Here is a 72,089-nt window from a genome sequence, read left to right as displayed (position 1 = left end):
AGGATCACATAATTCCTAACAAAGTTTTGACACAGATTCCCAATTCGGGCATTCAGAACATATAGCACGTTGCTGTAAGCAAGCACATTCTCATTCAAAGTTGCAAGTTACTATGTAGGAACAAGTTTGTATAGGTATTTCAAAGATGCCCAGAACTGAGCTAAACTTGGTATGTGTCCAACTCCTAGAAATAACTTCATGCCCCATCTCCCTTACTTCCAGCTAGTAAGGATCACATAATTCCTAACAAAGTTTTGACACAGATTCCCAATTCGGGCATTCAGAACATATAGCACGTTGCTGTAAGCAAGCACATTCTCATTCAAAGATGCAAGTTACTATGTAGGAACAAGTTTGTATAGGTATTTCAAAGATGCCCAGAACTGAGCTAAACTTGGTATGTGTCCAACTCCTAGAAATAACTTCATGCCCCATCTCCCTTACTTCCAGCTAGTAAGGATCACATAATTCCTAACAAGGTTTTGACACAGATTCCCAATTCGGGCATTCAGAACATATAGCACTTTGCTGTAAGCAAGCAGATTCTCATTCAAAGTTGCAAGTTACTATGTAGGAACAAGTTTGTATAGGTATTTCAAAGATGCCCAGAACTGAGCTAAACTTGGTATGTGTCCAACTCCTAGAAATAACTTCATGCCCCATCTCCCTTACTTCCAGCTAGTAAGGATGACATAATTCCTAAAAAAGTTTTGACACAGATTCCCAATTCGGGCATTCAGAACATATAGCACGTTGCTGTAAGCAAGCACATTTTCATTCAAAGTTGCAAGTTACTATGTAGGAACAAGTTTGTATAGGTATTTCAAAGATGCCCAGAACTGAGCTAAACTTGGTATGTGTCCAACTCCTAGAAATAACTTCATGCCCCATCTCCCTTACTTCCAGCTAGTAAGGATCACATAATTCCTAACAAAGTTTTGACACAGATTCCCAATTCGGGCATTCAGAACATATAGCACGTTGCTGTAAGCAAGCACATTCTCATTCAAAGATGCAAGTTACTATGTAGGAACAAGTTTGTATAGGCATTTCAAAGATGCCCAGAACTGAGCTAAACTTGGTATGTGTCCAACTCCTAGAAATAACTTCATGCCCCATCTGCCTTACTTCCAGCTAGTAAGGATCACATAATTCCTAACAAGGTTTTGACACAGATTCCCAATTCGGGCATTCAGAACATATAGCACGTTGCTGTAAGCAAGCAGATTCTCATTCAAAGATGCAAGTTACTATGTAGGAACAAGTTTGTATAGGTATTTCAAAGATGCCCAGAACTGAGCTAAACTTGGTATGTGTCCAACTCCTAGAAATAACTTCATGCCCCATCTCCCTTACTTCCAGCTAGTAAGGATCACATAATTCCTAACAAAGTTTTGACACAGATTCCCAATTCGGGCATTCAGAACATATAGCACGTTGCTGTAAGCAAGCAGATTCTCATTCAAAAATGCAAGTTACTATGTAGGAACAAGTTTGTATAGGTATTTCAAAGATGCCCAGAACTGAGCTAAACTTGGTATGTCTCCAACTCCAAGAAATAACTTCATGCCCCATCTCCCTTACTTCCAGCTAGTACGGATCACATAATTCCTAACAAAGTTTTGACACAGATTCCCAATTCGGGCATTCAGAACATATAGCACGTTGCTGTAAGCAAGCACATTCTCATTCATAGTTGCAAGTTACTATGTAGGAACAAGTTTGTATAGGTATTTCAAAGATGCCCAGAACTGAGCTAAACTTGGTATGTGTCCAACTCCTAGAAATAACTTCATGCCCCATCTCCCTTACTTCCAGCTAGTAAGGATCACATAATTCCTAACAAAGTTTTGACACAGATTGCCAATTCGGGCATTCAGAACATATAGCAGGTTGCTGTAAGCAAGCACATTCTCATTCAAAGATGCAAGTTACTATGTAGGAACAAGTTTGTATAGGTATTTCAAAGATGCCCAGAACTGAGCTAAACTTGGTATGTGTCCAACTCCTAGAAATAACTTCATGCCCCATCTCCCTTACTTCCAGCTAGTAAGGATCACATAATTCCTAACAAGGTTTTGACACAGATTCCCAATTCGGGCATTCAGAACATATAGCACGTTGCTGTAAGCAAGCAGATTCTCATTCAAAGGTGGAAGTTACTATGTAGGAACAAGTTTGTATAGGTATTTCAAAGATGCCCAGAACTGAGCTAAACTTGGTATGTGTCCAACTCCTAGAAATAACTTCATGCCCCATCTCACTTACTTCCAGCTAGTAAGGATCACATAATTTCTAACAAGGTTTTGACACAGATTCCCAATTCGGGCATTCAAAACATATAGCACGTTGCTGTAAGCAAGCAGATTCTCATTCAAAGGTGCAAGTTACTATGTAGGAACAAGTTTGTATAGGTATTTCAAAGATGCCCAGAACTGAGCTAAAATTGGTATGTGTCCAACTCCTAGAAATAACTTCTTGCCCCATCTCCCTTACTTCCAGCTAGTAAGGATCACATAATTCCTAACAAAGTTTTGACACAGATTCCCAATTCGGGCATTCAGAACATATAGCACGTTGCTGTAAGCAAGCACATTCTCATTCAAAGATGCAAGTTACTATGTAGGAACAAGTTTGTATAGGTATTTCAAAGATGCCCAGAACTGAGCTAAACTTGGCATGTGTCCAACTCCTAGAACTAACTTCATGCCCCATCTGCCTTACTTCCAGCTAGTAAGGATCACATAATTCCTAACAAGGTTTTGACACAGATTCCCAATTCGGGCATTCAGAACATATAGCACGTTGCTGTAAGCAAGCACATTCTCATTCAAAGATGCAAGTTACTATGTAGGAACAAGTTTGTATAGGTATTTCAAAGATGCCCAGAACTGAGCTAAACTTGGTATGTCTCCAACTCCAAGAAATAACTTCATGCCCCATCTCCCTTACTTCCAGGTAGTACGGATCACATAATTCCTAACAAGGTTTTGACACAGATTCCCAATTCGGGCATTCAGAACATAGCACGTTGCTGTAAGCAAGCACATTCTCATTCAAAGTTGCAAGTTACTATGTAGGAACAAGTTTGTATAGGTATTTCAAAGATGCCCAGAACTGAGCTAAACTTGGTATGTGTCCAACTCCTAGAAATAACTTCATGCCCCATCTCCCTTACTTCCAGGTAGTACGGATCACATAATTCCTAACAAAGTTTTGACACAGATTCCAAATTCGGGCATTCAGAACATAGAGCACGTTGCTGTAAGCAAGCACATTCTCATTCAAAGTTGCAAGTTACTATGTAGGAACAAGTTTGTATAGGTGTGTCAAAGATGCCCAGAACTGAGCTAAACTTGGTATGTGTCCAACTCCTAGAAATAACTTCATGCCCCATCTCCCTTACTTCCAGCTAGTAAGGATCACATAATTCCTAACAAAGTTTTGACACAGATTCCCAAATCGGGCATTCAGAACATATAGCACGTTGCTGCAAGCAAGCACATTCTCATTCAAAGTTGCAAGTTACTATGTAGGAACAAGTTTGTATAGGTGTGTCAAAGATGCCCAGAACTGAGCTAAACTTGGTATGTGTCCAACTCCTAGAAATAACTTCATGCCCCATCTCCCTTACTTCCAGCTAGTAAGGATCACATAATTCCTAACAAAGTTTTGACACAGATTCCCAAATCGGGCATTCAGAACATATAGCACGTTGCTGCAAGCAAGCACATTCTCATTCAAAGTTGCAAGTTACTATGTAGGAACAAGTTTGTATAGGTGTGTCAAAGATGCCCAGAACTGAGCTAAACTTGGTATGTGTCCAACTCCTAGAAATAACTTCATGCCCCATCTCCCTTACTTCCAGCTAGTAAGGATCACATAATTCCTAACAAAGTTTTGACACAGATTCCCAAATCGGGCATTCAGAACATATAGCACGTTGCTGCAAGCAAGCACATTCTCATTCAAAGTTGCAAGTTACTATGTAGGAACAAGTTTGTATAGGTGTGTCAAAGATGCCCAGAACTGAGCTAAACTTGGTATGTGTCCAACTCCTAGAAATAACTTCATGCCCCATCTCCCTTACTTCCAGCTAGTAAGGATCACATAATTCCTAACAAAGTTTTGACACAGATTCCCAAATCGGGCATTCAGAACATATAGCACGTTGCTGCAAGCAAGCACATTCTCATTCAAAGTTGCAAGTTACTATGTAGGAACAAGTTTGTATAGGTGTGTCAAAGATGCCCAGAACTGAGCTAAACTTGGTATGTGTCCAACTCCTAGAAATAACTTCATGCCCCATCTCCCTTACTTCCAGCTAGTAAGGATCACATAATTCCTAACAAGGTTTTGACACAGATTCCCAATTCGGGCATTCAGAACATATAGCACGTTGCTGTAAGCAAGCAGATTCTCATTCAAAGGTGGAAGTTACTATGTAGGAACAAGTTTGTATAGGTATTTCAAAGATGCCCAGAACTGAGCTAAACTTGGTATGTGTCCAACTCCTAGAAATAACTTCATGCCCCATCTCCCTTACTTCCAGCTAGTAAGGATCACATAATTTCTAACAAGGTTTTGACACAGATTCCCAATTCGGGCATTCAAAACATATAGCACGTTGCTGTAAGCAAGCAGATTCTCATTCAAAGGTGCAAGTTACTATGTAGGAACAAGTTTGTATAGGTATTTCAAAGATGCCCAGAACTGAGCTAAAATTGGTATGTGTCCAACTCCTAGAAATAACTTCTTGCCCCATCTCACTTACTTCCAGCTAGTAAGGATGACATAATTCCTAACAAAGTTTTGACACAGATTCCCAATTCGGGCATTCAGAACATATAGCACGTTGCTGTAAGCAAGCACATTCTCATTCAAAGATGCAAGTTACTATGTAGGAACAAGTTTGTATAGGTATTTCAAAGATGCCCAGAACTGAGCTAAACTTGGCATGTGTCCAACTCCTAGAAATAACTTCATGCCCCATCTCCCTTACTTCCAGCTAGTAAGGATCACATAATTCCTAACAAAGTTTTGACACAGATTCCCAAATCGGGCATTCAGAACATATAGCACGTTGCTGCAAGCAAGCACATTCTCATTCAAAGTTGCAAGTTACTATGTAGGAACAAGTTTGTATAGGTGTGTCAAAGATGCCCAGAACTGAGCTAAACTTGGTATGTGTCCAACTCCTAGAAATAACTTCATGCCCCATCTCCCTTACTTCCAGCTAGTAAGGATCACATAATTCCTAACAAGGTTTTGACACAGATTCCCAATTCGGGCATTGAGAACATATAGCACGTTGCTGTAAGCAAGCAGATTCTCATTCAAAGGTGGAAGTTACTATGTAGGAACAAGTTTGTATAGGTATTTCAAAGATGCCCAGAACTGAGCTAAACTTGGTATGTGTCCAACTCCTAGAAATAACTTCATGCCCCATCTCCCTTACTTCCAGCTAGTAAGGATCACATAATTTCTAACAAGGTTTTGACACAGATTCCCAATTCGGGCATTCAAAACATATAGCACGTTGCTGTAAGCAAGCAGATTCTCATTCAAAGGTGCAAGTTACTATGTAGGAACAAGTTTGTATAGGTATTTCAAAGATGCCCAGAACTGAGCTAAAATTGGTATGTGTCCAACTCCTAGAAATAACTTCTTGCCCCATCTCACTTACTTCCAGCTAGTAAGGATGACATAATTCCTAACAAAGTTTTGACACAGATTCCCAATTCGGGCATTCAGAACATATAGCACGTTGCTGTAAGCAAGCACATTCTCATTCAAAGATGCAAGTTACTATGTAGGAACAAGTTTGTATAGGTATTTCAAAGATGCCCAGAACTGAGCTAAACTTGGCATGTGTCCAACTCCTAGAACTAACTTCATGCCCCATCTGCCTTACTTCCAGCTAGTAAGGATCACATAATTCCTAACAAGGTTTTGACACAGATTCCCAATTCGGGCATTCAGAACATATAGCACGTTGCTGTAAGCAAGCACATTCTCATTCAAAGATGCAAGTTACTATGTAGGAACAAGTTTGTATAGGTATTTCAAAGATGCCCAGAACTGAGCTAAACTTGGTATGTCTCCAACTCCAAGAAATAACTTCATGCCCCATCTCCCTTACTTCCAGGTAGTACGGATCACATAATTCCTAACAAGGTTTTGACACAGATTCCCAATTCGGGCATTCAGAACATATAGCACGTTGCTGTAAGCAAGCACATTCTCATTCAAAGTTGCAAGTTACTATGTAGGAACAAGTTTGTATAGGTATTTCAAAGATGCCCAGAACTGAGCTAAACTTGGTATGTGTCCAACTCCTAGAAATAACTTCATGCCCCATCTCCCTTACTTCCAGGTAGTACGGATCACATAATTCCTAACAAAGTTTTGACACAGATTCCCAATTCGGGCATTCAGAACATAGAGCACGTTGCTGTAAGCAAGCACATTCTCATTCAAAGATGCAAGTTACTATGTAGGAACAAGTTTGTATAGGTATTTCAAAGATGCCCAGAACTGAGCTAAACTTGGTATGTGTCCAACTCCTAGAAATAACTTCATGCCCCATCTCCCTTACTTCCAGCTAGTAAGGATCACATAATTCCTAATAAGGTTTTGACACAGATTCCCAAATCGGGCATTCAGAACATATAGCACGTTGCTGTAAGCAAGCACATTCTCATTCAAAGTTGCAAGTTACTATGTAGGAACAAGTTTGTATAGGTGTGTCAAAGATGCCCAGAACTGAGCTAAACTTGGTATGTGTCCAACTCCTAGAAATAACTTCATGCCCCATCTCCCTTACTTCCAGCTAGTAAGGATCACATAATTCCTAACAAAGTTTTGACACAGATTCCCAAATCGGGCATTCAGAACATATAGCACGTTGCTGCAAGCAAGCACATTCTCATTCAAAGTTGCAAGTTACTATGTAGGAACAAGTTTGTATAGGTGTGTCAAAGATGCCCAGAACTGAGCTAAACTTGGTATGTGTCCAACTCCTAGAAATAACTTCATGCCCCATCTCCCTTACTTCCAGCTAGTAAGGATCACATAATTCCTAACAAAGTTTTGACACAGATTCCCAAATCGGGCATTCAGAACATATAGCACGTTGCTGCAAGCAAGCACATTCTCATTCAAAGTTGCAAGTTACTATGTAGGAACAAGTTTGTATAGGTATTTCAAAGATGCCCAGAACTGAGCTAAACTTGGTATGTGTCCAACTCCTAGAAATAACTTCATGCCCCATCTCCCTTACTTCCAGCTAGTAAGGATCACATAATTCCTAACAAAGTTTTGACACAGATTCCCAATTCGGGCATTCAGAACATATAGCACGTTGCTGCAAGCAAGCACATTCTCATTCAAAGATGCAAATTACTATGTAGGAACAAGTTTGTATAGGTATTTCAAAGATGCCCAGAACTGAGCTAAACTTGGTATGTGTCCAACTCCTAGAAATAACTTCATGCCCCATCTCCCTTACTTCCAGCTAGTAAGGATCACATAATTCTGAACAAGGTTTTGACACAGATTCCCAAATCGGGCATTCAGAACATATAGCACGTTGCTGCAAGCAAGCAGATTCTCATTCAAAGTTGCAAGTTACTATGTAGGAACAAGTTTGTATAGGTATTTCAAAGATGCCCAGAACTGAGCTAAACTTGGTATGTGTCCAACTCCTAGAAATAACTTCATGCCCCATCTCCCTTACTTCCAGCTAGTAAGGATCACATAATTCCTAACAAAGTTTTGACACAGATTCCCAATTCGGGCATTCAGAACATATAGCACGTTGCTGTAAGCAAGCACATTCTCATTCAAAGATGCAAGTTTCTATGTAGGAACAAGTTTGTATAGGTATTTCAAAGATGCCCAGAACTGAGCTAAACTTGGTATGTGTCCAACTCCTAGAAATAACTTCATGCCCCATCTCCCTTACTTCCAGCCAGTAAGGATCACATAATTCCTAATAAGGTTTTGACACAGATTCCCAAATCGGGCATTCAGAACATATAGCACGTTGCTGTAAGCAAGCACATTCTCATTCAAAGTTGCAAGTTACTATGTAGGAACAAGTTTGTATAGGTGTTTCAAAGATGCCCAGAACTGAGCTAAACTTGGTATGCGTCCAACTCATAGAAATAACTTCATGCCCCATCTCCCTTACTTCCAGCTTGTAAGGATCACATAATTCCTAACAAAGTTTTGACACAGATTCCCAAATCGGGCATTCAGAACATATAGCACGTTGCTGCAAGCAAGCACATTCTCATTAAGAGTTGCAAGTTACTATGTAGGAACAAGTTTGTATAGGTATTTCAAAGATGCCCAGAACTGAGCTAAACTTGGTATGTGTCCAACTCCTAGAAATAACTTCATGCCCCATCTCCCTTACTTCCAGCTAGTAAGGATCACATAATTCCTAACAAAGTTTTGACACAGATTCCCAAATCGGGCATTCAGAACATATAGCACATTGCTGTAAGCAAGCAGATTCTCATTAAAGATGCAAGTTACTATGTAGGAACAAGTTTGTATAGGTATTTCAAAGATGCCCAGAACTGAGCTAAACTTGGTATGTGTCCAACTCCAGGAAATAACTTCATGCCCCATCTCCCTTACTTCCAGCTAGTAAGGATCACATAATTCCTAACAAAGTTTTGACACAGATTGCCAATTCGGGCATTCAGAACATATAGCACGTTGCTGTAAGCAAGCAGATTCTCATTCAAAGATGCAAGTTACTATGTAGGAACAAGTTTGTCTAGGTATTTCAAAGATGCCCAGAACTGAGCTAAACTTGGTATGTGTCCAACTCCTAGAAATAACTTCATGCCCCATCTCCCTTACTTCCAGCTAGTAAGGATCACATAATTCCTAACAAAGTTTTCACACAGATTCCCTATTCGGGAATTCAGAACATATAGCACGTTGGTGTAAGCAAGCACATTCTCATTCAAAGATGCATGTTACTAGGTAGGAACAAGTTTGTATAGGTATTTCAAAGATGCCCAGAACTGAGCTAAACTTGGTATGTGTCCAACTCCTAGAAATAACTTCATGCCCCATCTCCGTTACTTCCAGCTAGTAAGGATCACATAATTCCTAACAAAGTTTTGACACAGATTGCCAATTCGGGAATTCAGAACATATAGCACGTTGCTGTAAGCAAGCACATTCTCATTCAAAGATGCAAGTTACTATGTAGGAACAAGTTTGTATAAGTATTTCAAAGATGCCCAGAACTGAGCTAAACTTGGTACGTGTCCAACTCCTAGAAATAACTTCATGCCCCATCTCCCTTATTTCCAGCTAGTAAGGATCACATAATTCCTAACAAAGTTTTGACACAGATTGCCAATTCGGGAATACAGAACATATAGCACGTTGCTGTAAGCAAGCACATTCTCATTCAAAGATGCAAGTTACTATGTAGGAACAAGTTTGTATAGGTATTTCAAAGATGCCCAGAACTGAGCTAAACTTGGTATGTGTCCAACTCCTAGAAATAACTTCATGCCCCATCTCCCTTACTTCCAGCTAGTAAGGATCACATAATTCCTAACAAAGTTTTGACACAGATTCCCAATTCGGGCATTCAGAACATATACCACGTTGCTGTAAGCAAGCACATTCTCATTCAAAGATGCAAGTTACTATGTAGGAACAAGTTTGTATAGGTATTTCAAAGATGCCCAGAACTGAGCTAAACTTGGTATGTGTCCAACTCCTAGAAATAACTTCATGCCCCATCTCCCTTACTTCCAGCTAGTAAGGATCACATAATTCCTAACAAAGTTTTGACACAGATTGCCAATTCGGGCATTCAGAACATATAGCACGTTGCTGTAAGCAAGCAGATTCTCATTCCAAGATGCAAGTTACTATGTAGGAACAAGTTTGTATAGGTATTTCAAAGATGCCCAGAACTGAGCTAAACTTGGTATGTGTCCAACTCCTAGAAATAACTTCATGCCCCATCTCCCTTACTTCCAGCTAGTAAGGATCACATAATTCCTAACAAAGTTTTGACACAGATTCCCAATTCGGGCATTCAGAACCTATAGCACGTTGCTGCAAGCAAGCACATTCTCATTCAAAGTTGCAAGTTACTATGTAGGAACAAGTTTGTATAGGTATTTCAAAGATGCCCAGAACTGAGCTAAACTTGGTATGTGTCCAACTCCTAGAAATAACTTCATGCCCCATCTCCCTTACATCCAGCTAGTAAGGATCACATAATTCCTAACAAAGTTTTGACACAGATTGCCAATTCGGGCATTCAGAACATATAGCACGTTGCTGTAAGCAAGCAGATTCTCATTCAAAGATGCAAGTTACTATGTAGGAACAAGTTTGTCTAGGTATTTCAAAGATGCCCAGAACTGAGCTAAACTTGGTATGTGTCCAACTCCTAGAAATAACTTCATGCCCCATCTCCCTTACATCCAGCTAGTAAGGATCACATAATTAATAACAAAGTTTTGACACAGATTCCCAATTCGGGCATTCAGAACATATAGCACGTTGCTGTAAGCAAGCACATTCTCATTCAAAGTTGCAAGTTACTATGTAGGAACAAGTTTGTATAGGTATTTCAAAGATGCCCAGAACTGAGCTAAACTTGGTATGTGTCCAACTCCTAGAAATAACTTCATGCCCCATCTCCCTTACTTCCAGCTAGTAAGGATCACATAATTCCTAACAAAGTTTTCACACAGATTCCCAATTCGGGCATTCAGAACATATAGCACGTTGCTGTAGGCAAGCACATTCTCATTCAAAGTTGCAAGTTACTATGTAGGAACAAGTTTGTATAGGTATTTCAAAGATGCCCAGAACTGAGCTAAACTTGGTATGTGTCCAACTCCTAGAAATAACTTCATGCCCCATCTCCCTTACTTCCAGCTAGTAAGGATCACATAATTCCTAACAAAGTTTTGACACAGATTGCCAATTCGGGCATTCAGAACATATAGCACGTTGCTGTAAGCAAGCACATTCTCATTCAAAGATGCAAGTTACTATGTAGGAACAAGTTTGTATAGGTATTTCAAAGATGCCCAGAACTGAGCTAAACTTGGTATGTGTCGAATTCCTAGAAATAACTTCATGCTCCATCTCCCTTACTTCCAGCTAGTAAGGATCACATAATTCCTAACAAAGTTTTGACACAGATTCCCAATTCGGGCATTCAGAACATATAGCACGTTGCTGCAAGCAAGCACATTCTCATTCAAAGTTGCAAGTTACTATGTAGGAACAAGTTTGTATAGGTATTTCAAAGATGCCCAGAACTGAACTAAACTTGGTATGTCTCCAACTCCAAGAAATAACTTCATGCCCCATCTCCCTTACTTCCAGCCAGTAAGGATCACATAATTCCTAATAAGGTTTTGACACAGATTCCCAAATCGGGCATTCAGAACATATAGCACGTTGCTGTAAGCAAGCACATTCTCATTCAAAGTTGCAAGTTACTATGTAGGAACAAGTTTGTATAGGTGTTTCAAAGATGCCCAGAACTGAGCTAAACTTGGTATGCGTCCAACTCATAGAAATAACTTCATGCCCCATCTCCCTTACTTCCAGCTTGTAAGGATCACATAATTCCTAACAAAGTTTTGACACAGATTCCCAAATCGGGCATTCAGAACATATAGCACGTTGCTGCAAGCAAGCACATTCTCATTAAGAGTTGCAAGTTACTATGTAGGAACAAGTTTGTATAGGTATTTCAAAGATGCCCAGAACTGAGCTAAACTTGGTATGTGTCCAACTCCTAGAAATAACTTCATGCCCCATCTCCCTTACTTCCAGCTAGTAAGGATCACATAATTCCTAACAAAGTTTTGACACAGATTCCCAAATCGGGCATTCAGAACATATAGCACATTGCTGTAAGCAAGCAGATTCTCATTCAAAGGTGCAAGTTACTATGTAGGAACAAGTTTGTATAGGTATTTCAAAGATGCCCAGAACTGAGCTAAAATTGGTATGTGTCCAACTCCTAGAAATAACTTCTTGCCCCATCTCACTTACTTCCAGCTAGTAAGGATGACATAATTCCTAACAAAGTTTTGACACAGATTCCCAATTCGGGCATTCAGAACATATAGCACGTTGCTGTAAGCAAGCACATTCTCATTCAAAGATGCAAGTTACTATGTAGGAACAAGTTTGTATAGGTATTTCAAAGATGCCCAGAACTGAGCTAAACTTGGCATGTGTCCAACTCCTAGAAATAACTTCATGCCCCATCTCCCTTACTTCCAGCTAGTAAGGATCACATAATTCCTAACAAAGTTTTGACACAGATTCCCAAATCGGGCATTCAGAACATATAGCACGTTGCTGCAAGCAAGCACATTCTCATTCAAAGTTGCAAGTTACTATGTAGGAACAAGTTTGTATAGGTGTGTCAAAGATGCCCAGAACTGAGCTAAACTTGGTATGTGTCCAACTCCTAGAAATAACTTCATGCCCCATCTCCCTTACTTCCAGCTAGTAAGGATCACATAATTCCTAACAAGGTTTTGACACAGATTCCCAATTCGGGCATTCAGAACATATAGCACGTTGCTGTAAGCAAGCAGATTCTCATTCAAAGGTGGAAGTTACTATGTAGGAACAAGTTTGTATAGGTATTTCAAAGATGCCCAGAACTGAGCTAAACTTGGTATGTGTCCAACTCCTAGAAATAACTTCATGCCCCATCTCCCTTACTTCCAGCTAGTAAGGATCACATAATTTCTAACAAGGTTTTGACACAGATTCCCAATTCGGGCATTCAAAACATATAGCACGTTGCTGTAAGCAAGCAGATTCTCATTCAAAGGTGCAAGTTACTATGTAGGAACAAGTTTGTATAGGTATTTCAAAGATGCCCAGAACTGAGCTAAAATTGGTATGTGTCCAACTCCTAGAAATAACTTCTTGCCCCATCTCACTTACTTCCAGCTAGTAAGGATGACATAATTCCTAACAAAGTTTTGACACAGATTCCCAATTCGGGCATTCAGAACATATAGCACGTTGCTGTAAGCAAGCACATTCTCATTCAAAGATGCAAGTTACTATGTAGGAACAAGTTTGTATAGGTATTTCAAAGATGCCCAGAACTGAGCTAAACTTGGCATGTGTCCAACTCCTAGAACTAACTTCATGCCCCATCTGCCTTACTTCCAGCTAGTAAGGATCACATAATTCCTAACAAGGTTTTGACACAGATTCCCAATTCGGGCATTCAGAACATATAGCACGTTGCTGTAAGCAAGCACATTCTCATTCAAAGATGCAAGTTACTATGTAGGAACAAGTTTGTATAGGTATTTCAAAGATGCCCAGAACTGAGCTAAACTTGGTATGTCTCCAACTCCAAGAAATAACTTCATGCCCCATCTCCCTTACTTCCAGGTAGTACGGATCACATAATTCCTAACAAGGTTTTGACACAGATTCCCAATTCGGGCATTCAGAACATATAGCACGTTGCTGTAAGCAAGCACATTCTCATTCAAAGTTGCAAGTTACTATGTAGGAACAAGTTTGTATAGGTATTTCAAAGATGCCCAGAACTGAGCTAAACTTGGTATGTGTCCAACTCCTAGAAATAACTTCATGCCCCATCTCCCTTACTTCCAGGTAGTACGGATCACATAATTCCTAACAAAGTTTTGACACAGATTCCCAATTCGGGCATTCAGAACATAGAGCACGTTGCTGTAAGCAAGCACATTCTCATTCAAAGATGCAAGTTACTATGTAGGAACAAGTTTGTATAGGTATTTCAAAGATGCCCAGAACTGAGCTAAACTTGGTATGTGTCCAACTCCTAGAAATAACTTCATGCCCCATCTCCCTTACTTCCAGCTAGTAAGGATCACATAATTCCTAATAAGGTTTTGACACAGATTCCCAAATCGGGCATTCAGAACATATAGCACGTTGCTGTAAGCAAGCACATTCTCATTCAAAGTTGCAAGTTACTATGTAGGAACAAGTTTGTATAGGTGTGTCAAAGATGCCCAGAACTGAGCTAAACTTGGTATGTGTCCAACTCCTAGAAATAACTTCATGCCCCATCTCCCTTACTTCCAGCTAGTAAGGATCACATAATTCCTAACAAAGTTTTGACACAGATTCCCAAATCGGGCATTCAGAACATATAGCACGTTGCTGCAAGCAAGCACATTCTCATTCAAAGTTGCAAGTTACTATGTAGGAACAAGTTTGTATAGGTGTGTCAAAGATGCCCAGAACTGAGCTAAACTTGGTATGTGTCCAACTCCTAGAAATAACTTCATGCCCCATCTCCCTTACTTCCAGCTAGTAAGGATCACATAATTCCTAACAAAGTTTTGACACAGATTCCCAAATCGGGCATTCAGAACATATAGCACGTTGCTGCAAGCAAGCACATTCTCATTCAAAGTTGCAAGTTACTATGTAGGAACAAGTTTGTATAGGTATTTCAAAGATGCCCAGAACTGAGCTAAACTTGGTATGTGTCCAACTCCTAGAAATAACTTCATGCCCCATCTCCCTTACTTCCAGCTAGTAAGGATCACATAATTCCTAACAAAGTTTTGACACAGATTCCCAATTCGGGCATTCAGAACATATAGCACGTTGCTGCAAGCAAGCACATTCTCATTCAAAGATGCAAATTACTATGTAGGAACAAGTTTGTATAGGTATTTCAAAGATGCCCAGAACTGAGCTAAACTTGGTATGTGTCCAACTCCTAGAAATAACTTCATGCCCCATCTCCCTTACTTCCAGCTAGTAAGGATCACATAATTCTGAACAAGGTTTTGACACAGATTCCCAAATCGGGCATTCAGAACATATAGCACGTTGCTGCAAGCAAGCAGATTCTCATTCAAAGTTGCAAGTTACTATGTAGGAACAAGTTTGTATAGGTATTTCAAAGATGCCCAGAACTGAGCTAAACTTGGTATGTGTCCAACTCCTAGAAATAACTTCATGCCCCATCTCCCTTACTTCCAGCTAGTAAGGATCACATAATTCCTAACAAAGTTTTGACACAGATTCCCAATTCGGGCATTCAGAACATATAGCACGTTGCTGTAAGCAAGCACATTCTCATTCAAAGATGCAAGTTTCTATGTAGGAACAAGTTTGTATAGGTATTTCAAAGATGCCCAGAACTGAGCTAAACTTGGTATGTGTCCAACTCCTAGAAATAACTTCATGCCCCATCTCCCTTACTTCCAGCCAGTAAGGATCACATAATTCCTAATAAGGTTTTGACACAGATTCCCAAATCGGGCATTCAGAACATATAGCACGTTGCTGTAAGCAAGCACATTCTCATTCAAAGTTGCAAGTTACTATGTAGGAACAAGTTTGTATAGGTGTTTCAAAGATGCCCAGAACTGAGCTAAACTTGGTATGCGTCCAACTCATAGAAATAACTTCATGCCCCATCTCCCTTACTTCCAGCTTGTAAGGATCACATAATTCCTAACAAAGTTTTGACACAGATTCCCAAATCGGGCATTCAGAACATATAGCACGTTGCTGCAAGCAAGCACATTCTCATTAAGAGTTGCAAGTTACTATGTAGGAACAAGTTTGTATAGGTATTTCAAAGATGCCCAGAACTGAGCTAAACTTGGTATGTGTCCAACTCCTAGAAATAACTTCATGCCCCATCTCCCTTACTTCCAGCTAGTAAGGATCACATAATTCCTAACAAAGTTTTGACACAGATTCCCAAATCGGGCATTCAGAACATATAGCACATTGCTGTAAGCAAGCAGATTCTCATTAAAGATGCAAGTTACTATGTAGGAACAAGTTTGTATAGGTATTTCAAAGATGCCCAGAACTGAGCTAAACTTGGTATGTGTCCAACTCCAGGAAATAACTTCATGCCCCATCTCCCTTACTTCCAGCTAGTAAGGATCACATAATTCCTAACAAAGTTTTGACACAGATTGCCAATTCGGGCATTCAGAACATATAGCACGTTGCTGTAAGCAAGCAGATTCTCATTCAAAGATGCAAGTTACTATGTAGGAACAAGTTTGTCTAGGTATTTCAAAGATGCCCAGAACTGAGCTAAACTTGGTATGTGTCCAACTCCTAGAAATAACTTCATGCCCCATCTCCCTTACTTCCAGCTAGTAAGGATCACATAATTCCTAACAAAGTTTTCACACAGATTCCCTATTCGGGAATTCAGAACATATAGCACGTTGGTGTAAGCAAGCACATTCTCATTCAAAGATGCATGTTACTAGGTAGGAACAAGTTTGTATAGGTATTTCAAAGATGCCCAGAACTGAGCTAAACTTGGTATGTGTCCAACTCCTAGAAATAACTTCATGCCCCATCTCCGTTACTTCCAGCTAGTAAGGATCACATAATTCCTAACAAAGTTTTGACACAGATTGCCAATTCGGGAATTCAGAACATATAGCACGTTGCTGTAAGCAAGCACATTCTCATTCAAAGATGCAAGTTACTATGTAGGAACAAGTTTGTATAAGTATTTCAAAGATGCCCAGAACTGAGCTAAACTTGGTACGTGTCCAACTCCTAGAAATAACTTCATGCCCCATCTCCCTTATTTCCAGCTAGTAAGGATCACATAATTCCTAACAAAGTTTTGACACAGATTGCCAATTCGGGAATACAGAACATATAGCACGTTGCTGTAAGCAAGCACATTCTCATTCAAAGATGCAAGTTACTATGTAGGAACAAGTTTGTATAGGTATTTCAAAGATGCCCAGAACTGAGCTAAACTTGGTATGTGTCCAACTCCTAGAAATAACTTCATGCCCCATCTCCCTTACTTCCAGCTAGTAAGGATCACATAATTCCTAACAAAGTTTTGACACAGATTCCCAATTCGGGCATTCAGAACATATACCACGTTGCTGTAAGCAAGCACATTCTCATTCAAAGATGCAAGTTACTATGTAGGAACAAGTTTGTATAGGTATTTCAAAGATGCCCAGAACTGAGCTAAACTTGGTATGTGTCCAACTCCTAGAAATAACTTCATGCCCCATCTCCCTTACTTCCAGCTAGTAAGGATCACATAATTCCTAACAAAGTTTTGACACAGATTGCCAATTCGGGCATTCAGAACATATAGCACGTTGCTGTAAGCAAGCAGATTCTCATTCCAAGATGCAAGTTACTATGTAGGAACAAGTTTGTATAGGTATTTCAAAGATGCCCAGAACTGAGCTAAACTTGGTATGTGTCCAACTCCTAGAAATAACTTCATGCCCCATCTCCCTTACTTCCAGCTAGTAAGGATCACATAATTCCTAACAAAGTTTTGACACAGATTCCCAATTCGGGCATTCAGAACCTATAGCACGTTGCTGCAAGCAAGCACATTCTCATTCAAAGTTGCAAGTTACTATGTAGGAACAAGTTTGTATAGGTATTTCAAAGATGCCCAGAACTGAGCTAAACTTGGTATGTGTCCAACTCCTAGAAATAACTTCATGCCCCATCTCCCTTACATCCAGCTAGTAAGGATCACATAATTCCTAACAAAGTTTTGACACAGATTGCCAATTCGGGCATTCAGAACATATAGCACGTTGCTGTAAGCAAGCAGATTCTCATTCAAAGATGCAAGTTACTATGTAGGAACAAGTTTGTCTAGGTATTTCAAAGATGCCCAGAACTGAGCTAAACTTGGTATGTGTCCAACTCCTAGAAATAACTTCATGCCCCATCTCCCTTACATCCAGCTAGTAAGGATCACATAATTAATAACAAAGTTTTGACACAGATTCCCAATTCGGGCATTCAGAACATATAGCACGTTGCTGTAAGCAAGCACATTCTCATTCAAAGTTGCAAGTTACTATGTAGGAACAAGTTTGTATAGGTATTTCAAAGATGCCCAGAACTGAGCTAAACTTGGTATGTGTCCAACTCCTAGAAATAACTTCATGCCCCATCTCCCTTACTTCCAGCTAGTAAGGATCACATAATTCCTAACAAAGTTTTCACACAGATTCCCAATTCGGGCATTCAGAACATATAGCACGTTGCTGTAGGCAAGCACATTCTCATTCAAAGTTGCAAGTTACTATGTAGGAACAAGTTTGTATAGGTATTTCAAAGATGCCCAGAACTGAGCTAAACTTGGTATGTGTCCAACTCCTAGAAATAACTTCATGCCCCATCTCCCTTACTTCCAGCTAGTAAGGATCACATAATTCCTAACAAAGTTTTGACACAGATTGCCAATTCGGGCATTCAGAACATATAGCACGTTGCTGTAAGCAAGCACATTCTCATTCAAAGATGCAAGTTACTATGTAGGAACAAGTTTGTATAGGTATTTCAAAGATGCCCAGAACTGAGCTAAACTTGGTATGTGTCGAATTCCTAGAAATAACTTCATGCTCCATCTCCCTTACTTCCAGCTAGTAAGGATCACATAATTCCTAACAAAGTTTTGACACAGATTCCCAATTCGGGCATTCAGAACATATAGCACGTTGCTGCAAGCAAGCACATTCTCATTCAAAGTTGCAAGTTACTATGTAGGAACAAGTTTGTATAGGTATTTCAAAGATGCCCAGAACTGAACTAAACTTGGTATGTCTCCAACTCCAAGAAATAACTTCATGCCCCATCTCCCTTACTTCCAGCCAGTAAGGATCACATAATTCCTAATAAGGTTTTGACACAGATTCCCAAATCGGGCATTCAGAACATATAGCACGTTGCTGTAAGCAAGCACATTCTCATTCAAAGTTGCAAGTTACTATGTAGGAACAAGTTTGTATAGGTGTTTCAAAGATGCCCAGAACTGAGCTAAACTTGGTATGCGTCCAACTCATAGAAATAACTTCATGCCCCATCTCCCTTACTTCCAGCTTGTAAGGATCACATAATTCCTAACAAAGTTTTGACACAGATTCCCAAATCGGGCATTCAGAACATATAGCACGTTGCTGCAAGCAAGCACATTCTCATTAAGAGTTGCAAGTTACTATGTAGGAACAAGTTTGTATAGGTATTTCAAAGATGCCCAGAACTGAGCTAAACTTGGTATGTGTCCAACTCCTAGAAATAACTTCATGCCCCATCTCCCTTACTTCCAGCTAGTAAGGATCACATAATTCCTAACAAAGTTTTGACACAGATTCCCAAATCGGGCATTCAGAACATATAGCACATTGCTGTAAGCAAGCAGATTCTCATTAAAGATGCAAGTTACTATGTAGGAACAAGTTTGTATAGGTATTTCAAAGATGCCCAGAACTGAGCTAAACTTGGTATGTGTCCAACTCCAGGAAATAACTTCATGCCCCATCTCCCTTACTTCCAGCTAGTAAGGATCACATAATTCCTAACAAAGTTTTGACACAGATTGCCAATTCGGGCATTCAGAACATATAGCACGTTGCTGTAAGCAAGCAGATTCTCATTCAAAGATGCAAGTTACTATGTAGGAACAAGTTTGTATAGGTATTTCAAAGATGCCCAGAACTGAGCTAAACTTGGTATGTGTCCAACTCCTAGAAATAACTTCATGCCCCATCTCCCTTACTTCCAGCTAGTAAGGATCACATAATTCCTAACAAAGTTTTCACACAGATTCCCTATTCGGGAATTCAGAACATATAGCACGTTGGTGTAAGCAAGCACATTCTCATTCAAAGATGCATGTTACTAGGTAGGAACAAGTTTGTATAGGTATTTCAAAGATGCCCAGAACTGAGCTAAACTTGGTATGTGTCCAACTCCTAGAAATAACTTCATGCCCCATCTCCGTTACTTCCAGCTAGTAAGGATCACATAATTCCTAACAAAGTTTTGACACAGATTGCCAATTCGGGAATTCAGAACATATAGCACGTTGCTGTAAGCAAGCACATTCTCATTCAAAGATGCAAGTTACTATGTAGGAACAAGTTTGTATAAGTATTTCAAAGATGCCCAGAACTGAGCTAAACTTGGTACGTGTCCAACTCCTAGAAATAACTTCATGCCCCATCTCCCTTATTTCCAGCTAGTAAGGATCACATAATTCCTAACAAAGTTTTGACACAGATTGCCAATTCGGGAATACAGAACATATAGCACGTTGCTGTAAGCAAGCACATTCTCATTCAAAGATGCAAGTTACTATGTAGGAACAAGTTTGTATAGGTATTTCAAAGATGCCCAGAACTGAGCTAAACTTGGTATGTGTCCAACTCCTAGAAATAACTTCATGCCCCATCTCCCTTACTTCCAGCTAGTAAGGATCACATAATTCCTAACAAAGTTTTGACACAGATTCCCAATTCGGGCATTCAGAACATATACCACGTTGCTGTAAGCAAGCACATTCTCATTCAAAGATGCAAGTTACTATGTAGGAACAAGTTTGTATAGGTATTTCAAAGATGCCCAGAACTGAGCTAAACTTGGTATGTGTCCAACTCCTAGAAATAACTTCATGCCCCATCTCCCTTACTTCCAGCTAGTAAGGATCACATAATTCCTAACAAAGTTTTGACACAGATTGCCAATTCGGGCATTCAGAACATATAGCACGTTGCTGTAAGCAAGCAGATTCTCATTCCAAGATGCAAGTTACTATGTAGGAACAAGTTTGTATAGGTATTTCAAAGATGCCCAGAACTGAGCTAAACTTGGTATGTGTCCAACTCCTAGAAATAACTTCATGCCCCATCTCCCTTACTTCCAGCTAGTAAGGATCACATAATTCCTAACAAAGTTTTGACACAGATTCCCAATTCGGGCATTCAGAACCTATAGCACGTTGCTGCAAGCAAGCACATTCTCATTCAAAGTTGCAAGTTACTATGTAGGAACAAGTTTGTATAGGTATTTCAAAGATGCCCAGAACTGAGCTAAACTTGGTATGTGTCCAACTCCTAGAAATAACTTCATGCCCCATCTCCCTTACATCCAGCTAGTAAGGATCACATAATTCCTAACAAAGTTTTGACACAGATTGCCAATTCGGGCATTCAGAACATATAGCACGTTGCTGTAAGCAAGCAGATTCTCATTCAAAGATGCAAGTTACTATGTAGGAACAAGTTTGTCTAGGTATTTCAAAGATGCCCAGAACTGAGCTAAACTTGGTATGTGTCCAACTCCTAGAAATAACTTCATGCCCCATCTCCCTTACATCCAGCTAGTAAGGATCACATAATTAATAACAAAGTTTTGACACAGATTCCCAATTCGGGCATTCAGAACATATAGCACGTTGCTGTAAGCAAGCACATTCTCATTCAAAGTTGCAAGTTACTATGTAGGAACAAGTTTGTATAGGTATTTCAAAGATGCCCAGAACTGAGCTAAACTTGGTATGTGTCCAACTCCTAGAAATAACTTCATGCCCCATCTCCCTTACTTCCAGCTAGTAAGGATCACATAATTCCTAACAAAGTTTTCACACAGATTCCCAATTCGGGCATTCAGAACATATAGCACGTTGCTGTAGGCAAGCACATTCTCATTCAAAGTTGCAAGTTACTATGTAGGAACAAGTTTGTATAGGTATTTCAAAGATGCCCAGAACTGAGCTAAACTTGGTATGTGTCCAACTCCTAGAAATAACTTCATGCCCCATCTCCCTTACTTCCAGCTAGTAAGGATCACATAATTCCTAACAAAGTTTTGACACAGATTGCCAATTCGGGCATTCAGAACATATAGCACGTTGCTGTAAGCAAGCACATTCTCATTCAAAGATGCAAGTTACTATGTAGGAACAAGTTTGTATAGGTATTTCAAAGATGCCCAGAACTGAGCTAAACTTGGTATGTGTCGAATTCCTAGAAATAACTTCATGCTCCATCTCCCTTACTTCCAGCTAGTAAGGATCACATAATTCCTAACAAAGTTTTGACACAGATTCCCAATTCGGGCATTCAGAACATATAGCACGTTGCTGCAAGCAAGCACATTCTCATTCAAAGTTGCAAGTTACTATGTAGGAACAAGTTTGTATAGGTATTTCAAAGATGCCCAGAACTGAACTAAACTTGGTATGTCTCCAACTCCAAGAAATAACTTCATGCCCCATCTCCCTTACTTCCAGCTAGTAAGGATCACATAATTCCTAACAAAGTTATGACACAGATTCCCAATTCGGGCATTCAGAACATATAGCACGTTGCTGTAAGCAAGCACATTCTCATTCAAAGATGCAAGTTACTATGTAGGAACAAGTTTGTCTAGGTATTTCAAAGATGCCCAGAACTGAGCTAAACTTGGTATGTGTCCAACTCCTAGAAATAACTTCATGCCCCATCTCCCTTACTTCCAGCTAGTAAGGATCACATAATTCCTAACAAAGTTTTGACACAGATTCCCAAATCGGGCATTCAGAACATATAGCACGTTGCTGCAAGCAAGCACATTCTCATTCAAAGTTGCAAGTTACTATGTAGGAACAAGTTTGTATAGGTATTTCAAAGATGCCCAGAACTGAGCTAAACTTGGTATGTGTCCAACTCCTAGAAATAACTTCATGCCCCATCTCCCTTACTTCCAGCTAGTAAGGATGACATAATTCCTAACAAAGTTTTGACAGAGATTCCCAATACGGGCATTCAGAACATATAGCACGTTGCTGCAAGCAAGCACATTCTCATTCAAAGTTGCAAGTTACTATGTAGGAACAAGTTTGTATAGGTATTTCAAAGATGCCCAGAACTGAGCTAAACTTGGTATGTGTCCAACTCCTAGAAATAACTTCATGCCCCATCTCCCTTACTTCCAGGTAGTACGGATCACATAATTCCTAACAAAGTTTTGACACAGATTCCCAATTCGGGCATTCAGAACATAGAGCACGTTGCTGTAAGCAAGCACATTCTCATTCAAAGATGCAAGTTACTATGTAGGAACAAGTTTGTATAGGTATTTCAATGATGCCCAGAACTTAGCTAAACTCGGTATGTGTCCAACTCCTAGAAGTAACTTCATGCCCCATCTCCCTTACTTCCAGCTAGTAAGGATCACATAATTCCTAACAAAGTTTTGACACAGATTCCCAATTCGGGCATTCAGAACATATAGCACGTTGCTGTAAGCAAGCACATTCTCATTCAAAGATGCAAGTTACTATGTAGGAACAAGTTTGTATAGGTATTTCAAAGATGCCCAGAACTGAGCTAAACTTGGTATGTGTCCAACTCCTAGAAATAACTTCATGCCCCATCTCCCTTACTTCCAGCTAGTAAGGATCACATAATTCCTAATAAGGTTTTGACACAGATTCCCAAATCGGGCATTCAGAACATATAGCACGTTGCTGTAAGCAAGCACATTCTCATTCAAAGTTGCAAGTTACTATGTAGGAACAAGTTTGTATAGGTGTGTCAAAGATGCCCAGAACTGAGCTAAACTTGGTATGTGTCCAACTCCTAGAAATAACTTCATGCCCCATCTCCCTTACTTCCAGCTAGTAAGGATCACATAATTCCTAACAAAGTTTTGACACAGATTCCCAAATCGGGCATTCAGAACATATAGCACGTTGCTGCAAGCAAGCACATTCTCATTCAAAGTTGCAAGTTACTATGTAGGAACAAGTTTGTATAGGTATTTCAAAGATGCCCAGAACTGAGCTAAACTTGGTATGTGTCCAACTCCAGGAAATAACTTCATGCCCCATCTCCCTTACTTCCAGCTAGTAAGGATCACATAATTCCTAACAAAGTTTTGACACAGATTCCCAATTCGGGCATTCAGAACATATAGCACGTTGCTGTAAGCAAGCACATTTTCATTCAAAGTTGCAAGTTACTATGTAGGAACAAGTTTGTATAGGTATTTCAAAGATGCCCAGAACTGAGCTAAACTTGGTATGTGTCCAACTGAGCTAAACTTGGTATGTGTCCAACTCCTAGAAATAACTTCATGCCCCATCTGCCTTACTTCCAGCTAGTAAGGATCACATAATTCCTAACAAAGTTTTGACACAGATTCCCATTTCGGGCATTCAGAACATATAGCACGTTGCTGCAAGCAAGCACATTCTCATTCAAAGTTGCAAGTTACTATGTAGGAACAAGTTTGTATAGGTATTTCAAAGATGCCCAGAACTGAGCTAAACTTGGTATGTGTCCAACTCCTAGAAATAACTTCATGCCCCATCTCCCTTACTTCCAGCTAGTAAGGATGACATAATTCCTAACAAAGTTTTGACAGAGATTCCCAATTCGGGCATTCAGAACATATAGCACGTTGCTGCAAGCAAGCACATTCTCATTCAAAGTTGCAAGTTACTATGTAGGAACAAGTTTGTATAGGTATTTCAAAGATGCCCAGAACTGAGCTAAACTTGGTATGTGTCCAACTCCTAGAAATAACTTCATGCCCCATCTCCCTTACTTCCAGGTAGTACGGATCACATAATTCCTAACAAAGTTTTGACACAGATTCCCAATTCGGGCATTCAGAACATAGAGCACGTTGCTGTAAGCAAGCACATTCTCATTCAAAGATGCAAGTTACTATGTAGGAACAAGTTTGTATAGGTATTTCAATGATGCCCAGAACTTAGCTAAACTCGGTATGTGTCCAACTCCTAGAAGTAACTTCATGCCCCATCTCCCTTACTTCCAGCTAGTAAGGATCACATAATTCCTAACAAAGTTTTGACACAGATTCCCAATTCGGGCATTCAGAACATATAGCACGTTGCTGTAAGCAAGCACATTCTCATTCAAAGATGCAAGTTACTATGTAGGAACAAGTTTGTATAGGTATTTCAAAGATGCCCAGAACTGAGCTAAACTTGGTATGTGTCCAACTCCTAGAAATAACTTCATGCCCCATCTCCCTTACTTCCAGCTAGTAAGGATCACATAATTCCTAATAAGGTTTTGACACAGATTCCCAAATCGGGCATTCAGAACATATAGCACGTTGCTGTAAGCAAGCACATTCTCATTCAAAGTTGCAAGTTACTATGTAGGAACAAGTTTGTATAGGTGTGTCAAAGATGCCCAGAACTGAGCTAAACTTGGTATGTGTCCAACTCCTAGAAATAACTTCATGCCCCATCTCCCTTACTTCCAGCTAGTAAGGATCACATAATTCCTAACAAAGTTTTGACACAGATTCCCAAATCGGGCATTCAGAACATATAGCACGTTGCTGCAAGCAAGCACATTCTCATTCAAAGTTGCAAGTTACTATGTAGGAACAAGTTTGTATAGGTATTTCAAAGATGCCCAGAACTGAGCTAAACTTGGTATGTGTCCAACTCCAGGAAATAACTTCATGCCCCATCTCCCTTACTTCCAGCTAGTAAGGATCACATAATTCCTAACAAAGTTTTGACACAGATTCCCAATTCGGGCATTCAGAACATATAGCACGTTGCTGTAAGCAAGCACATTTTCATTCAAAGTTGCAAGTTACTATGTAGGAACAAGTTTGTATAGGTATTTCAAAGATGCCCAGAACTGAGCTAAACTTGGTATGTGTCCAACTGAGCTAAACTTGGTATGTGTCCAACTCCTAGAAATAACTTCATGCCCCATCTGCCTTACTTCCAGCTAGTAAGGATCACATAATTCCTAACAAAGTTTTGACACAGATTCCCATTTCGGGCATTCAGAACATAAAGCACGTTGCTGTAAGCAAGCACATTCTCATTCAAAGATGCAAGTTACTATGTAGGAACAAGTTTGTATAGGTATTTCAAAGATGCCCAGAACTGAGCTAAACTTGGTATGTCTCCAACTCCTAGAAATAACTTCATGCCCCATCTCCCTTACTTCCAGCTAGTAAGGATCACATAATTCCTAACAAGGTTTTGACACAGATTCCCAATTCGGGCATTCAGAACATATAGCACGTTGCTGTAAGCAAGCACATTCTCATTCAAAGATGCAAGTTACTATGTAGGAACAAGTTTGTATAGGTATTTCAAAGATGCCCAGAACCGAGTTAAACTTGGTATGTCTCCAACTCCAAGAAATAACTTCATGCCCCATCTCCCTTACTTCCAGCTAGTAAGGATCACATAATTCCTAACAAAGTTTTGACACGGATTCCCAATTCGGGCCTTCAGAACATATAGCACGTTGCTGTAAGCAAGCACATTCCCATTCAAAGTTGCAAGTTACTATGTAGGAACAAGTTTGTATAGGTATTTCAAAGATGCCCAGAACTGAGCTAAACTTGGTATGTGTCCAACTCCTAGATATAACTTCATGCCCCATCTCCCTTACTTCCAGCTAGTAAGGATCACATAATTCCTAACAAAGTTTTGACACAGATTTCCAATTCGGGCATTCAGAACATATAGCACGTTGCTGTAAGCAAGCACATTCTCATTCAAAGTTGCAAGTTACTATGTAGGAACAAGTTTGTATAGGTATTTCAAAGATGCCCAGAACTGAGCTAAACTTGCTATGTGTCCAACTCCTAGAAATAACTTCATGCCCCATCTCCCTTACTTCCAGCTAGTAAGGATCACATAATTCCTAACAAAGTTTTGACACAGATTCCCAATTCGGGCATTCAGAACATATAGCACGTTGCTGTAGGCAAGCACATTCTCATTCAAAGTAGCAAGTTACTATGTAGGAACAAGTTTGTATAGGTATTTCAAAGATGCCCAGAACTGAGCTAAACTTGGTATGTGTCCAACTCGTAGAAATAACTTCATGCCCCATCTCCCTTACTTCCAGCTAGTAAGGATCACATAATTCCTAACAAAGTTTTGACACAGATTCCCAATTCGGGCATTCAGAACATATAGCACGTTGCTGTAAGCAAGCAGATTCTCATTAAAGATGCAAGTTACTATGTAGGAACAAGTTTGTATAGGTATTTCAAAGATGCCCAGAACTGAGCTAAACTTGGTATGTGTCCAACTCCTAGAAATAACTTCATGCCCCATCTCCCTTATTTACAGCTAGTAAGGATCACATACTTCCTACCAAAGTTTTGACACAGATTCCCAATTCGGGCATTCAGAACATATAGCACGTTGCTGCAAGCAAGCACATTCTCATTCAAAGTTGCAAGTTACTATGTAGGAACAAGTTTGTATAGGTATTTCAAAGATGCCCAGAACTGAGCTAAACTTGGTATGTGTCCAACTCCTAGAAATAACTTCATGCCCCATCTCCCTTACTTCCAGCTAGTAAGGATCACATAATTCCTAACAAAGTTTTGACACAGATTGCCAATTCGGGCATCAGAACATATAGCACGTTGCTGTAAGCAAGCACATTCTCATTCAAAGATGCAAGTTACTATGTAGGAACAAGTTTGTATAGGTATTTCAAAGATGCCCAGAACTGAGCTAAACTTGGTATGTCTCCAACTCCAAGAAATAACTTCATGCCCCATCTCCCTTACTTCCAGCTAGTACGGATCACATAATTCCTAACAAAGTTTTGACACAGATTCCCAATTCGGGCATTCAGAACATATAGCACGTTGCTGTAAGCAAGCACATTCTCATTCAAAGTTGCAAGTTACTATGTAGGAACAAGTTTGTATAGGTATTTCAAAGATGCCCAGAACTGAGCTAAACTTGGTATGTGTCCAACTCCTAGAAATAACTTCATGCCCCATCTCCCTTACTTCCAGCTAGTAAGGATCACATAATTCCTAACAAACTTTTGACACAGATTCCCAATTCGGGCATTCAGAACATATAGCACGTTGCTGTAAGCAAGCACATTTTCATTCAAAGTTGCAAGTTACTATGTAGGAACAAGTTTGTATAGGTATTTCAAAGATGCCCAGAACTGAGCTAAACTTGGTATGTGTCCAACTCCTAGAAATAACTTCATGCCCCATCTCCCTTACTTCCAGCTAGTAAGGATCACATAATTCCTAACAAAGTTTTGACACAGATTCCCAATTCGGGCATTCAGAACATATAGCACGTTGCTGTAAGCAAGCACATTCTCATTCAAAGTTGCAAGTTGCTATGTAGGAACAAGTTTGTATAGGTATTTCAAAGATGCCCAGAACTGAGCTAAAGTTGGTATGTGTCCAACTCCTAGAAATAACTTCATGCCCCATCTCCCTTACTTCCAGCTAGTAAGGATCACATAATTCCTAACAAAGTTTTGACACAGATTCCCAATTCGGGCATTCAGAACATATAGCACGTTGCTGTAAGCAAGCAGATTCTCATTAAAGATGCAAGTTACTATGTAGGAACAAGTTTGTATAGGTATTTCAAAGATGCCCAGAACTGAGCTAAACTTGGTATGTGTCCAACTCCTAGAAATAACTTCATGCCCCATCTCCCTTACTTCCAGCTAGTAAGGATCACATAATTCCTAACAACGTTTTGACACAGATTCCCAATTCGGGCATTCAGAACATATAGCACGTTGCTGCAAGCAAGCACATTCTCCTTCAAAGTTGCAAGTTACTATGTAGGAACAAGTTAGTATAGGTATTTCAAAGATGCCCAGAACTGAGCTAAACTTGGTATGTGTCCAACTCCTTGAAATAGCTTCATGCCCCATCTGCCTTACTTCCAGCTAGTAAGGATCACATAATTCCTAACAAAGTTTTGACACAGATTCCCAATTCGGGCATTCAGAACATATAGCACGTTGCTGTAAGCAAGCAGATTCTCATTCAAAGATGCAAGTTACTATGTAGGAACAAGTTTGTATAGGTATTTCAAAGATGCCCAGAACTGAGCTAAACTTGGTATGTGTCCAACTCCTAGAAATAGCTTCATGCCCCATCTCCCTTACTTCCAGCTAGTAAGGATCACATAATTCCTAACAATGTTTTGACACAGATTCCCAATTCGGGCATTCAGAACATATAGCACGTTGCTGAAAGCAGCAGATTGTCATTAAAGATGCAAGTTACTATGTAGGAACAAGTTTGTATAGGTATTTCAAAGATGCCCAGAACTGAGCTAAACTTGGTATGTGTCCAACTCCTAGAAATAACTTCATGCCCCATCTCCCTTACTTCCAGCTAGTAAGGATCACATAATTCCTAACAAAGTTTTGACACAGATTCCCAATTCGGGCATTCAGAACATATAGCACGTTGCTGCAAGCAAGCACATTATCATTCAAAGTTGCAAGTTACTATGTAGGAACAAGTTTGTATAGGTATTTCAAAGATGCCCAGAACTGAGCTAAACTTGGTATGTGTCCAACTCCTAGAAATAACTTCATGCCCCATCTCCCTTACTTCCAGCTAGTAAGGATCACATAATTCCTAACAAAGTTTTGACACTGATTCCCAATTCGGGCATTCAGAACATATAGCACGTTGCTGTAAGCAAGCAGATTCTCATTCAAAGATGCAAGTTACTATGTAGGAACAAGTGTGTATAGGTATTTCAAAGATGCCCAGAACTGAGCTAAACTTGGTATGTGTCCAACTCCTAGAAATAACTTCATGCCCCATCTCCCTTACTTCCAGCTAGTAAGGATCACATAATTCCTAACAAAGTTTTGACACAGATTCCCAATTCGGGCATTCAGAACATATAGCACGTTGCTGTAAGCAAGCACATTCTCATTCAAAGATGCAAGTTACTATGTAGAAACAAGTTTGTATAGGTATTTCAAAGATGCCCAGAACTGAGCTAAACTTGGTATGTCTCCAACTCCAAGAAATAACTTCATGCCCCATCTCCCTTACTTCCAGCTAGTAAGGATCACATAATTCCTAACAAAGTTTTGACACAGATTCCCAATTCGGGCATTCAGAACATATAGCACGTTGCTGTAAGCAAGCACATTCTCATTCAAAGTTGCAAGTTACTATGTAGGAACAAGTTTGTATAGGTATTTCAAAGATGCCCAGAACTGAGCTAAACTTGGTATGTGTCCAACTCCTAGAAATAACTTCATGCCCCATCTCCCTTACTTCCAGCTAGTAAGGATCACATAATTCCTAACAAAGTTTTGACACAGATTCCCAATTCGGGCATTCAGAACATATAGCACGTTGCTGTAGGCAAGCACATTCTCATTCAAAGTTGCAAGTTACTCTGTAGGAACAAGTTTGTATAGGTATTTCAAAGATGCCCAGAACTGAGCTAAACTTGGTATGTGTCCAACTCCTAGAAATACCTTCATGCCCCATCTTCCTTACTTCCAGCTAGTAAGCATCACAAAATTGCTAACAAAGTTTTGACACAGATTCCCAATTCGGGCATTCAGAACATATAGCTCGTTGCTGTAAGCAAGCAGATTCTCATTCAAAGATGCAAGTCTCTATGTAGGAACAAGTTTGTATAGGTATTTCAAAGATGCCCAGAACTGAGCTAAACTTGGTATGTGTCCAACTCCTAGAAATAACTTCATGCCCCATCTCCCTTACTTCCAGCTAGTAAGGATCACATAATTCCTAACAAAGATTTGACACAGATTGCCAATTCGGGCATTCAGAACATATAGCACGTTGCTGTAAGCAAGCACATTCTCATTCAAAGATGCAAGTTACTATGTAGGAACAAGTTTGTATAGGTATTTCAAAGATGCCCAGAACTGAGCTAAACTTGGTATGTCTCCAACTCCAAGAAATAACTTCATGCCCCATCTCCCTTACTTCCAGCTAGTAAGGATCACATAATTCCTAACAAAGTTTTGACACAGATTCCCAATTCGGGCATTCAGAACATATAGCACGTTGCTGTAAGCAAGCACATTCTCATTCAAAGATGCAAGTTACTATGTAGGAACAAGTTTGTATAGGTATTTCAAAGATGCCCAGAACTGAGCTAAACTTGGTATGTGTCCAACTCCTAGAAATAACTTCATGCCCCATCTGCCTTACTTCCAGCTAGTAAGGATCACATAATTCCTAACAAAGTTTTGACACAGATTCCCAATTCGGGCATTCAGAACATATAGCACGTTGCTGCAAGCAAGCACATTCTCATTGAAAGTTGCAAGTTACTATGTAGGAACAAGTTTGTATAGGTATTTCAAAGATGCCCAGAACTGAGCTAAACTTGGTATGTGTCCAACTCCTAGAAATAACTTCATGACCCATCTCCCTTACTTCCAGCTAGTAAGGATCACATAATTCATAACAAAGTTTTGACACAGATTCCCAATTCGGGCATTCAGAACATATAGCACATTGCTGCAAGCAAGCACATTCTCATTCAAAGTTGCAAGTTACTATGTAGGAACAAGTTTGTATAGGTATTTCAAAGATGCCCAGAACTGAGCTAAACTTGGTATGTGTCCAACTCCTAGAAATAACTTCATGCCCCATCTCCCTTACTTCCAGCTAGTAAGGATCACATAATTCCTAACAAAGATTTGACACAGATTCCCAATTCGGGCATTCAGAACATATAGCACGTTGCTGTAAGCAAGCAGATTCTCATTCAAAGATGCAAGTTACTATGTAGGAACAAGTTTGTATAGGTATTTCAAAGATGCCCAGAACTGAGCTAAACTTGGTATGTGTCCAACTCCTAGAAATAACTTCATCCCCCATCTCCCTTACTTCCAGCTAGTAAGGATCACATAATTCCTAACAAAGTTTTGACACAGATTGCCAATTCGGGCATCAGAACATATAGCACGTTGCTGTAAGCAAGCACATTCTCATTCAAAGATGCAAGTTACTATGTAGGAACAAGTTTGTATAGGTATTTCAAAGATGCCCAGAACTGAGCTAAACTTGGTATGTCTCCAACTCCAAGAAATAACTTCATGCCCCATCTCCCTTACTTCCAGCTAGTACGGATCACATAATTCCTAACAAAGTTTTGACACAGATTCCCAATTCGGGCATTCAGAACATATAGCACGTTGCTGTAAGCAAGCACATTCTCATTCAAAGTTGCAAGTTACTATGTAGGAACAAGTTTGTATAGGTATTTCAAAGATGCCCAGAACTGAGCTAAACTTGGTATGTGTCCAACTCCTAGAAATAACTTCATGCCCCATCTCCCTTACTTCCAGCTAGTAAGGATCACATAATTCCTAACAAACTTTTGACACAGATTCCCAATTCGGGCATTCAGAACATATAGCACGTTGCTGTAAGCAAGCACATTTTCATTCAAAGTTGCAAGTTACTATGTAGGAACAAGTTTGTATAGGTATTTCAAAGATGCCCAGAACTGAGCTAAACTTGGTATGTGTCCAACTCCTAGAAATAACTTCATGCCCCATCTCCCTTACTTCCAGCTAGTAAGGATCACATAATTCCTAACAAAGTTTTGACACAGATTCCCAATTCGGGCATTCAGAACATATAGCACGTTGCTGTAAGCAAGCACATTCTCATTCAAAGTTGCAAGTTGCTATGTAGGAACAAGTTTGTATAGGTATTTCAAAGATGCCCAGAACTGAGCTAAAGTTGGTATGTGTCCAACTCCTAGAAATAACTTCATGCCCCATCTCCCTTACTTCCAGCTAGTAAGGATCACATAATTCCTAACAAAGTTTTGACACAGATTCCCAATTCGGGCATTCAGAACATATAGCACGTTGCTGTAAGCAAGCAGATTCTCATTAAAGATGCAAGTTACTATGTAGGAACAAGTTTGTATAGGTATTTCAAAGATGCCCAGAACTGAGCTAAACTTGGTATGTGTCCAACTCCTAGAAATAACTTCATGCCCCATCTCCCTTACTTCCAGCTAGTAAGGATCACATAATTCCTAACAACGTTTTGACACAGATTCCCAATTCGGGCATTCAGAACATATAGCACGTTGCTGCAAGCAAGCACATTCTCCTTCAAAGTTGCAAGTTACTATGTAGGAACAAGTTAGTATAGGTATTTCAAAGATGCCCAGAACTGAGCTAAACTTGGTATGTGTCCAACTCCTTGAAATAGCTTCATGCCCCATCTGCCTTACTTCCAGCTAGTAAGGATCACATAATTCCTAACAAAGTTTTGACACAGATTCCCAATTCGGGCATTCAGAACATATAGCACGTTGCTGTAAGCAAGCAGATTCTCATTCAAAGATGCAAGTTACTATGTAGGAACAAGTTTGTATAGGTATTTCAAAGATGCCCAGAACTGAGCTAAACTTGGTATGTGTCCAACTCCTAGAAATAGCTTCATGCCCCATCTCCCTTACTTCCAGCTAGTAAGGATCACATAATTCCTAACAATGTTTTGACACAGATTCCCAATTCGGGCATTCAGAACATATAGCACGTTGCTGAAAGCAGCAGATTGTCATTAAAGATGCAAGTTACTATGTAGGAACAAGTTTGTATAGGTATTTCAAAGATGCCCAGAACTGAGCTAAACTTGGTATGTGTCCAACTCCTAGAAATAACTTCATGCCCCATCTCCCTTACTTCCAGCTAGTAAGGATCACATAATTCCTAACAAAGTTTTGACACAGATTCCCAATTCGGGCATTCAGAACATATAGCACGTTGCTGCAAGCAAGCACATTCTCATTCAAAGTTGCAAGTTACTATGTAGGAACAAGTTTGTATAGGTATTTCAAAGATGCCCAGAACTGAGCTAAACTTGGTATGTGTCCAACTCCTAGAAATAACTTCATGCCCCATCTCCCTTACTTCCAGCTAGTAAGGATCACATAATTCCTAACAAAGTTTTGACACAGATTCCCAATTCGGGCATTCAGAACATATAGCACGTTGCTGTAAGCAAGCAGATTCTCATTCAAAGATGCAAGTTACTATGTAGGAACAAGTGTGTATAGGTTTTTCAAAGATGCCCAGAACTGAGCTAAACTTGGTATGTGTCCAACTCCTAGAAATAACTTCATGCCCCATCTCCCTTACTTCCAGCTAGTAAGGATCACATAATTCCTAACAAAGTTTTGACACAGATTCCCAATTCGGGCATTCAGAACATATAGCACGTTGCTGTAAGCAAGCACATTCTCATTCAAAGATGCAAGTTACTATGTAGAAACAAGTTTGTATAGGTATTTCAAAGATGCCCAGAACTGAGCTAAACTTGGTATGTCTCCAACTCCAAGAAATAACTTCATGCCCCATCTCCCTTACTTCCAGCTAGTAAGGATCACATAATTCCTAACAAAGTTTTGACACAGATTCCCAATTCGGGCATTCAGAACATATAGCACGTTGCTGTAAGCAAGCACATTCTCATTCAAAGTTGCAAGTTACTATGTAGGAACAAGTTTGTATAGGTATTTCAAAGATGCCCAGAACTGAGCTAAACTTGGTATGTGTCCAACTCCTAGAAATAACTTCATGCCCCATCTCCCTTACTTCCAGCTAGTAAGGATCACATAATTCCTAACAAAGTTTTGACACAGATTCCCAATTCGGGCATTCAGAACATATAGCACGTTGCTGTAGGCAAGCACATTCTCATTCAAAGTTGCAAGTTACTATGTAGGAACAAGTTTGTATAGGTATTTCAAAGATGCCCAGAACTGAGCTAAACTTGGTATGTGTCCAACTCCTAGAAATACCTTCATGCCCCATCTTCCTTACTTCCAGCTAGTAAGCATCACAAAATTGCTAACAAAGTTTTGACACAGATTCCCAATTCGGGCATTCAGAACATATAGCTCGTTGCTGTAAGCAAGCAGATTCTCATTCAAAGATGCAAGTCTCTATGTAGGAACAAGTTTGTATAGGTATTTCAAAGATGCCCAGAACTGAGCTAAACTTGGTATGTGTCCAACTCCTAGAAATAACTTCATGCCCCATCTCCCTTACTTCCAGCTAGTAAGGATCACATAATTCCTAACAAAGATTTGACACAGATTGCCAATTCGGGCATTCAGAACATATAGCACGTTGCTGTAAGCAAGCACATTCTCATTCAAAGATGCAAGTTACTATGTAGGAACAAGTTTGTATAGGTATTTCAAAGATGCCCAGAACTGAGCTAAACTTGGTATGTCTCCAACTTCAAGAAATAACTTCATGCCCCATCTCCCTTACTTCCAGCTAGTAAGGATCACATAATTCCTAACAAAATTTTGACACAGATTCCCAATTCGGGCATTCAGAACATATAGCACGTTGCTGTAAGCAAGCACCTTCTCATTCAAAGTTGCAAGTTACTATGTAGGAACAAGTTTGTATAGGTATTTCAAAGATGCCCAGAACTGAGCTAAACTTGGTATGTGTCCAACTCCTAGAAATAACTTCATGCCCCATCTCCCTTACTTCCAGCTTGTAAGGATCACATAATTCCTAACAAAGTTTTGACACAGATTCCCAATTCGGGCATTCAGAACATATAGCACGTTGCTGCAAGCAAGCACATTCTCATTCAAAGTTGCCAGTTACTATGTAGGAACAAGTTTGTATAGGTATTTTAAAGATGCCCAGAAGTGAGCCAAACTTGGTATGTGTCCAACTCCTAGAAATAATTTCATGCCCCATCTCCCTTACTTCCAGCTAGTAAGGATCACAAAATTGCTAACAAAGTTTTGACACAGATTCCCAATTCGGGCATTCAGAACATATAGCACGTTGCTGTAAGCAAGCACATTCTCATTCAAAGATGCAAGTTACTATGTAGGAACAAGTTTGTATAGGTATTTCAAAGATGCCCAGAACTGAGCTAAACTTGGTATGTGTCCAACTCCTAGAAATAACTTCATGCCCCATCTGCCTTACTTCCAGCTAGTAAGGATCACATAATTCCTAACAAAGTTTTGACACAGATTCCCAATTCGGGCATTCAGAACATATAGCACGTTGCTGCAAGCAAGCACATTCTCATTCAAAGTTGCAAGTTACTATGTAGGAACAAGTTTGTATAGGTATTTCAAAGATGCCCAGAACTGAGCTAAACTTGGTATGTGTCCAACTCCTAGAAATAACTTCATGCCCCATCTCCCTTACTTCCAGCTAGTAAGGATCACATAATTCATAACAAAGTTTTGACACAGATTCCCAATTCGGGCATTCAGAACATATAGCACGTTGCTGCAAGCAAGCACATTCTCATTCAAAGTTGCAAGTTACTATGTAGGAACAAGTTTGTATAGGTATTTCAAAGATGCCCAGAACTGAGCTAAACTTGGTATGTGTCCAACTCCTAGAAATAACTTCATGCCCCATCTCCCTTACTTCCAGCTAGTAAGGATCACATAATTCCTAACAAAGATTTGACACAGATTCCCAATTCGGGCATTCAGAACATATAGCACGTTCCTGTAAGCAAGCAGATTCTCATTCAAAGATGCAAGTTACTATGTAGGAACAAGTTTGTATAGGTATTTCAAAGATGCCCAGAACTGAGCTAAACTTGGTATGTGTCCAACTCCTAGAAATAACTTCATGCCCCATCTGCCTTACTTCCAGCTAGTAAGGATCACATAATTCCTAACAAAGTTTTGACACAGATTCCCAATTCGGGCATTCAGAACATATAGCACGTTGCTGTAAGCAAGCACATTCTCATTAATGATGCAAGTTACTATGTAGCAACAAGTTTGTATAGGTATTTCAAAGATGCCCAGAACTGAGCTAAACTTGGTATGTGTCCAACTCCTAGAAATAACTTCATGCCCCATCTCCCTTACTTCCAGCTAGTAAGGATCACATAATTCCTAACAAAGTTTTGACACAGATTCCCAATTCGGGCATTCAGAACATATAGCACGTTGCTGCAAGCAAGCACATTCTCATTCAAAGTTGCAAGTTACTATGTAGGAACAAGTTTGTATAGGTATTTCAAAGATGCCCAGAACTGAGCTAAACTTGGTATGTGTCCAACTCCTAGAAATAACTTCATGCCCCATCTCCCTTACTTCCAGCTAGTAAGGATCACATAATTCCTAACAAAGTTTTGACACAGATTCCCAATTCGGGCATTCAGAACATATAGCACGTTGCTGCAAGCAAGCACATTCTCCTTCAAAGTTGCAAGTTACTATGTAGGAACAAGTTTGTATAGGTATTTCAAAGATGCCCAGAACTGAGCTAAACTTGGTATGTGTCCAACTCCTAGAAATAACTTCATGCCCCATCTCCCTTACTTCCAGCTAGTAAGGATCACATAATTCCTAACAAAGTTTTGACACAGATTCCCAATTCGGGCATTCAGAACATATAGCACGTTGCTGTAAGCAAGAACATTCTCATTCAAAGTTGCAAGTTACTATGTAGGAACAAGTTTGTATAGGTATTTCAAAGATGCCCAGAACTGAGCTAAACTTGCTATGTGTCCAACTCCTAGAAATAACTTCATGCCCCATCTCCCTTACTTCCAGCTAGTAAGGATCACATAATTCCTAACAAAGTTTTGACACAGATTCCCAATTCGGGCATTCAGAACATATAGCACGTTGCTGTAGGCAAGCACATTCTCATTCAAAGTTGCAAGTTACTATGTAGGAACAAGTTTGTATAGGTATTTCAAAGATGCCCAGAACTGAGCTAAACTTGGTATGTGTCCAACTCCTAGAAATAACTTCATGCCCCATCTCCCTTACTTCCAGCTAGTAAGGATCACATAATTCCTAACAAAGTTTTGACACAGATTGCCAATTCGGGCATTCAGAACATATAGCACGTTGCTGTAAGAAAGCAGATTCTCATTAAAGATGCAAGTTACTATGTAGGAACAAGTTTGTATAGGTATTTCAAAGATGCCCAGAACTGAGCTAAACTTGGTATGTCTCCAACTCCAAGATATAACTTCATGCCCCATCTCCCTTACTTCCAGCTAGTACGGATCACATAATTCCTAACAAAGTTTTGACACAGATTCCCAATTCGGGCATTCAGAACATATAGCACGTTTCTGTAAGCAAGCACATTCTCATTCAAAGTTGCAAGTTACTATGTAGGAACAAGTTTGTATAGGTATTTCAAAGATGCCCAGAACTGAGCTAAACTTGGTATGTGTCCAACTCCTAGAAATAACTTCATGCCCCATCTCCCTAACTTCCAGCTAGTAAGGATCACATAATTCCTAACAAAGTTTTGACACAGATTCCCAATTCGGGCATTCAGAACATATAGCACGTTGCTCTAAGCAAGCACATTCTCATTCAAAGTTGCAAGTTACTATGTAGGAACAAGTTTGTATAGGTATTTCAAAGATGCCCAGAACTGAGCTAAACTTGGTATGTGTCCAACTCCTAGAAATAACTTCATGCCCCATCTCCCTTACTTCCAGCTAGTAAGGATCATATAATTCCTAACAAAGTTTTGACACAGATTCCCAATTCGGGCATTCAGAACATATAGCACGTTGCTGTAAGCAAGCACATTCTCATTCAAAGTTGCAAGTTACTATGTAGGAACAAGTTTGTATAGGTATTTCAAAGATGCCCAGAACTGAGCTAAACTTGGTATGTGTCCAACTTCTAGAAATAACTTCATGCCCCATCTGCCTTACTTCCAGCTAGTAAGGATCACATAATTCCTAACAAAGTTTTGACACAGATTCCCAATTCGGGCATTCAGAACATATAGCACGTTGCTGTAAGCAAGCACATTCTCATTCAAAGATGCAAGTTACTATGTAGGAACAAGTTTGTATAGGTATTTCAAAGATGCCCAGAACTGAGCTAAACTTGGTATGTGTCCAACTCCTAGAAATAACTTCATGCCCCATCTCCCTTACTTCCAGCTAGTAAGGATCACATAATTCCTAACAAAGTTTTGACACAGATTCCCAACTCGGGCATTCAGAACATATAGCACGTTGCTGTAAGCAAGCAGATTCTCATTCAAAGTTGCAAGTTACAATGTAGGAACAAGTTTGTATAGGTATTTCAAAGATGCCCAGAACTGAGCTAAACTTGGTATGTGTCCAACTCCTAGAAATAACTTCATGCCCCATCTCCCTTACTTCCAGCTAGTAAGGATCACATAATTCCTAACAAAGTTTTGACACAGATTCCCAATTCGGGCATTCAGAACATATAGCACGTTGCTGTAAGCAAGCAGATTCTCATTCAAAGTTGCAAGTTACTATGTAGGAACAAGTTTGTATAGGTATTTCAAAGATGCCCAGAACTGAGCTAAACTTGGTATGTGTCGAACTCCTAGAAATAACTTCATGCCCCATCTCCCTTACTTCCAGCTAGTAAGGATCACATAATTCCTAACAAAGTTTTGACACAGATTCCCAATTCGGGCATTCAGAACATATAGCACGTTGCTGTAAGCAAGCACATTCTCTTTCAAAGATGCAAGTTACTATGTAGGAACAAGTTTGTATAGGTATTTCAAAGATGCCCAGAACTGAGCTAAACTTGGTATGTGTCCAACTCCTAGAAATAACTTCATGCCCCATCTCCCTTACTTCCAGCTAGTAAGGATCACATAATTCCTAACAAAGTTTTGACACAGATTGCCAATTCGGGCATTCAGAACATATAGCACGTTGCTGTAAGCAAGCACATTCTCATTCAAAGATGCAAGTTACTATGTAGGAACAAGTTTGTATAGGTATTTCAAAGATGCCCAGAACTGAGCTAAACTTGGTATGTGTCCAACTCCTAGAAATAACTTCATGCCCCATCTCCCTTACTTCCAGCTAGTAAGGATCACATAATTCCTAACAAAGTTTTGACACAGATTGCCAATTCGGGCATTCAGAACATATAGCACGTTGCTGTAAGCAAGCACATTCTCATTCAAAGATGCAAGTTACTATGTAGGAACAAGTTTGTATAGGTATTTCAAAGATGCCCAGAACTGAGCTAAACTTGGTATGTGTCCAACTCCTAGAAATAACTTCATGCCCCATCTCCCTTACCTCCAGCTAGTAAGGATCACATAATTCCTAACAAAGTTTTGACACAGATTCCCAAATCGGGCATTCAGAACATATAGCACGTTGCGGTAAGCAAGCAGATTCTCATTAAAGATGCAAGTTACTATGTAGGAACAAGTTTGTATAGGTATTTCAAAGATGCCCAGAACTGAGCTAAACTTGGTATGTGTCCAACTCCTAGAAATAACTTCATGCCCCATCTCCCTTACCTCCAGCTAGTAAGGATCACATAATTCCTAACAAAGTTTTGACACAGATTCCCAATTCGGGCATTCAGAACATATAGCACGTTGCTGTAAGCAAGCACATTCTCATTCAAAGATGCAAGTTACTATGTAGGAACAAGTTTGTATAGGTATTTCAAAGATGCCCAGAACTGAGCTAAACTTGGTATGTGTCCAACTCCTAGAAATAACTTCATGCCCCATCTCCCTTACTTCCAGCTAGTAAGGATCACATAATTCCTAACAAAGTTTTGACACAGATTCCCAATTCGGGCATTCAGAACATATAGCACGTTGCTGTAAGCAAGCACATTCTCATTCAAAGATGCAAGTTACTATGTAGGAACAAGTTTGTATAGGTACTTCAAAGATGCCCAGAACTGAGCTAAACTTGGTATGTGTCGAACTCCTAGAAATAACTTCATGGTCCATCTCTCTTACTTCCAGCTAGTAAGGATCACATAATTCCTAACAAAGTTTTGACACAGATTCCCAAATCGGGCATTCAGAACATATAGCACGTTGCTGCAAGCAAGCACATTCTCATTCAAAGTTGCAAGTTACTATGTAGGAACAAGTTTGTATAGGTATTTCAAAGATGCCCAGAACTGAGCTAAACTTGGTATGTGTCCAACTCCTAGAAATAACTTCATGCCCCATCTCCCTTACTTCCAGCTAGTAAGGATCACATAATTCCTAACAAAGTTTTGACACAGATTGCCAATTCGGGCATTCAGAACATAGAGCACGTTGCTGTAAGCAAGCACATTCTCATTCAAAGTTGCAAGTTACTATGTAGGAACAAGTTTGTATAGGTATTTCAAAGATGCCCAGAACTGAGCTAAACTTGGTATGTGTCCAACTCCTAGAAATAACTTCATGCCCCATCTCCCTTACTTCCAGCTAGTAAGGATCACATAATTCCTAACAAAGTTTTGACACAGATTGCCAATTCGGGCATTCAGAACATATAGCACGTTGCTGCAGGCAAGCACATTCTCATTCAAAGTTGCAAGTTACTATGTAGGAACAAGTTTGTATAGGTATTTCAAAGATGCCCAGAACTGAGCTAAACTTGGTATGTGTCCAACTCCTAGAAATAACTTCATGCCCCATCTCCCTTACTTCCAGCTAGTAAGGATCACATAATTCCTAACAAAGTTTTGACACAGATTCCCAATTCGGGCATTCAGAACATATAGCACGTTGCTGTAAGCAAGCAGATTCTCATTCAAAGATGCAAGTTACTATGTAGGAACAAGTTTGTATAGGTATTTCAAAGATGCCCAGAACTGAGCTAAACTTGGTATGTGTCCAACTCCTAGAAATAACTTCATGCCCCATCTCCCTTACTTCCAGCTAGTAAGGATCACATAATTCCTAACAAAGTTTTGACACAGATTCCCAATTCGGGCATTCAGAGCATATAGCACGTTGCTGTAAGCAAGCACATTCTCATTCAAAGATACAAGTTACTATGTAGGAACAAGTTTGTATAGGTATTTCAAAGATGCCCAGAACTGAGCTAAACTTGGTATGTGTCCAACTCCTAGAAATAACTTCATGCCCCATCTCCCTTACTTCCAGCTAGTAAGGATCACATAATTCCTAACAAAGTTTTGACACAGATTGCCAATTCGGGCATTCAGAACATATAGCACGTTGCTGCAAGCAAGCACATTCTCATTAAAAGTTGCAAGTTACTATGTAGGAACAAGTTTGTATAGGTATTTCAAAGATGCCCAGAACTGAGCTAAACTTGGCATGTCTCCAACTCCAAGAAATAACTTCATGCCCCATCTCCCTTACTTCCAGCTAGTAAGGATCACATAATTCCTAACAAAGTTTTGACACAGATTCCCAATTCGGGCATTCAGAACATATAGCACGTTGCTGTAAGCAAGCACATTCTCATTCAAAGTTGCAAGTTACTATGTAGGAACAAGTTTGTATAGGTATTTCAAAGATGCCCAGAACTGAGCTAAACTTGGTATGTGTCCAACTCCTAGAAATAACTTCATGCCCCATCTCCCTTACTTCCAGCTAGTAAGGATCACATAATTCCTAACAAAGTTTTGACACAGATTCCCAATTCGGGCATTCAGAACATATAGCACGTTGCTGTAAGCAAGCACATTCTCATTCAAAGATGCAAGTTACTATGTAGGAACAAGTTTGTATAGGTATTTCAAAGATGCCCAGAACTGAGCTAAACTTGGTATGTGTCCAACTCCTAGAAATAACTTCATGCCCCATCTCCCTTACTTCCAGCTAGTAAGGATCACATAATTCCTAACAAAGTTTTTACACAGATTCCCAATTCGGGCATTCAGAACATATAGCACGTTGCTGCAAGCAAGCACATTCTCATTCAAAGTTGCAAGTTACTATGTAGGAACAAGTTTGTATAGGTATTTCAAAGATGCCCAGAACTGAGCTAAACTTGGTATGTGTCCAACTCCTAGAAATAACTTCATGCCCCATCTGCCTTACTTCCAGCTAGTAAGGATCACATAATTCCTAACAAAGTTTTGACACAGATTGCCAATTCGGGCATTCAGAACATATAGCACGTTGCTGTAAGCAAGCACATTCTCATTCAAAGTTGCAAGTTACTATGTAGGAACAAGTTTGTATAGGTATTTCAAAGATGCCCAGAACTGAGCTAAACTTGGTATGTGTCCAACTCCTAGAAATAACTTCATGCCCCATCTCCCTTACTTCCAGCTAGTAAGGATCACATAATTCCTAACAAAGTTTTGACACAGATTCCCAATTCGGGCATTCAGAACATATAGCACGTTGCTGTAAGCAAGCAGATTCTCATTCAAAGATGAAAGTTACTAGGTAGGAACAAGTTTGTATAGGTATTTCAAAGATGCCCAGAACTGAGCTAAACTTGGTATGTGTCCAACTCCTAGAAATAACTTCATGCCCCATCTCCCTTACTTCCAGCTAGTAAGGATCACATAATTCCTAACAAAGTTTTGACACAGATTGCCAATTCGGGCATTCAGAACATATAGCACGTTGCTGTAAGCAAGCACATTCTCATTCAAAGATGCAAGTTACTATGTAGGAACAAGTTTGTATAGGTATTTCAAAGATGCCCAGAACTGAGCTAAACTTGGTATGTGTCCAACTCCTAGAAATAACTTCATGCCCCACCTCCCTTACTTCCAGCTAGTAAGGATCACATAATTCCTAACAAAGTTTTGACACAGATTCCCAATTCGGGCATTCAGAACATATAGCACGTTGCTGCAAGCAAGCACATTCTCATTCAAAGTTGCAAGTTACTATGTAGGAACAAGTTAGTATAGGTATTTCAAAGATGCCCAGAACTGAGCTAAACTTGGTATGTGTCCAACTCCAAGAAATAACTTCATGCCCCATCTCCCTTACTTCCAGCTAGTAAGGATCACATAATTCCTAACAATGTTTTGACACAGATTCCCAATTCGGGCATTCAGAACATATAGCACGTTGCTGTAAGCAAGCACATTCTCATTCAAAGTTGCAAGTTACTATGTAGGAACAAGTTTGTATAGGTATTTCAAAGATGCCTAGAACTGAGCTAAACTTGGTATGTGTCCAACTCCTAGAAATAACTTCATGCCCCATCTCCCTTACTTCCAGCTAGTAAGGATCACATAATTCCTAACAATGTTTTGACACAGATTCCCAATTCGGGCATTCAGAACATATAGCACGTTGCTGTAAGCAAGCACATTCTCATTCAAAGTTGCAAGTTACTATGTAGGAACAAGTTTGTATAGGTATTTCAAAGATGCCCAGAACTGAGCTAAACTTGGTATGTGTCCAACTCCTAGAAATAACTTCATGCCCCATCTCCCTTACTTCCAGCTAGTAAGGATCACATAATTCCTAACAAAGTTTTGACACAGATTCCCAATTCGGGCATTCAGAACATATAGAACGTTGCTGTAAGCAAGCACATTCTCATTCAAAGATGCAAGTTACTATGTAGGAACAAGTTTGTATAGGTATTTCAAAGATGCCCAGAACTGAGCTAAACTTGGTATGTGTCCAACTCCTAGAAATAACTTGATGCCCCATCTCCCTTACTTCCAGCTAGTAAGGATCACATAATTCCTAACAAAGTTTTGACACAGATTCTCAATTCGAGCATTGAGAACATATAGAACGTTGCTGTAAGCAAGCACATTCTTATTCAAAGATGCAAGTTACTATGTAGGAACAAGTTTGTATAGGTAATTCAAAGATGCTCAGAACTGAGCTAAACTTGGTATGTGTCCAACTCCTAGAAATAACTTCATGCCCCATCTCCCTTACTTCCAGCTAGTAAGGATCACATAACTCCTAACAAAGTTTTGACACAGATTCCCAATTCGGGCATTCAGAACATATAGCACGTTGCTGTAAGCAAGCACATTCTCATTCAAAGATGCAAGTTACTATGTAGGAACAAGTTTGTATAGGTATTTCAAAGATGCCCAGAACTGAGCTAAACTTGGTATGTGTCCAACTCCTAGAAATAACTTCATGCCCCATCTCCCTTACTTCCAGCTAGTAAGGATCACATAATTCCTAACAAAGTTTTGACACAGATTGCCAATTTGGGCATACAGAACATATAGCACGTTGCTGTAAGCAAGCACATTCTCATTCAAAGATGCAAGTTACTATGTAGGAACAAGTTTGTATAGGTATTTCAAAGATGCCCAGAACTGAGCTAAACTTGGTATGTGTCCAACTCCTAGAAATAACTTCATGCCCCATCTCCCTTACTTCCAGCTAGTAAGGATCACATAATTCCTAACAAAGTTTTGACACAGATTGCCAATTCGGGCATTCAGAACATATAGCACGTTGCTGTAAGCAAGCACATTCTCATTCAAAGATGCAAGTTACCATGTAGGAACAAGTTTGTATAGGTATTTCAAAGATGCCCAGAACTGAGCTAAACTTGGTATGTCTCCAACTCCAAGAAATAACTTCATGCCCCATCTCCCTTACTTAGAGCTAGTAAGGATCACATAATTCCTAACAAAGTTTTGACACAGATTCCTAATTCGGGCGTTCAGAACATATAGCACGTTGCTGTAAGCAAGCACATTCTCATTCAAAGTTGCAAGTTACCATGTAGGAACAAGTTTGTATAGGTATTTCAAAGATGCCCAGAACTGAGCTAAACTTGGTATGTCTCCAACTCCAAGAAATAACTTCATGCCCCATCTCCCTTACTTCCAGCTAGTACGGATCACATAATTCCTAACAAAGTTTTGACACAGATTCCCAATTCGGGCGTTCAGAACATATAGCACGTTGCTGTAAGCAAGCACATTCTCATTCAAAGTTGCAAGTTACGATGTAGGAACAAGTTTGTATAGGTATTTGAAAGATGCCCAGAACTGAGCTAAACTTGGTATGTGTCCAACTCCTAGAAATAACTTCATGCCCCATCTACCTTACTTCCAGCTAGTAAGGATCACATAATTCCTAACAAAGTTTTGACACAGATTCCCAATTCGGGCATTCAGAACATATAGCACGTTGCTGTAAGCAAGCACATTCTCATTCAAAGTTGCAAGTTACTATGTAGGAACAAGTTTGTATAGGTATTTCAAAGATGCCCAGAACTGAGCTAAACTTGGTATGTGTCCAACTCCTAGAAATAACTTCATGCCCCATCTCCCTTACTTCCAGCTAGTAAGGATCACATAATTCCTAACAAAGTTTTGACACAGATTCCCAATTCGGGCATTCAGAACATATAGCACGTTGCTGTAAGCAAGCACATTCTCATTCAAAGTTGCAAGTTACTATGTAGGAACAAGTTTGTATAGGTATTTCAAAGATGCCCAGAACTGAGCTAAACTTGGTATGTGTCCAACTCCTAGAAATAACTTCATGCCCCATCTCCCTTACTTCCAGCTAGTAAGGATCACATAATTCCTAACAAAGTTTTGACACAGATTCCCAATTCGGGCATTCAGAACATATAGCACGTTGCTGTAAGCAACCACATTCTCATTCAAAGATGCAAGTTACTATGTAGGAACAAGTTTGTATAGGTATTTCAAAGATGCCCAGAACTGAGCTAAACTTGGTATGTGTCCAACTCCTAGAAATAACTTCATGCCCCATCTCCCTTACTTCTAGCTAGTAAGGATCACATAATTCCTAACAAAGTTTTGACACAGATTCCCAATTCGGGCATTCAGAACATATAGCACGTTGCTGTAAGCAACCACATTCTCATTCAAAGATGCAAGTTACTATGTAGGAACAAGTTTGTATAGGTATTTCAAAGATGCCCAGAACTGAGCTAAACTTGGTATGTGTCCAACTCCTAGAAATAACTTCATGCCCCATCTACCTTACTTCCAGCTAGTAAGGATCACATAATTCCTAACAAAGTTTTGACACAGATTCCCAATTCGGGCATTCAGAACATATAGCACGTTGCTGTAAGCAAGCAGATTCTCATTCAAAGATGCAAGTTACTATGTAGGAACAAGTTTGTATAGGTATTTCAAAGATGCCCAGAACTGAGCTAAACTTGGTATGTGTCCAACTCCTAGAAATAACTTCATGCCCCATCTACCTTACTTCCAGCTAGTAAGGATCACATAATTCCTAAAAAAGTTTTGACACAGATTCCCAATTCGTGCATTCAGAACATATAGCACGTTGCTGTAAGCAAGCACATTTTCATTCAAAGTTGCAAGTTACTATGTAGGAACAAGTTTGTATAGGTATTTCAAAGATGCCCAGAACTGAGCTAAACTTGGTATGTGTCCAACTCCTAGAAATAACTTCATGCCCCATCTCCCTTACTTCCAGCTAGTAAGGATCACATAATTCCTAACAAAGTTTTGACACAGATTCCCAATTCGGGCATTCAGAACATATAGCACGTTGCTGTAAGCAAGCACATTTTCATTCAAAGTTGCAAGTTACTATGTAGGAACAAGTTTGTATAGGTATTTCAAAGATGCCCAGAACTGAGCTAAACTTGGTATGTGTCCAACTCCTAGAAATAACTTCATGCCCCATCTCCCTTACTTCCAGCTAGTAAGGATCACATAATTCCTAACAAAGTTTTGACACAGATTCCCAATTCGGGCATTCAGAACATATAGCACGTTGCTGTAAGCAAGCACATTTTCATTCAAAGTTGCAAGTTACTATGTAGGAACAAGTTTGTATAGGTATTTCAAAGATGCCCAGAACTGAGCTAAACTTGGTATGTGTCCAACTCCTAGAAATAACTTCATGCCCCATCTGCCTTACTTCCAGCTAGTAAGGATCACATAATTCCTAACAAAGTTTTGACACAGATTCCCAATTCGGGCATTCAGAACATATAGCACGTTGCTGTAAGCAAGCAGATTCTCATTCAAAGATGCAAGTTACTATGTAGGAACAAGTTTGTATAGGTATTTCAAAGATGCCCAGAACTGAGCTAAACTTGGTATGTGTCCAACTCCTAGAAATAACTTCATGCCCCATCTCCCTTACTTCCAGCTAGTAAGGATCACATAATTCCTAACAAAGTTTTGACACAGATTCCCAATTCGGGCATTCAGAACATATAGCACGTTGCTGTAAGCAAGCACATTCTCATTCAAAGTTGCAAGTTACTATGTAGGAACAAGTTTGTATAGGTATTTCAAAGATGCCCAGAACTGAGCTAAACATGGTATGTGTCCAACTCCTAGAAATAACTTCATGCCCCATCTCCTTTACTTCCAGCTAGTAAGGATCACATAATTCCTAACAAAGTTTTGACACAGATTCCCAATTCGGGCATTCAGAACATATAGCACGTTGCTGTAAGCAAGCACATTCTCATTCAAAGTTGCAAGTTACTATGTAGGAACAAGTTTGTATAGGTATTTCAAAGATGCCCAGAACTGAGCTAAACTTGGTATGTGTCCAACTCCTAGAAATAACTTCATGCCCCATCTCCCTTACTTCCAGCTAGTAAGGATCACATAATTCCTAACAAAGTTTTGACACAGATTCCCAATTCGGGCATTCAGAACATATAGCACGTTGCTGTAGGCAAGCACATTCTCATTCAAAGTTGCAAGTTACTATGTAGGAACACGTTTGTATAGGTATTTCAAAGATGCCCAGAACTGAGCTAAACTTGGTATGTGTCCAACTCCTAGAAATAGCTTCATGCCCCATCTCCCTTACTTCCAGCTAGTAAGGATCACATAATTCCTAACAAAGTTTTGACACAGATTCCCAATTCGGGCATTCAGAACATATAGCACGTTGCTGTAAGCAAGCAGATTCTCATTCAAAGATGCAAGTTACTATGTAGGAACAAGTTTGTATAGGTATTTCAAAGATGCCCAGAACTGAGCTAAACTTGGTATGTGTCCAACTCCTAGAAATAACTTCATGCCCCATCTCCCTTACTTCCAGCTAGTAAGGATCACATAATTCCTAACAAAGTTTTGACACAGATTGCCAATTCGGGCATTCAGAACATATAGCACGTTGCTGTAAGCAAGCACATTCTCATTCAAAGATGCAAGTTACTATGTAGGAACAAGTTTGTATAGGTATTTCAAAGATGCCCAGAACTGAGCTAAACTTGGTATGTCTCCAACTCCAAGAAATAACTTGATGCCCCATCTCCCTTACTTTCAGCTAGTAAGGATCACATAATTCCTAGCAAAGTTTTGACACAGATTCCCAATTCGGGCATTCAGAACATATAGCACGTTGCTGTAAGCAAGCACATTCTCATTCAAAGTTGCAAGTTACTATGTAGGAACAAGTTTGTATAGGTATTTCAAAGATGCCCAGAACTGAGCTAAACTTGGTATGTGTCCAACTCCTAGAAATAACTTCATGCCCCATCTCCCTTACTTCCAGCTAGTAAGGATCACATAATTCCTAACAAAGTTTTGACACAGATTCCCAATTCGGGCATTCAGAACATATAGCACGTTGCTGTAGGCAAGCACATTCTCATTCAAAGTTGCAAGTTACTATGTAGGAACACGTTTGTATAGGTATTTCAAAGATGCCCAGAACTGAGCTAAACTTGGTATGTGTCCAACTCCTAGAAATAGCTTCATGCCCCATCTCCCTTACTTCCAGCTAGTAAGGATCACATAATTCCTAACAAAGTTTTGACACAGATTCCCAATTCGGGCATTCAGAACATATAGCACGTTGCTGTAAGCAAGCAGATTCTCATTCAAAGATGCAAGTTACTATGTAGGAACAAGTTTGTATAGGTATTTCAAAGATGCCCAGAACTGAGCTAAACTTGGTATGTGTCCAACTCCTAGAAATAACTTCATGCCCCATCTCCCTTACTTCCTGCTAGTAAGGATCACATAATTCCTAACAAAGTTTTGACACAGATTGCCAATTCGGGCATTCAGAACATATAGCACGTTGCTGTAAGCAAGCACATTCTCATTCAAAGATGCAAGTTACTATGTAGGAACAAGTTTGTATAGGTATTTCAAAGATGCCCAGAACTGAGCTAAACTTGGTATGTCTCCAACTCCAAGAAATAACTTGATGCCCCATCTCCCTTACTTTCAGCTAGTAAGGATCACATAATTCCTAGCAAAGTTTTGACACAGATTCCCAATTCGGGCATTCAGAACATATAGCACGTTGCTGTAAGCAAGCACATTCTCATTCAAAGTTGCAAGTTACTATGTAGGAACAAGTTTGTATAGGTATTTCAAAGATGCCCAGAACTGAGCTAAACTTGGTATGTGTCCAACTCCTAGAAATAACTTCATGCCCCATCTCCCTTACTTCCAGCTAGTAAGGATCACATAATTCCTAACAAAGTTTTGACACAGATTCCCAATTCGGGCATTCAGAACATATAGCACGTTGCTGTAAGCAAGCACATTTTCATTCAAAGTTGCAAGTTACTATGTAGGAACAAGTTTGTATAGGTATTTCAAAGATGCCCAGAAGTGAGCCAAACTGGTATGTGTCCAACTCCTAGAAATAACTTCATGCCCCATCTCCCTTACTTCCAGCTAGTAAGGATCACATAATTCCTAACAAAGTTTTGACACAGATTCCCAATTCGGGCATTCAGAACATATAGCACGTTGCTGTAAGCAAGCACATTCTCATTCAAAGATGCAAGTTACTATGTAGGAACAAGTTTGTATAGGTATTTCAAAGATGCCCAGAACTGAGCTAAACTTGGTATGTGTCCAACTCCTAGAAATAACTTCATGCCCCATCTCCCTTACTTCCAGCTAGTAAGGATCACATAATTCCTAACAAAGTTTTGACACAGATTCCCAATTCGGGCATTCAGAACATATAGCACGTTGCTGTAAGCAAGCACATTCTCATTCAAAGATGCAAGTTACTATGTAGTAACAAGTTTGTATAGGTATTTCAAAGATGCCCAGAACTGAGCTAAACTTGGTATGTGTCCAACTCCTAGAAATAACTTCATGCCCCATCTCCCTTACTTCCAGCTAGTAAGGATCACATAATTCCTAACAAAGTTTTGACACAGATTCCCAATTCGGGCATTCAGAACATATAGCACGTTGCTGTAAGCAAGCACATTCTCATTCAAAGATGGATGTTACTATGTAGGAACAAGTTTGTATAGGTATTTCAAAGATGCCCAGAACTGAGCTACACTTGGTATGTGTCCAACTCCTAGAAATAACTTCATGCCCCATCTCCCTTACTTCCAGCTAGTAAGGATCAGATAATTCCTAACAATGTTTTGACACAGATTCCCAATTCGGGCATTCAGAACATTTAGCACGTTGCTGTAAGCAAGCACATTATCATTAATGATGCAAGTTACTATGTAGGAACAAGTTTGTATAGGTATTTCAAAGATGCCCAGAACTGAGCTAAACTTGGTATGTGTCCAACTCCTAGAAATAACTTCATGCCCCATCTCCCTTACTTCCAGCTAGTAAGGATCACATAATTCCTAACAAAGTTTTGACACAGATTCCCAATTCGGGCATTCAGAACATATAGCACGTTGCTGCAAGCAAGCACATTCTCATTCAAAGTTGCAAGTTACTATGTAGGAACAAGTTTGTATAGGTATTTCCAAGATGCCCAGAACTGAGCCAAACTTGGTATGTGTCCAACTCCTAGAAATAACTTCATGCCCCATCTCCCTTACTTCCAGCTAGTAAGGATCACATAATTCCTAACAAAGTTTTGACACAGATTCCCAATTCGGGCATTCAGAACATATAGCACGTTGCTGTAAGCAAGCACATTCTCATTCAAAGATGCAAGTTACTATGTAGGAACAAGTTTGTATAGGTATTTCAAAGATGCCCAGAACTGAGCTAAACTTGGTATGTGTCCAACTCCTAGAAATAACTTCATGCCCCATCTCCCTTACTTCCAGCTAGTAAGGATCACATAATTCCTAACAAAGTTTTGACACAGATTCCCAATTCGGGCATTCAGAACATATAGCACGTTGCTGTAAGCAAGCACATTCTCATTCAAAGTTGCAAGTTACTATGTAGGAACAAGTTTGTATAGGTATTTCAAAGATGCCCAGAACTGAGCTAAACTAGGTATGTGTCCAACTCCTAGAAATATCTTCATGCCCCATCTGCCTTACTTCCAGCTAGTAAGGATCACATAATTCCTAACAAGGTTTTGACACAGATTCCCAAATCGGGCATTCAGAACATATAGCACGTTGCTGCAAGCAAGCACATTCTCATTCAAAGTTGCAAGTTACTATGTAGGAACAAGTTTGTATAGGTATTTCAAAGATGCCCAGAACTGAGCTAAACTTGGTATGTGTCCAACTCCTAGAAATAACTTCATGCCCCATCTCCCTTACTTCCAGCTAGTAAGGATCACATAATTCCTAACAAAGTTTTGACCCAGATTGCCAATTCGGGCATTCAGAACATATAGCACGTTGCTGTAAGCAAGCACATTTTCATTCAAAGTTGCAAGTTACTATGTAGGAACAAGTTTGTATAGGTATTTCAAAGATGCCCAGAACTGAGCTAAACTTGGTATGTGTCCAACTCCTAGAAATAACTTCATGCCCCATCTCCCTTACTTCCAGCTAGTAAGGATCACATAATTCCTAACAAAGTTTTGACACAGATTCCCAATTCGGGCATTCTAGAACATATAGCACGTTGCTGTAAGCAAGCAGATTCTCATTCAAAGTTGCAAGTTACTATGTAGGAACAAGTTTGTATAGGTATTTTAAAGATGCCCAGAACTGAGCTAAACTTGGTATGTGTCCAACTCCTAGAAATAACTTCATGCCCCATCTCCCTTACTTCCAGCTAGTAAGGATCACATAATTCCTAACAAAGTTTTGACACAGATTCCCAATTCGGGCATTCAGAACATATAGCACGTTGCTGTAAGCAAGCAGATTCTCATTCAAAGATGCAAGTTACTATGTAGGAACAAGTTTGTATAGGTATTTCAAAGATGCCCAGAACTGAGCTAAACTTGGTATGTGTCCAACTCCTAGAAATAACTTCATGCCCCATCTCCCTTACTTCCAACTAGTAAGGATCACATAATTCCTAACAAAGTTCTGACACAGATTCCCTATTCGGGCATTCAGAACATATAGCACGTTGCTGTAAGCAAGCACATTCTCATTCAAAGATGCAAGTTACTAGGTAGGAACAAGTTTGTATAGGTATTTCAAAGATGCCCAGAACTGAGCTAAACTTGGTATGTGTCCAACTCCTAGAAATAACTTCATGCCCCATCTCCCTTACTTCCAGCTAGTAAGGATCACATAATTCCTAACAAAGTTTTGACACAGATTCCCAATTCGGGCATTCAGAACATATAGCACGTTGCTGTAAGCAAGCACATTCTCATTCAAAGATGCAAGTTACTATGTAGGAACAAGTTTGTATAGGTATTTCAAAGATGCCCAGAACTGAGCTAAACTTGGTATGTGTCCAACCCCTAGAAATAACTTCATGCCCCATCTCCCTTACTTCCAGCTAGTAAGGATCACATAATTCCTAACAAACTTTTGACACAGATTCCCAATTCGGGCATTCAGAACATATAGCACGTTGCTGTAAGCAAGCAGATTCTCATTCAAAGATGCAAGTTAGTATGTAGGAACAAGTTTGTATAGGTATTTCAAAGATGCCCAGAACTGAGCTAAACTTGGTATGTGTCCAACTCCTAGAAATAACTTCATGCCCCATCTCCCTTACTTCCAGCTAGTAAGGATCACATAATTCCTAACAAAGTTTTGACACAGATTGCCAATTCGGGCATTCAGAACATATAGCACGTTGCTGTTAGCAAGCACATTTTCATTCAAAGTTGCAAGTTACTATGTAGGAACAAGTTTGTATAGGTATTTCAAAGATGCCCAGAACTGAGCTAAACTTGGTATGTGTCCAACTCCTAGAAATAACTTCATGCCCCATCTCCCTTACTTCCAGCTAGTAAGGATCACATAATTCCTAACAAAGTTTTGACACAGATTCCCAATTCGGGCATTCTAGAACATATAGCACGTTGCTGTAAGCAAGCAGATTCTCATTCAAAGATGCAAGTTACTATGTAGGAACAAGTTTGTATAGGTATTTCAAAGATGCCCAGAACTGAGCTAAACTTGGTATGTGTCCAACTCCAGGAAATAACTTCATGCCCCATCTCCCTTACTTCCAGCTAGTAAGGATCACATAATTCCTAACAAAGTTTTGACACAGATTGCCAATTCGGGCATTCAGAACATATAGCACGTTGCTGTAAGCAAGCACATTCTCATTCAAAGATGCAAGTTACTATGAAGGAACAAGTTTGTATAGGTATTTCAAAGATGCCCAGAACTGAGCTAAACTTGGTATGTGTCCAACTCATAGAAATAACTTCATGCTCCATCTCCCTTACTTCCAGCTAGTAAGGATCACATAATTCCTAACAAGGTTTTGACACAGATTCCCAAATCGGGCATTCAGAACATATAGCACGTTGCTGCAAGCAAGCACATTCTCATTCAAAGTTGCAAGTTACTATGTAGGAACAAGTTTGTATAGGTATTTCAAAGATGCCCAGAACTGAGCTAAACTTGGTATGTGTCCAACTCCTAGAAATAACTTCATGCCCCATCTCCCTTACTTCCAGCTAGTAAGGATCACATAATTCCTAACAAAGTTTTGACACAGATTCCCAAATCGGGCATTCAGAACATATAGTACGTTGCTGTAAGCAAGCACATTCTCATTAAAGATCCAAGTTACTATGTAGGAACAAGTTTGTATAGGTATTTCAAAGATGCCCAGAACTGAGCTAAACTTGGTATGTGTCCAACTCCAGGAAATAACTTCATGCCCCATCTCCCTTACTTCCAGCTAGTAAGGATCACATAATTCCTAACAAAGTTTTGACACAGATTGCCAATTCGGGCATTCAGAACATATAGCACGTTGCTGTAAGCAAGCACATTCTCATTCAAAGATGCAAGTTACTATGTAGGAACAAGTTTGTATAGGTATTTCAAAGATGCCCAGAACTGAGCTAAACTTGGTATGTGTCCAACTACTAGAAATAACTTCATGCCCCATCTCCCTTACTTCCAGCTAGTAAGGATCACATAATTCCTAACAAAGTTTTGACACAGATTCCCAATTCGGGCATTCAGAACATATAGCACGTTGCTGCAAGCAAGCACATTCTCATTCAAAGTTGCAAGTTACTATGTAGGAACAAGTTTGTATAAGTATTTCAAAGATGCCCAGAACTGAGCTAAACTTGGTATGTGTCCAACTCCTAGAAATAACTTCATGCCCCATCTCCCTTACTTCCAGCTAGTAAGGGTCACATAATTCCTAACAAAGTTTTGACACAGATTCCCAATTCGGGCATTCAGAACATATACCACGTTGCTGTAAGCAAGCACATTCTCATTCAAAGTTGCAAGTTACTATGTAGGAACAAGTTTGTATAGGTATTTCAAAGTTGCCCAGAACTGAGCTAAACTCGGTATGTGTCCAACTCCTAGAAATAACTTCATGCCCCATCTCCCTTACTTCCAGCTAGTAAGGATCACATAATTCCTAACAAAGTTTTGACACAGATTCCCAATTCGGGCATTCAGAACATATAGCACGTTGCTGTAAGCAAGCACATTCTCATTCAAAGATGCAAGTTACTATGTAGGAACAAGTTTGTATAGGTATTTCAAAGATGCCCAGAACTGAGCTAAACTTGGTATGTGTCCAACTCCTAGAAATAACTTCATGCCCCATCTCCCTTACTTCCAGCTAGTAAGGATCACATAATTCCTAACAAAATTTTGACACAGATTGCCAATTCGGGCATTCAGAACATATAGCACGTTGCTGTAAGCAAGCACATTTTCATTCAAAGTTGCAAGTTACTATGTAGGAACAAGTTTGTATAGGTATTTCAAAGATGCCCAGAACTGAGCTAAACTTGGTATGTGTCCAACTCCTAGAAATAACTTCATGCCCCATCTCCCTTACTTCCAGCTAGTAAGGATCACATAATTCCTAACAAAGTTTTGACACAGATTCCCAATTCGGGCATTCAGAACCTATAGCACGTTGCTGCAAGCAAGCACATTCTCATTCAAAGTTGCAAGTTACTATGTAGGAACAAGTTTGTATAGGTATTTCAAAGATGCCCAGAACTGAGCTAAACTTGGTGTGTGTCCAACTCCTAGAAATAACTTCATGCCCCATCTCCCTTACTTCCAGCTAGTAAGGATCACATAATTCCTAACAAAGTTTTGACACAGATTCCCAATTCGTGCATTCAGATCATATAGCACGTTGCTGTAAGCAAGCAGATTCTCATTCAAAGATGCAAGTTACTATGTAGGAACAAGTTTGTATAGGTATTTCAAAGATGCCCAGAACTGAGCTAAACTTGGTATGTGTCCAACTCCTAGAAATAAATTCATGCCCCATCTCCCTTACTTCCAGCTAGTAAGGATCACATAATTCCTAACAAAGTTTTGACACAGATTCCCAATTCGGGCATTCAGAACATATAGCACGTTGCTGTAAGCAAGCACATTCTCATTCAAAGTTGCAAGTTACTATGTAGGAACAAGTTTGTATAGGTATTTCAAAGATGCCCAGAACTGAGCTAAACTTGGTATGTGTCCAACTCCTAGAAATAACTTCATGCCCCATCTCCCTTACTTCGAGCTAGTAAGGATCACATAATTCCTAACAAAGTTTTGACACAGATTGCCAATTCGGGCATTCAGAACATATAGCACGTTGCTGTAAGCAAGCAGATTCTCATTAGAGATGCAAGTTACTATGTAGGAACAAGTTTGTATAGGTATTTCAAAGATGCCCAGAACTGAGCTAAACTTGGTATGTGTCCAACTCCTAGAAATAACTTCATGCCCCATCTCCCTTACTTCCAGCTAGTAAGGATCACATAATTCCTAACAAAGTTTTGACACAGATTCCCAATTCGGGCATTCAGAACATATAGCACGTTGCTGCAAGCAAGCACATTCTCATTCAAAGTTGCAAGTTACTATGTAGGAACAAGTTTGTATAGGTATTTCAAAGATGCCCAGAACTGAGCTAAACTTGGTATGTGTCCAACTCCTAGAAATAACTTCATGCCCCATCTGCCTTACTTCCAGCTAGTAAGGATCACATAATTCCTAACAAAGTTTTGACACAGATTCCCAATTCGGGCATTCAGAACATATAGCACGTTGCTGTAAGCAAGCAGATTCTCATTCAAAGATGCAAGTTACTATGTAGGAACAAGTTTGTATAGGTATTTCAAAGATGCCCAGAACTGAGCTAAACTTGGTATGTGTCCAACTCCTAGAAATAACTTCATCCCCCATCTCCCTTACTTCCAGCTAGTAAAGATCACATAATTCCTATCAAAGTTTTGACACAGATTGCCAATTCGGGCATTCAGAACATATAGCACGTTGCTGTAAGCAAGCACATTCTGATTCAAAGATGCAAGTTACTATGTAGGAACAAGTTTGTATAGGTATTTCAAAGATGCCCAGAACTGAGCTAAACTTGGTATGTCTCCAACTCCAAGAAATAACTTCATGCCCCATCTCCCTTACTTCCAGCTAGTACGGATCACATAATACCTAACAAAGTTTTGACACAGATTCCCAATTCGGGCATTCAGAACATATAGCACGTTGCTGTAAGCAAGCACATTCTCATTCAAAGTTGCAAGTTACTATGTAGGAACAAGTTTGTATAGGTATTTCAAAGATGCCCAGAACTGAGCTAAACTTGGTATGTGTCCAACTCCTAGAAATAACTTCATGCCCCATCTCCCTTACTTCCAGCTAGTAAGGATCACATAATTCCTAACAAAGTTTTGACACAGATTCCCAATTCGGGCATTCAGAACATATAGCACGTTGCTGTAAGCAAGCACATTTTCATTCAAAGTTGCAAGTTACTATGTAGGAACAAGTTTGTATAGGTATTTCAAAGATGCCCAGAACTGAGCTAAACTTGGTATGTGTCCAACTGAGCTAAACTTGGTATGTGTCCAACTCCTAGAAATAACTTCATGCCCCATCTGCCTTACTTCCAGCTAGTAAGGATCACATAATTCCTAACAAAGTTTTGACACAGATTCCCATTTCGGGCATTCAGAACATAAAGCACGTTGCTGTAAGCAAGCACATTCTCATTCAAAGATGCAAGTTACTATGTAGGAACAAGTTTGTATAGGTATTTCAAAGATGCCCAGAACTGAGCTAAACTTGGTATGTCTCCAACTCCTAGAAATAACTTCATGCCCCATCTCCCTTACTTCCAGCTAGTAAGGATCACATAATTCCTAACAAGGTTTTGACACAGATTCCCAATTCGGGCATTCAGAACATATAGCACGTTGCTGTAAGCAAGCACATTCTCATTCAAAGATGCAAGTTACTATGTAGGAACAAGTTTGTATAGGTATTTCAAAGATGCCCAGAACTGAGTTAAACTTGGTATGTCTCCAACTCCAAGAAATAACTTCATGCCCCATCTCCCTTACTTCCAGCTAGTAAGGATCACATAATTCCTAACAAAGTTTTGACACGGATTCCCAATTCGGGCATTCAGAACATATAGCACGTTGCTGTAAGCAAGCACATTCCCATTCAAAGTTGCAAGTTACTATGTAGGAACAAGTTTGTATAGGTATTTCAAAGATGCCCAGAACTGAGCTAAACTTGGTATGTGTCCAACTCCTAGATATAACTTCATGCCCCATCTCCCTTACTTCCAGCTAGTAAGGATCACATAATTCCTAACAAAGTTTTGACACAGATTTCCAATTCGGGCATTCAGAACATATAGCACGTTGCTGTAAGCAAGCACATTCTCATTCAAAGTTGCAAGTTACTATGTAGGAACAAGTTTGTATAGGTATTTCAAAGATGCCCAGAACTGAGCTAAACTTGCTATGTGTCCAACTCCTAGAAATAACTTCATGCCCCATCTCCCTTACTTCCAGCTAGTAAGGATCACATAATTCCTAACAAAGTTTTGACACAGATTCCCAATTCGGGCATTCAGAACATATAGCACGTTGCTGTAGGCAAGCACATTCTCATTCAAAGTAGCAAGTTACTATGTAGGAACAAGTTTGTATAGGTATTTCAAAGATGCCCAGAACTGAGCTAAACTTGGTATGTGTCCAACTCGTAGAAATAACTTCATGCCCCATCTCCCTTACTTCCAGCTAGTAAGGATCACATAATTCCTAACAAAGTTTTGACACAGATTCCCAATTCGGGCATTCAGAACATATAGCACGTTGCTGTAAGCAAGCAGATTCTCATTAAAGATGCAAGTTACTATGTAGGAACAAGTTTGTATAGGTATTTCAAAGATGCCCAGAACTGAGCTAAACTTGGTATGTGTCTAACTCCTAGAAATAACTTCATGCCCCATCTCCCTTATTTCCAGCTAGTAAGGATCACATAATTCCTACCAAAGTTTTGACACAGATTCCCAATTCGGGCATTCAGAACATATAGCACGCTGCTGCAAGCAAGCACATTCTCATTCAAAGTTGCAAGTTACTATGTAGGAACAAGTTTGTATAGGTATTTCAAAGATGCCCAGAACTGAGCTAAACTTGGTATGTGTCCAACTCCTAGAAATAACTTCATGCCCCATCTGCCTTACTTCCAGCTAGTAAGGATCACATAATTCCTAACAAAGTTTTGACACAGATTCCCAATTCGGGCATTCAGAACATATAGCACGTTGCTGTAAGCAAGCAGATTCTCATTCAAAGATGCAAGTTACTATGTAGGAACAAGTTTGTATAGGTATTTCAAAGATGCCCAGAACTGAGCTAAACTTGGTATGTGTCCAACTCCTAGAAATAACTTCATCCCCCATCTCCCTTACTTCCAGCTAGTAAGGATCACATAATTCCTAACAAAGTTTTGACACAGATTGCCAATTCGGGCATCAGAACATATAGCACGTTGCTGTAAGCAAGCACATTCTCATTCAAAGATGCAAGTTACTATGTAGGAACAAGTTTGTATAGGTATTTCAAAGATGCCCAGAACTGAGCTAAACTTGGTATGTCTCCAACTCCAAGAAATAACTTCCTGCCCCATCTCCCTTACTTCCAGCTAGTACGGATCACATAATTCCTAACAAAGTTTTGACACAGATTCCCAATTCGGGCATTCAGAACATATAGCACGTTGCTGTAAGCAAGCACATTCTCATTCAAAGTTGCAAGTTACTATGTAGGAACAAGTTTGTATAGGTATTTCAAAGATGCCCAGAACTGAGCTAAACTTGGTATGTGTCCAACTCCTAGAAATAACTTCATGCCCCATCTCCCTTACTTCCAGCTAGTAAGGATCACATAATTCCTAACAAAGTTTTGACACAGATTCCCAATTCGGGCATTCAGAACATATAGCACGTTGCTGTAAGCAAGCACATTTTCATTCAAAGTTGCAAGTTACTATGTAGGAACAAGTTTGTATAGGTATTTCAAAGATGCCCAGAACTGAGCTAAACTTGGTATGTGTCCAACTCCTAGAAATAACTTCATGCCCCATCTCCCTTACTTCCAGCTAGTAAGGATCACATAATTCCTAACAAAGTTTTGACACAGATTCCCAATTCGGGCATTCAGAACATATAGCACGTTGCTGTAAGCAAGCACATTCTCATTCAAAGTTGCAAGTTGCTATGTAGGAACAAGTTTGTATAGGTATTTCAAAGATGCCCAGAACTGAGCTAAAGTTGGTATGTGTCCAACTCCTAGAAATAACTTCATGCCCCATCTCCCTTACTTCCAGCTAGTAAGGATCACATAATTCCTAACAAAGTTTTGACACAGATTCCCAATTCGGGCATTCAGAACATATAGCACGTTGCTGTAAGCAAGCAGATTCTCATTAAAGATGCAAGTTACTATGTAGGAACAAGTTTGTATAGGTATTTCAAAGATGCCCAGAACTGAGCTAAACTTGGTATGTGTCCAACTCCTAGAAATAACTTCATGCCCCATCTCCCTTACTTCCAGCTAGTAAGGATCACATAATTCCTAACAACGTTTTGACACAGATTCCCAATTCGGGCATTCAGAACATATAGCACGTTGCTGCAAGCAAGCACATTCTCCTTCAAAGTTGCAAGTTACTATGTAGGAACAAGTTAGTATAGGTATTTCAAAGATGCCCAGAACTGAGCTAAACTTGGTATGTGTCCAACTCCTTGAAATAGCTTCATGCCCCATCTGCCTTACTTCCAGCTAGTAAGGCTCACATAATTCCTAACAAAGTTTTGACACAGATTCCCAATTCGGGCATTCAGAACATATAGCACGTTGCTGTAAGCAAGCAGATTCTCATTCAAAGATGCAAGTTACTATGTAGGAACAAGTTTGTATAGGTATTTCAAAGATGCCCAGAACTGAGCTAAACTTGGTATGTGTCCAACTCCTAGAAATAGCTTCATGCCCCATCTCCCTTACTTCCAGCTAGTAAGGATCACATAATTCCTAACAATGTTTTGACACAGATTCCCAATTCGGGCATTCAGAACATATAGCACGTTGCTGAAAGCAGCAGATTGTCATTAAAGATGCAAGTTACTATGTAGGAACAAGTTTGTATAGGTATTTCAAAGATGCCCAGAACTGAGCTAAACTTGGTATGTGTCCAACTCCTAGAAATAACTTCATGCCCCATCTCCCTTACTTCCAGCTAGTAAGGATCACATAATTCCTAACAAAGTTTTGACACAGATTCCCAATTCGGGCATTCAGAACATATAGCACGTTGCTGCAAGCAAGCACATTCTCATTCAAAGTTGCAAGTTACTATGTAGGAACAAGTTTGTATAGGTATTTCAAAGATGCCCAGAACTGAGCTAAACTTGGTATGTGTCCAACTCCTAGAAATAACTTCATGCCCCATCTCCCTTACTTCCAGCTAGTAAGGATCACATAATTCCTAACAAAGTTTTGACACAGATTCCCAATTCGGGCATTCAGAACATATAGCACGTTGCTGTAAGCAAGCAGATTCTCATTCAAAGATGCAAGTTACTATGTAGGAACAAGTGTGTATAGGTATTTCAAAGATGCCCAGAACTGAGCTAAACTTGGTATGTGTCCAACTCCTAGAAATAACTTCATGCCCCATCTCCCTTACTTCCAGCTAGTAAGGATCACATAATTCCTAACAAAGTTTTGACACAGATTCCCAATTCGGGCATTCAGAACATATAGCACGTTGCTGTAAGCAAGCACATTCTCATTCAAAGATGCAAGTTACTATGTAGAAACAAGTTTGTATAGGTATTTCAAAGATGCCCAGAACTGAGCTAAACTTGGTATGTCTCCAACTCCAAGAAATAACTTCATGCCCCATCTCCCTTACTTCCAGCTAGTAAGGATCACATAATTCCTAACAAAGTTTTGACACAGATTCCCAATTCGGGCATTCAGAACATATAGCACGTTGCTGTAAGCAAGCACATTCTCATTCAAAGTTGCAAGTTACTATGTAGGAACAAGTTTGTATAGGTATTTCAAAGATGCCCAGAACTGAGCTAAACTTGGTATGTGTCCAACTCCTAGAAATAACTTCATGCCCCATCTCCCTTACTTCCAGCTAGTAAGGATCACATAATTCCTAACAAAGTTTTGACACAGATTCCCAATTCGGGCATTCAGAACATATAGCACGTTGCTGTAGGCAAGCACATTCTCATTCAAAGTTGCAAGTTACTATGTAGGAACAAGTTTGTATAGGTATTTCAAAGATGCCCAGAACTGAGCTAAACTTGGTATGTGTCCAACTCCTAGAAATACCTTCATGCCCCATCTTCCTTACTTCCAGCTAGTAAGCATCACAAAATTGCTAACAAAGTTTTGACACAGATTCCCAATTCGGGCATTCAGAACATATAGCTCGTTGCTGTAAGCAAGCAGATTCTCATTCAAAGATGCAAGTCTCTATGTAGGAACAAGTTTGTATAGGTATTTCAAAGATGCCCAGAACTGAGCTAAACTTGGTATGTGTCCAACTCCTAGAAATAACTTCATGCCCCATCTCCCTTACTTCCAGCTAGTAAGGATCACATAATTCCTAACAAAGATTTGACACGGATTCCCAATTCGGGCATTCAGAACATATAGCACGTTGCTGTAAGCAAGCACATTCCCATTCAAAGTTGCAAGTTACTATGTAGGAACAAGTTTGTATAGGTATTTCAAAGATGCCCAGAACTGAGCTAAACTTGGTATGTGTCCAACTCCTAGATATAACTTCATGCCCCATCTCCCTTACTTCCAGCTAGTAAGGATCACATAATTCCTAACAAAGTTTTGACACAGATTTCCAATTCGGGCATTCAGAACATATAGCACGTTGCTGTAAGCAAGCACATTCTCATTCAAAGTTGCAAGTTACTATGTAGGAACAAGTTTGTATAGGTATTTCAAAGATGCCCAGAACTGAGCTAAACTTGCTATGTGTCCAACTCCTAGAAATAACTTCATGCCCCATCTCCCTTACTTCCAGCTAGTAAGGATCACATAATTCCTAACAAAGTTTTGACACAGATTCCCAATTCGGGCATTCAGAACATATAGCACGTTGCTGTAGGCAAGCACATTCTCATTCAAAGTAGCAAGTTACTATGTAGGAACAAGTTTGTATAGGTATTTCAAAGATGCCCAGAACTGAGCTAAACTTGGTATGTGTCCAACTCGTAGAAATAACTTCATGCCCCATCTCCCTTACTTCCAGCTAGTAAGGATCACATAATTCCTAACAAAGTTTTGACACAGATTCCCAATTCGGGCATTCAGAACATATAGCACGTTGCTGTAAGCAAGCAGATTCTCATTAAAGATGCAAGTTACTATGTAGGAACAAGTTTGTATAGGTATTTCAAAGATGCCCAGAACTGAGCTAAACTTGGTATGTGTCTAACTCCTAGAAATAACTTCATGCCCCATCTCCCTTATTTCCAGCTAGTAAGGATCACATAATTCCTACCAAAGTTTTGACACAGATTCCCAATTCGGGCATTCAGAACATATAGCACGTTGCTGCAAGCAAGCACATTCTCATTCAAAGTTGCAAGTTACTATGTAGGAACAAGTTTGTATAGGTATTTCAAAGATGCCCAGAACTGAGCTAAACTTGGTATGTGTCCAACTCCTAGAAATAACTTCATGCCCCATCTGCCTTACTTCCAGCTAGTAAGGATCACATAATTCCTAACAAAGTTTTGACACAGATTCCCAATTCGGGCATTCAGAACATATAGCACGTTGCTGTAAGCAAGCAGATTCTCATTCAAAGATGCAAGTTACTATGTAGGAACAAGTTTGTATAGGTATTTCAAAGATGCCCAGAACTGAGCTAAACTTGGTATGTGTCCAACTCCTAGAAATAACTTCATCCCCCATCTCCCTTACTTCCAGCTAGTAAGGATCACATAATTCCTAACAAAGTTTTGACACAGATTGCCAATTCGGGCATCAGAACATATAGCACGTTGCTGTAAGCAAGCACATTCTCATTCAAAGATGCAAGTTACTATGTAGGAACAAGTTTGTATAGGTATTTCAAAGATGCCCAGAACTGAGCTAAACTTGGTATGTCTCCAACTCCAAGAAATAACTTCCTGCCCCATCTCCCTTACTTCCAGCTAGTACGGATCACATAATTCCTAACAAAGTTTTGACACAGATTCCCAATTCGGGCATTCAGAACATATAGCACGTTGCTGTAAGCAAGCACATTCTCATTCAAAGTTGCAAGTTACTATGTAGGAACAAGTTTGTATAGGTATTTCAAAGATGCCCAGAACTGAGCTAAACTTGGTATGTGTCCAACTCCTAGAAATAACTTCATGCCCCATCTCCCTTACTTCCAGCTAGTAAGGATCACATAATTCCTAACAAAGTTTTGACACAGATTCCCAATTCGGGCATTCAGAACATATAGCACGTTGCTGTAAGCAAGCACATTTTCATTCAAAGTTGCAAGTTACTATGTAGGAACAAGTTTGTATAGGTATTTCAAAGATGCCCAGAACTGAGCTAAACTTGGTATGTGTCCAACTCCTAGAAATAACTTCATGCCCCATCTCCCTTACTTCCAGCTAGTAAGGATCACATAATTCCTAACAAAGTTTTGACACAGATTCCCAATTCGGGCATTCAGAACATATAGCACGTTGCTGTAAGCAAGCACATTCTCATTCAAAGTTGCAAGTTGCTATGTAGGAACAAGTTTGTATAGGTATTTCAAAGATGCCCAGAACTGAGCTAAAGTTGGTATGTGTCCAACTCCTAGAAATAACTTCATGCCCCATCTCCCTTACTTCCAGCTAGTAAGGATCACATAATTCCTAACAAAGTTTTGACACAGATTCCCAATTCGGGCATTCAGAACATATAGCACGTTGCTGTAAGCAAGCAGATTCTCATTAAAGATGCAAGTTACTATGTAGGAACAAGTTTGTATAGGTATTTCAAAGATGCCCAGAACTGAGCTAAACTTGGTATGTGTCCAACTCCTAGAAATAACTTCATGCCCCATCTCCCTTACTTCCAGCTAGTAAGGATCACATAATTCCTAACAACGTTTTGACACAGATTCCCAATTCGGGCATTCAGAACATATAGCACGTTGCTGCAAGCAAGCACATTCTCCTTCAAAGTTGCAAGTTACTATGTAGGAACAAGTTAGTATAGGTATTTCAAAGATGCCCAGAACTGAGCTAAACTTGGTATGTGTCCAACTCCTTGAAATAGCTTCATGCCCCATCTGCCTTACTTCCAGCTAGTAAGGCTCACATAATTCCTAACAAAGTTTTGACACAGATTCCCAATTCGGGCATTCAGAACATATAGCACGTTGCTGTAAGCAAGCAGATTCTCATTCAAAGATGCAAGTTACTATGTAGGAACAAGTTTGTATAGGTATTTCAAAGATGCCCAGAACTGAGCTAAACTTGGTATGTGTCCAACTCCTAGAAATAACTTCATGCCCCATCTCCCTTACTTCCAGCTAGTAAGGATCACATAATTCCTAACAATGTTTTGACACAGATTCCCAATTCGGGCATTCAGAACATATAGCACGTTGCTGAAAGCAGCAGATTGTCATTAAAGATGCAAGTTACTATGTAGGAACAAGTTTGTATAGGTATTTCAAAGATGCCCAGAACTGAGCTAAACTTGGTATGTGTCCAACTCCTAGAAATAACTTCATGCCCCATCTCCCTTACTTCCAGCTAGTAAGGATCACATAATTCCTAACAAAGTTTTGACACAGATTCCCAATTCGGGCATTCAGAACATATAGCACGTTGCTGCAAGCAAGCACATTCTCATTCAAAGTTGCAAGTTACTATGTAGGAACAAGTTTGTATAGGTATTTCAAAGATGCCCAGAACTGAGCTAAACTTGGTATGTGTCCAACTCCTAGAAATAACTTCATGCCCCATCTCCCTTACTTCCAGCTAGTAAGGATCACATAATTCCTAACAAAGTTTTGACACAGATTCCCAATTCGGGCATTCAGAACATATAGCACGTTGCTGTAAGCAAGCAGATTCTCATTCAAAGATGCAAGTTACTAGGTAGGAACAAGTGTGTATAGGTATTTCAAAGATGCCCAGAACTGAGCTAAACTTGGTATGTGTCCAACTCCTAGAAATAACTTCATGCCCCATCTCCCTTACTTCCAGCTAGTAAGGATCACATAATTCCTAACAAAGTTTTGACACAGATTCCCAATTCGGGCATTCAGAACATATAGCACGTTGCTGTAAGCAAGCACATTCTCATTCAAAGATGCAAGTTACTATGTAGAAACAAGTTTGTATAGGTATTTCAAAGATGCCCAGAACTGAGCTAAACTTGGTATGTCTCCAACTCCAAGAAATAACTTCATGCCCCATCTCCCTTACTTCCAGCTAGTAAGGATCACATAATTCCTAACAAAGTTTTGACACAGATTCCCAATTCGGGCATTCAGAACATATAGCACGTTGCTGTAAGCAAGCACATTCTCATTCAAAGTTGCAAGTTACTATGTAGGAACAAGTTTGTATAGGTATTTCAAAGATGCCCAGAACTGAGCTAAACTTGGTATGTGTCCAACTCCTAGAAATAACTTCATGCCCCATCTCCCTTACTTCCAGCTAGTAAGGATCACATAATTCCTAACAAAGTTTTGACACAGATTCCCAATTCGGGCATTCAGAACATATAGCACGTTGCTGTAGGCAAGCACATTCTCATTCAAAGTTGCAAGTTACTATGTAGGAACAAGTTTGTATAGGTATTTCAAAGATGCCCAGAACTGAGCTAAACTTGGTATGTGTCCAACTCCTAGAAATACCTTCATGCCCCATCTTCCTTACTTCCAGCTAGTAAGAATCACAAAATTGCTAACAAAGTTTTGACACAGATTCCCAATTCGGGCATTCAGAACATATAGCTCGTTGCTGTAAGCAAGCAGATTCTCATTCAAAGATGCAAGTCTCTATGTAGGAACAAGTTTGTATAGGTATTTCAAAGATGCCCAGAACTGAGCTAAACTTGGTATGTGTCCAACTCCTAGAAATAACTTCATGCCCCATCTCCCTTACTTCCAGCTAGTAAGGATCACATAATTCCTAACAAAGATTTGACACAGATTGCCAATTCGGGCATTCAGAACATATAGCACGTTGCTGTAAGCAAGCACATTCTCATTCAAAGATGCAAGTTACTATGTAGGAACAAGTTTGTATAGGTATTTCAAAGATGCCCAGAACTGAGCTAAACTTGGTATGTCTCCAACTCCAAGAAATAACTTCATTCCCCATCTCCCTTACTTCCAGCTAGTAAGGATCACATAATTCCTAACAAAATTTTGACACAGATTCCCAATTCGGGCATTCAGAACATATAGCACGTTGCTGTAAGCAAGCACCTTCTCATTCAAAGTTGCAAGTTACTATGTAGGAACAAGTTTGTATAGGTATTTCAAAGATGCCCAGAACTGAGCTAAACTTGGTATGTGTCCAACTCCTAGAAATAACTTCATGCCCCATCTCCCTTACTTCCAGCTTGTAAGGATCACATAATTCCTAACAAAGTTTTGACACAGATTCCCAATTCGGGCATTCAGAACATATAGCACGTTGCTGTAAGCAAGCACATTCTCATTCAAAGTTGCCAGTTACTATGTAGGAACAAGTTTGTATAGGTATTTTAAAGATGCCCAGAAGTAAGCCAAACTTGGTATGTGTCCAACTCCTAGAAATAACTTCATGCCCCATCTCCCTTACTTCCAGCTAGTAAGGATCACAAAATTGCTAACAAAGTTTTGACACAGATTCCCAATTCGGGCATTCAGAACATATAGCACGTTGCTGTAAGCAAGCACATTCTCATTCAAAGATGCAAGTTACTATGTAGGAACAAGTTTGTATAGGTATTTCAAAGATGCCCAGAACTGAGCTAAACTTGGTATGTGTCCAACTCCTAGAAATAACTTCATGCCCCATCTGCCTTACTTCCAGCTAGTAAGGATCACATAATTCCTAACAAAGTTTTGACACAGATTCCCAATTCGGGCATTCAGAACATATAGCACGTTGCTGCAAGCAAGCACATTCTCATTCAAAGTTGCAAGTTACTATGTAGGAACAAGTTTGTATAGGTATTTCAAAGATGCCCAGAACTGAGCTAAACTTGGTATGTGTCCAACTCCTAGAAATAACTTCATGCCCCATCTCCCTTACTACCAGCTAGTAAGGATCACATAATTCCTAACAAAGTTTTGACACAGATTCCCAATTCGGGCATTCAGAACATATAGCACGTTGCTGTAAGCAAGCAGATTCTCATTAAAGATGCAAGTTACTATGTAGGAACAAGTTTGTATAGGTATTTCAAAGATGCCCAGAACTGAGCTAAACTTGGTATGTGTCCAACTCCTAGAAATAACTTCATGCCCCATCTCCCTTATTTCCAGCTAGTAAGGATCACATAATTCCTAACAAAGTTTTGACACAGATTCCCAATTCGGGCATTCAGAACATATAGCACGTTGCTGCAGGCAAGCACATTCTCATTCAAAGTTGCAAGTTACTATGTAGGAACAAGTTTGTATAGGTATTTCAAAGATGCCCAGAACTGAGCTAAACTTGGTATGTGTCCAACTCGTAGAAATAACTTCATGCCCCATCTCCCTTACTTCCAGCTAGTAAGGATCACATAATTCCTAACAAAGTTTTGACACAGATTCCCAATTCGGGCATTCAGAACATATAGCACGTTGCTGTAAGCAAGCAGATTCTCATTAAAGATGCAAGTTACTATGTAGGAACAAGTTTGTATAGGTATTTCAAAGATGCCCAGAACTGAGCTAAACTTGGTATGTGTCCAACACCTAGAAATAACTTCATGCCCCATCTCCCTTATTTCCAGCTAGTAAGGATCACATAATTCCTACCAAAGTTCTGACACAGATTCCCAATTCGGGCATTCAGAACATATAGCACGTTGCTGCAAGCAAGCACATTCTCATTCAAAGTTGCAAGTTACTATGTAGGAACAAGTTTGTATAGGTATTTCAAAGATGCCCAGAACTGAGCTAAACTTGGTATGTGTCCAACTCCTAGAAATAACTTCATGCCCCATCTGCCTTACTTCCAGCTAGTAAGGATCACATAATTCCTAACAAAGTTTTGACACAGATTCCCAATTCGGGCATTCAGAACATATAGCACGTTGCTGTAAGCAAGCAGATTCTCATTCAAAGATGCAAGTTACTATGTAGGAACAAGTTTGTATAGGTATTTCAAAGATGCCCAGAACTGAGCTAAACTTGGTATGTGTCCAACTCCTAGAAATAACTTCATCCCCCATCTCCCTTACTTCCAGCTAGTAAGGATCACATAATTCCTAACAAAGTTTTGACACAGATTGCCAATTCGGGCATCAGAACATATAGCACGTTGCTGTAAGCAAGCACATTCTCATTCAAAGATGCAAGTTACTATGTAGGAACAAGTTTGTATAGGTATTTCAAAGATGCCCAGAACTGAGCTAAACTTGGTATGTGTCCAACTCCAAGAAATAACTTCCTGCCCCATCTCCCTTACTTCCAGCTAGTACGGATCACATAATTCCTAACAAAGTTTTGACACAGATTCCCAATTCGGGCATTCAGAACATATAGCACGTTGCTGTAAGCAAGCACATTCTCATTCAAAGTTGCAAGTTACTATGTAGAAACAAGTTTGTATAGGTATTTCAAAGATGCCCAGAACTGAGCTAAACTTGGTATGTGTCCAACTCCTAGAAATAACTTCATGCCCCATCTCCCTTACTTCCAGCTAGTAAGGATCACATAATTCCTAACAAAGTTTTGACACAGATTCCCAATTCGGGCATTCAGAACATATAGCACGTTGCTGTAAGCAAGCACATTTTCATTCAAAGTTGCAAGTTACTATGTAGGAACAAGTTTGTATAGGTATTTCAAAGATGCCCAGAACTGAGCTAAACTTGGTATGTGTCCAACTCCTAGAAATAACTTCATGCCCCATCTCCCTTACTTCCAGCTAGTAAGGATCACATAATTCCTAACAAAGTTTTGACACAGATTCCCAATTCGGGCATTCAGAACATATAGCACGTTGCTGTAAGCAAGCACATTCTCATTCAAAGTTGCAAGTTGCTATGTAGGAACAAGTTTGTATAGGTATTTCAAAGATGCCCAGAACTGAGCTAAAGTTGGTATGTGTCCAACTCCTAGAAATAACTTCATGCCCCATCTCCCTTACTTCCAGCTAGTAAGGATCACATAATTCCTAACAAAGTTTTGACACAGATTCCCAATTCGGGCATTCAGAACATATAGCACGTTGCTGTAAGCAAGCAGATTCTCATTAAAGATGCAAGTTACTATGTAGGAACAAGTTTGTATAGGTATTTCAAAGATGCCCAGAACTGAGCTAAACTTGGTATGTGTCCAACTCCTAGAAATAACTTCATGCCCCATCTCCCTTACTTCCAGCTAGTAAGGATCACATAATTCCTAACAACGTTTTGACACAGATTCCCAATTCGGGCATTCAGAACATATAGCACGTTGCTGCAAGCAAGCACATTCTCCTTCAAAGTTGCAAGTTACTATGTAGGAACAAGTTAGTATAGGTATTTCAAAGATGCCCAGAACTGAGCTAAACTTAGTATGTGTCCAACTCCTTGAAATAGCTTCATGCCCCATCTCCCTTACTTCCAGCTAGTAAGGCTCACATAATTCCTAACAAAGTTTTGACACAGATTCCCAATTCGGGCATTCAGAACATATAGCACGTTGCTCTAAGCAAGCAGATTCTCATTCAAAGATGCAAGTTACTATGTAGGAACAAGTTTGTATAGGTATTTCAAAGATGCCCAGAACTGAGCTAAACTTGGTATGTGTCCAACTCCTAGAAATAGCTTCATGCCCCATCTCCCTTACTTCCAGCTAGTAAGGATCACATAATTCCTAACAATGTTTTGACACAGATTCCCAATTCGGGCATTCAGAACATATAGCACGTTGCTGAAAGCAGCAGATTGTCATTAAAGATGCAAGTTACTATGTAGGAACAAGTTTGTATAGGTATTTCAAAGATGCCCAGAACTGAGCTAAACTTGGTATGTGTCCAACTCCTAGAAATAACTTCATGCCCCATCTCCCTTACTTCCAGCTAGTAAGGATCACATAATTCCTAACAAAGTTTTGACACAGATTCCCAATTCGGGCATTCAGAACATATAGCACGTTGCTGCAAGCAAGCACATTCTCATTCAAAGTTGCAAGTTACTATGTAGGAACAAGTTTGTATAGGTATTTCAAAGATGCCCAGAACTGAGCTAAACTTGGTATGTGTCCAACTCCTAGAAATAACTTCATGCCCCATCTCCCTTACTTCCAGCTAGTAAGGATCACATAATTCCTAACAAAGTTTTGACACAGATTCCCAATTCGGGCATTCAGAACATATAGCACGTTGCTGTAAGCAAGCAGATTCTCATTCAAAGATGCAAGTTACTATGTAGGAACAAGTGTGTATAGGTATTTCAAAGATGCCCAGAACTGAGCTAAACTTGGTATGTGTCCAACTCCTAGAAATAACTTCATGCCCCATCTCCCTTACTTCCAGCTAGTAAGGATCACATAATTCCTAACAAAGTTTTGACACAGATTCCCAATTCGGGCATTCAGAACATATAGCACGTTGCTGTAAGCAAGCACATTCTCATTCAAAGATGCAAGTTACTATGTAGAAACAAGTTTGTATAGGTATTTCAAAGATGCCCAGAACTGAGCTAAACTTGGTGTGTCTCCAACTCCAAGAAATAACTTCATGCCCCATCTCCCTTACTTCCAGCTAGTAAGGATCACATAATTCCTAACAAAGTTTTGACACAGATTCCCAATTCGGGCATTCAGAACATATAGCACGTTGCTGTAAGCAAGCACATTCTCATTCAAAGTTGCAAGTTACTATGTAGGAACAAGTTTGTATAGGTATTTCAAAGATGCCCAGAACTGAGCTAAACTTGGTATGTGTCCAACTCCTAGAAATAACTTCATGCCCCATCTCCCTTACTACCAGCTAG

Source organism: Diceros bicornis, chromosome 20, assembly GCF_020826845.1.
Source record: "Diceros bicornis minor isolate mBicDic1 chromosome 20, mDicBic1.mat.cur, whole genome shotgun sequence".
Classification (NCBI taxonomy): domain Eukaryota; kingdom Metazoa; phylum Chordata; class Mammalia; order Perissodactyla; family Rhinocerotidae; genus Diceros; species Diceros bicornis.
Note: the sequence above shows the minus strand (reverse complement) of the source record.